Source organism: Photinus pyralis, unplaced genomic scaffold, assembly GCF_008802855.1.
Source record: "Photinus pyralis isolate 1611_PpyrPB1 unplaced genomic scaffold, Ppyr1.3 Ppyr1.4_unclustered_Scaffold721, whole genome shotgun sequence".
Classification (NCBI taxonomy): domain Eukaryota; kingdom Metazoa; phylum Arthropoda; class Insecta; order Coleoptera; family Lampyridae; genus Photinus; species Photinus pyralis.
In genome coordinates, this window is record NW_022172110.1 from 1 (window position 1) to 72,089 (window position 72,089).

The 72,089-nt window shown below is 36.1% G+C and overlaps 7 protein-coding genes across 10 annotated transcripts in view; all 7 read left to right on the top strand.

Annotated features, from left to right (window-relative positions):
• The first annotated feature begins 2,752 nt into the window (after positions 1-2,752).
• LOC116182713 (zinc finger protein 525-like) lies at positions 2,753-13,700 on the top strand. Its single transcript, XM_031503251.1, has 2 exons — positions 2,753-3,309; positions 13,127-13,700. The coding sequence occupies exons 1-2, from the start codon at positions 2,819-2,821 to the stop codon at positions 13,611-13,613; spliced, it is 978 nt and encodes a 325-aa protein (XP_031359111.1). The 5' UTR covers positions 2,753-2,818; the 3' UTR covers positions 13,614-13,700.
• LOC116182714 (gastrula zinc finger protein XlCGF46.1-like) lies at positions 8,844-11,862 on the top strand. Of its 4 annotated transcripts, none has more exons than XM_031503254.1 (2): positions 8,844-11,321; positions 11,572-11,862. In XM_031503254.1, the coding sequence occupies exon 1, from the start codon at positions 8,922-8,924 to the stop codon at positions 10,452-10,454; it is 1,533 nt and encodes a 510-aa protein (XP_031359114.1). In that variant the 5' UTR covers positions 8,844-8,921; the 3' UTR covers positions 10,455-11,321; positions 11,572-11,862. The 4 variants fall into 4 exon arrangements, with proteins under 4 accessions (XP_031359114.1, XP_031359113.1, XP_031359112.1 ...); XM_031503253.1 differs by lacking the exon at positions 11,572-11,862 and having other exon boundaries at positions 8,844-11,206; positions 11,263-11,499; XM_031503252.1 differs by lacking the exon at positions 11,572-11,862 and having other exon boundaries at positions 8,844-10,580; positions 11,127-11,499.
• A 560-nt stretch (positions 13,701-14,260) lies between the features above and the next one.
• LOC116182715 (zinc finger protein 710-like) lies at positions 14,261-16,697 on the top strand. The gene has a single exon (XM_031503256.1). It carries the CDS (start codon positions 14,936-14,938, stop codon positions 16,196-16,198), a length of 1,263 nt encoding a protein of 420 aa, XP_031359116.1. The 5' UTR covers positions 14,261-14,935; the 3' UTR covers positions 16,199-16,697.
• A 3,875-nt stretch (positions 16,698-20,572) lies between these two features.
• LOC116182716 (gastrula zinc finger protein XlCGF46.1-like) lies at positions 20,573-22,340 on the top strand. The gene has a single exon (XM_031503257.1). The coding sequence runs from the start codon at positions 20,713-20,715 to the stop codon at positions 22,225-22,227; it is 1,515 nt and encodes a 504-aa protein (XP_031359117.1). The 5' UTR covers positions 20,573-20,712; the 3' UTR covers positions 22,228-22,340.
• A 7,417-nt stretch (positions 22,341-29,757) lies between these two features.
• LOC116182718 (gastrula zinc finger protein XlCGF46.1-like) lies at positions 29,758-32,199 on the top strand. The gene has a single exon (XM_031503259.1). The coding sequence runs from the start codon at positions 30,621-30,623 to the stop codon at positions 32,100-32,102; it is 1,482 nt and encodes a 493-aa protein (XP_031359119.1). The 5' UTR covers positions 29,758-30,620; the 3' UTR covers positions 32,103-32,199.
• A 3,836-nt stretch (positions 32,200-36,035) lies between these two features.
• LOC116182719 (oocyte zinc finger protein XlCOF6-like) lies at positions 36,036-38,182 on the top strand. The gene has a single exon (XM_031503260.1). The coding sequence runs from the start codon at positions 36,130-36,132 to the stop codon at positions 38,029-38,031; it is 1,902 nt and encodes a 633-aa protein (XP_031359120.1). The 5' UTR covers positions 36,036-36,129; the 3' UTR covers positions 38,032-38,182.
• Positions 38,183-66,908: 28,726 nt separating this feature from the next.
• Positions 66,909-72,089, top strand: part of LOC116182712 — a 6,321-nt gene continuing 1,140 nt past the window's right edge. Inside the window, exon 1 of the mRNA XM_031503250.1 lies at positions 66,909-67,028. The gene's annotated coding sequence lies outside the window, so the exon portion shown is untranslated. The remainder of the gene's footprint in view (positions 67,029-72,089) is intronic.

Sequence of the window (72,089 nt, forward strand, 5' to 3'; positions counted from 1 at the left end):
TACACAACCAACAATAAATACAATTTAAGAACACATTTGCAAACCCATAAGACGAGTAAAGATTTTAAATGTAGTCAGTGTGATTATGCAACAAATAAGAAATCCCATCTTAATCGACATCTATTAATCCACAAGAGGTCCAAGGATTTTAAGTGTGTCCAGTGTGATTACGCAACCAATGATAAACCCTATCTCAAACTACATCTATTAACCCACAAGATATCCAAGGATTTGAAATGTACGCAGTGCGATTACGCAACGAATAATAAACACCTTTTTAAATCACATCTATTAAAACATAATACTTTCAACAGTTTTAAATGTGCCCAGTGTGATTACGCAACTTATAATAAATCCTATCTTAAAAGACACCTATTAACCCACAAAATATCGAAGTATTTTAAATGTGCCCATTGTGATTACGCAACAAATCTTAAATACCATTTTAAATCGCATCTGTTAAAACATAATACTTCCAAGACTTTTAAATGTGTCCAGCTATTAACCCATAAGACCACCAAGGATATCAAATGTGCCCATTGTGCTTACACAACCACTAGTAAGTCCTGTTTAAAATCACATCTGCTTTCACACAAACCTTCCAAGGATATGAAATGTGTCCAGTGTGATTATGCAACCAATTATAAATCTAATTTTAAATCTCATCTTTTAACTCACAAGACAACTACGGATTTGAAATGCGTTCGGTGTGATTACGCGACCAATATTAAGTATAATCTAAAAAAACACCTGCTTTCACATAAACTTTCCAAGGATTTCAAATGTATCAATTGTGAATATGCAACCAACAGTAATTCCAATTTTAAAACACACCTATTAACCCACATGACCACTAAGTTGTTCAAATGCGATCATTGTGATCACGCAACCAATAACAAATCTAGCTTGAGGAAGCATATGGGAACCCATAACCCAGTCAAGGATTTCAAATGTTCCCAGTGTAATTACACAACAAATAATAAATGCAGTTTTAAATTTCATCTGTCGAGACATGTTAAATCCAAGCGATTCAAATGTGCCCAGTGCGATTATGCAACAAGTAACAAATACCATTTGAAATCGCATCTGTTACGGCATGAGACTTCCAAGAAATTCAAATGTGCACAGTGTGAGTTTGCAACCAAATATAAGTTCAGTTTTAAAGCGCACCGGTTGGCACATACGGCAGTTTCCGAGGTTTTTAAATGTGCTCACTGTAATTACGCCACAAACAGTAAATTAGTGTTAAAAAGACATCTGCTTAAACACAAAACTTCTGGCTAACTATTTTAAATTTTGTGATTGTGGTCACGCAACAAATATGAAGTATTGTGTCTCTCTTAACATAAAAAGCTTTGAAGGATTTCAAAATAATATGCTGAGTGCGAGGCTAAGTGTGATTATGTAGCCAATTACAAAGTCAATTATTATTATCGCAGGACTAATGACCCTGAGTGTTTTGGCCACCAATTGCAGATTTAGTTTGAAAAATCGCTACCGCAAAAGATTTGTGAATGTGTCTTGTCTGTTAGGTAATAATAATAAATAAACAAGCATTCTAGAATATTGCAGACGCAAATGGTGCCCAAATTATCTTTATGAAACAAATCGCAACCAAAACAGTAAATCAGAGAAAACATTGAGATGTCTATATCCTTTCAAATACCCTGTATATATCGTCTGATGCAAGTAGTTGGAGATTCTGGGGACATGAGCCACCGTCGTTGCTACCTGTTAGTTAACGGGAATGGACTTCTGTTTGGTGTTTAGCGTCACTTGTTCACTAAAGCTTGTATGTAGCGGAAGTATCGCTTTTCGACGTATATTCATTGAGTTTTGCTTTGTGTTTAAGTATATTGTGTCTATTTGTATTGTGAAACTTGTAGTGTACTTAACCCCCAGGTTCTACACTAACTTCACACTATAAGAACACGAAAATAAAGTCAACCCGGCAACGTTTAAAAATGTTCACTCGAATGACTATTCCCTTAGTTTTCTAACTCAATGCTATTTCCTCCAAAACTAAACAAGATCCCGCTTAAATTTGAAAAGTGTCACATGATCAAACATCTAAGGCAGGGCTCCCTTTCGTTAGTTGTAAACAACGGTGTGACCTGAAGCACAGTAGGGAAGGAACGTAAAATAAAACACTGAAATTGTGAAAAGTTTATTTAATAATGATCGTAATTATTATGATTGTAAAAGCTCAGAAATTTAAGTCGAAATAAATTACATTGCAAAAATAAACTTTGAAAATGGTAGTTCACCGAATAAAAAAAGAAATAGGCTGGGAAAAAAAGAACTTACCATAAAAAAACCAGCCGTCAAATTAATATCAAATTGTGTTATAAAATTAATTGTTCGTAATTATGTGAATGCGTAACATACAATTATAACATCACAAAAAGTAGCAGGTAGACTTCAAGAGGTAACATATAGGCACTATACAGATTAAAAACAAGTTTTGGGAATTATGAGTCAGGTAAGCAGGTACCAAGATTCTAAGAAAGAGTGAAGTACACCGGATGTGACTCATCTTTGGTGCAATAAAGTCCTTTTGTTAAAAGCAAGATGGAAAATTACATGGCCTTGTAGGCAAATTTAACTAAAGACGAAATATGTGGAAATTACGAATGGTAACTCATTTGTCACACATAGATTCTAAACTGAAGAGTTTGGATTAGCAAAATCTCTCCCCTGTAACATAGGTAGCGTCGCCCCTCGTTCGGGGTTTCGAGCCTACAGTTGAAAGTCGAAGACAATCAGGAATATCACAAATCAAACGTACCGCCAGAGGGCGTCATTATCGATTGGGTCGATGCCGATGCGTTTAAAGTGGTGTCATTTGTGGTTACACGACCGGTGTTTTGGTGCCGTGTATTTTTGTGATATGTCGGTAATTGTGAAAGTGGAAATTAAACAAGAAGACAACATAAATACCGCCATTGATGAGAAAATTTTACTGAATGATGATGTCTCTGGAATGATAAAGCGAGAACTTGATGAGAATACCATCAGTAGGGATTATCCTAATGTCGCAGGCACTTGCATAGACGAAAATGATGTCAAGCAGGAAACTGAATCTTTGATCGTACATTATGAAGATTTCACCCGATCGCAAACTTCGAAAGATTTAAATTGTGCTCAGTGTAATTACACAACCAAAAATAAATGCAGTTTAAGGGCGCATTTACGAACTCATAAGGCTGTTAAAGATTTCTCATGTGATCAGTGTAATTACGCAACCAATAACAAATACCATCTTAAACGACATCTATTGACCCACAAGAAGATATTCAAGAATTTTAAATGTGCCCAGTGTGATTACGCAACCAACGATAAATCCTATCTTAAAGGACATCTATTAACCCACAAGACAATCAAGGATATTAAATGTGCTCATTGTGATTACGCGACCACTAATAAGTCGTGTCTAAAATCACATTTGCTTTCACATAAGCGTTCCAAGGATTTCAAATGTGTCCAGTGTGATTATGCAACCAATTATAAATCTAATTTTAAATCCCATTTATTAACTCACAAAACAACTACGGATTTTAGATGTGTTCAGTGTGATTACGCTACTATTAATAAGTACAATTTAAAAAAACATCTACTTACACATAAACCTTCCAAGGATTTTAAATGTGCCCATTGTGATTATGCAACTAATAGTAATTCTAATTTTAGAAGGCATCTATTAACTCACAAGACCACTACGGATTTTAGATGTGTTCAGTGTAATTACGCGACCACTAGTAAGTATAATTTAAAAACGCATCTGCTCTCACATAAACCTTCCAAGGATTTCAAGTGTGTCCAGTGTGATTACGCAACCAATTATAAATATAATTTTAAATCACATCTGTTAAGTCACAAGACAACTACGGATTTTATATGTAATCAGTGTGATTACGCGACCACTAATAAGTATTATTTAAAAACACATGTGCTTTCACATAAATCTTCCAAGGATTTTAAATGTGTCCAGTGTGATTATGCAACCAATAGTAGTTCAAATTTTAAAAAACATCTATTAACTCACAAGACAACTACGGATTTTAAATGTGTTCACTGTGATTACGCGACCACTAGTAAGTATAATTTAAGAAAACATCTGCTGTCACATAAACCTTCCAAGGATTTCAAATGTTCCCAGTGTAATTACGCAACGAATAATAAGTACACTTTTAAAACACATATGCTAAGACACCAGACTTCCAAAATTTTCAAATGTGCTCAATGTGATTTTTCAACCAATTACAAATCTAGTTTTAAATCGCATCTATTAACTCACAAGACGACTAAGCTTTTCAAATGTGGTCAGTGTGATTACGCAACCGACAATAAATACACTATAAAAACACATCTTCTTTTACATAAAACTTACAAGGATTACTCTTGTGCTCAGTGTAATTATACAACTAATAATAAATGCACTCTGAGAGCACATTTGGGAACCCATAACATAACTGAAGGTGTTGAAATGTTCCCAATGTGATTACGCCACAAACAGTAAATTAGTATTGAAAAGACATCTGTGTAAACACAAAACTTCTACCTAATTACTTCTCTTTGTAAGAGGTGTTTGTTGGCAACAGCGCTTTTGTACGTTTTATATAAAAAGCGACAACACTGTTTGCAAAATGTTACAAGTTAGATAAATGAAAGTGAGATGGCGTATATGACATTGTGTTGTAATATGTAATGTTTTCCATGATTTTTTTAATAAAGGATATTGTGAGATAACAGTCTGGGCCCTCCTTGTATAAATAAGCAATTGTTAGTATAGATAATGACAGTTAAGAAACTAGAATGTAAGTACTATGCGATCAAAAGAAGAGTTGCCGTCGAGTCGCCTTTGGAATTTTTGTTTACATGGGAATTCATATTTAAATTGAACTTCCAAAGGCGACTCGACGTCAATCCTTTTTTGATCGCGGAGCAGCGGTCAATATTAAAGTTTGACAAGAGATAAAAACCCACCCTGGGTGGAGGGATAAAAAGTGTGTTCAGTTTCAAGTTACCAGGATAGTGTTGGTCGGATTGATGGTTGTTCAGAGTCCAGAAGGTCAAGTGGCTAGATGGTTGGCAAAACTGCAAGAGTACGACTTTGCGCAGGACGAAACCATCGTAATGCCGATGTCTAGAAGACCATATCCTGATGATTGTCGACACTGCTCACAACTGGAGCACAGATATGAAGAACAACACGCACGACGCATTGCACTTGTGAATGATAATCGGGCACCCCCAGAACTCCGGACAGGTCAAACAAGTGACTGTGATTTACGTCTGATTATAAACTGGAAAATGGAAGAAAGAATGGCAACCTGAGAAGAGGTATCTCGATATGGTCTAGCGTATTGGGCTCGGTGGGACTCGTTGCGGTTACAAGATGGTCTTAAGAGAGTTGTAGAAAGTGATGCAAATGGGCAGAATCTTATGAGCTATTAAATCAAGAAGCGACAAACGTAGCGTTCGGTAAAAGAACTTTTAGCAGATTTGGAGTGCCACTGGAACTACACTCTGACCAGGGTCGAAATTTTGAGTCGACGCTGTTCGAAAATCTGTCAACCATTGGTCATTGGCGAAACCAGAACCACAATCAGACGGAAAGATAAAACGCATGAATAGGGCAATGGGGAAGTACTTCACCAAAAGTCGTGTCAGACCACCAGCGTCATTGGGATAAATCTCCGGTGGTAAAAACTGTAATCATTTGAGCTAGGATACCTAATTCCGCGATTGTCTTCGGCTCTTTCAACTGTAGGCCCGAAACCAGGGGCGAGTTATCTATCTTGCCGGAGCAAGATTATGCTAATCAAAACTCAGAATCTATGTGCGATAAATGAGGTACGGTTCGGTAAGTTGAGATGTCTATATCCCTTTAAATACCCTGTATATTTCAACGTCGGATGCAACCGGTCAAGTAGTTGGAGATTCTGGGGACATGAGCCACCGCCATCACCACCTGTCGATATTTTTTTGGTAGCTTCCGGAGGATGTTTGGGGTTTTTAGAGTGCTTGGCGTCACATCATCACTTGTTGTTTGTTAAAGCTTGTTGGTGGTGGGCTTTGTTGTATTTTGAGTTGTATTCATAGAGTTTAGCTTTGTTTTTGGTGTTTGTGAGTTCAACCACTTTCGTGTCGGGTAAAGTATTTTATGTAGTTTACTCTTATGTATTTATGTGAATTGTGCCATTTGTTAAATCAGATATTTTCCAACCACCATTGTGCTAATACGTAATTTACAACATGCGAGGTGCTAACTAATATCCATGTGCTTGTGGAAGGCTGCAATATCTCAGGTTTAGACCACGTTTACTCAGTTACACGTTGCACGGGGTGAACCTATGTCAAACCTCGACTTCCGTGAAGCAGGGCATGCAATGCTAGGTGTATTTAGTTTAGGGTGACTCGTAACACTCGCGAATGTGTGTGCCTTGTTGTATGTAACTAATATCTTTCTACCGTGAGAGGGAGCTCGGACGCTAGAATAGAAAGGTGTTCTAGAGCTAAGGCATAAAAGGATCCGAGGGCCCTCGAAACTCCAACTTTAGGGATGAAGTGCTGTAACAAAGGCCATCCTGCCCATGGGCGGCGACCCATCTCTTAATCACCTTCAGTTTTGTGTCGTTACGAGACCGATGTCCGGGGAGTGTTACGAAGCACAGGTAGTAGTTCCGGAAGTCTGGGTCTTATACCAATGTCATTATGTGGAAACTGAGCATAATTGAGGGCCCCACAAGCACACTGAGTATGGTCATAACTGCCTATTGTTACGTCACAACATGAATAATAGATCAGACGTGTTTTTACAAACTTCACACCACCCTATTCGATATACAATGATACGAATAACTAGTAAGGTGACTTATATCAATAAATGCGTGAATGTGTTGCCCCTAACAATCTTAACTGCGCTACGGGTTAATAGGCAAATATGCCGGCCCAATTCCTAACAATATAACCGTGAAACAGGAGGACAATCAAGCTAAGACGCTGGCCCTAACCTAACAAATAACCAGGTTCACCATCCAATGACTAACTAAAAGGTGAGTTACCTTCTAGCCGCGATTAAAGGAAAGTACATGACATGTTGTGACGAATACTCTACGCATACTGTTCAAATGTACCCGGCTACTTGAATTCATTAATTAATTAAGGTAGGGTTACATGTTCTGCTTAGGTGTTTGGTGTTTTAATTTGCTTGTGATTAACATAGTTTGGGTTTTATTCACGGCCAAGGTTTTTCTCAAGTCGCGCTCTTTTTCGCCTTGGTAGTCTGCTTTTGCGAGAGTGCGGCACCTTTAGGTTTTGCTTGCTTTGCTTTTAATGTACCACATCCAAATTCCGGGTTTTTCAGAATAAGTTTATAATAAATAAACTCGCAGACATTACAGTGTTTTATTTGAGTGTTCCTGCCCGACTGGGTCCCGAGTCATTGTATTAGCTTCGTGTAACGTAAAGCCCGCTTGACATGGAGCAATAAAAATTGCAATTGCATGCAAGTTGCAAGAAAAATTGCGAAAGGCATGCGCAGTTCAAAGCCAGCTGATCAATTGCTGCAAGAGACTTGCATGCAATTTTTATAGGACCGGTGCTATTTTTCTTGCATGAATCGTGCAATTCTAGGGATAAATCTAGTTGTTTTTGTATCACCAACCTAGTAAAATACAGCGGCGGTAACTATGATGCTGAGAGACGCACTCATTATTTGTTTTTATTAATCTTATTTATTCTTGTAATTTTCATGTTTCTTCAAGCAATCAAAATTTAATTTTTATTGGAGGTTAGCAACTTTGTTGACAAGTCCATATTTTTCTTCTGTTGGCAGACATGTGGCAATTGAAATAAAATTGCACCATGTCAAATACCATGCAATGCTTATTGCATGCAAGGATTTGACCTTGCAATTTCTTTCTGCAAGTTCTTGCACGTTGTATTGCTCCATGTCAAGCGGCCTTAAGGGGGCCCCACCGTAGACGATCCAATCACGTGCCATTCTTTTGTTTGAATTTTAGGCGGGAACCGTGTTTTGATACTGGGATTGCAACGTTGCCACTTTTCCGTGAAATCTGTCATTTTCATTTCGAGCCTGGGGGTGGGTTAAGATCAGTACAAAGTTCCACATATTTCTGCTGATAGTTGAATTTGCCTACAAGGCTATGTAATTTTATTTCCCATAATTAAGGCAGCATTCAGTTGTTTTTATTTCAAAAAACGAATGAATAACGAAAAACAAATTTTTTTTAAATGACAGTTTACCTTTTCTTATGCTCATTTGAGAGAGATTTTTTTCTCTTTTCGATGTTGTAACATGTTAGTACCCTTAATACAAGAAAATGTTTCAAAAAAACTTATAATCACAGCAATAACATTAATCTAGTAATCATACATCAAAATAAAACAAATGTGTACGTTTGTTACCATTTTCATTTTGTCTTCAAGGTTTAATAAGAAACGTATACGTTCATTTGTTTTATTTTGATTTAGGACTTTCGTATAGAAAAATGTTGTATACATTCGATATTTACGGAGATATATGCTATATTCCATACATATTGGGCACCCTGTATAAGCAAATTGAAAGCGTGTGAATTCAGTTCCAGCTTCGTTGCTCTTGAGAGGTTATAAATTGTAAGTGATAATAATAATTAGTGTTACAAATTTATTGTTAATTAGTTGTAATAAAAGACATAATTAAATTTACGTTACAGTATATAGCGTGGAGCCTCTCAGTATCAACAATGATAAGATGGCTCCCATTTCCCAATAACAAAAACATGAAGTACAGTCCTGCTTTTCTCGTGGAACCCTGTCCAGTCTGATAACAAATATGGCGACGTTCTTTCCTTCATGAGACCTTCTACAATTGCAAAACGACCGCCGTTTTAGTATTGTGTACTTGTGTGATAATGTCGGCAATTGTGAAAGTGGAAGTGAAACAAGAAGACAACATAAATGGTACCTGCATTGATGAGAAACTTTTACTTAATGATGTCTCCGGAAAGATAAAGAAAGAACTTAATGAGATTACACGCACTTGTCTAGACGAAAGTGGCGTCAAGCAGGAAAAGGAATCTTTGATTGTACATTCTAAAGATTTCAATTGTACTTGGTGTAATTACACAACCAAAATTAAAAACAATTTAACAGTACATCTGCAAAGCCATAATACTGTTAAAGATTTGAAATGTGGTGTGTGTGATTACGCGACAAATAAAAAATTTCTTCTTAAGCGACATCTCTTAACCCACAAGATGTTCAAGGAATTTAAATGTGACCAGTGCGATTACGCAACCAATAGTAAATCCTATCTTAAAGTACATTTATTAATTCATAAGAGAACCAAGGACATCAAATGTGACCATTGTGATTACGTAACCGCTAACAAGTATAATTTACAAAAGCATCTGCGTTTACATAAATCGTCAAAGGATTTCAAATGTGTCCAGTGTGATTATGCAACAAAATATAAATCTAATTTGAAATCTCATCTATTAACTCACAACACAACTACAGATTTTAGATGTGTTCAGTGTGATTACGCGACCACTAATAAGTGTAATTTAAAAAAACATCTGCTTTCGCATAAACCGTGCAAGGATTTTAAATGTGGCCGGTGCGATTACGCAACCAATGATAGGTCCTATCTTAAACTACATTTATTAACTCATAAGAGAACCAAGGATATCAAATGTGATCAATGCTATTACGCAACCACTAATAAGTATAATTTAAAAAATCATCTGCTTTCACATAAACCTTGTAAGGATTTCAAATGTGGCCAGTGTGAATATACAACGAATATTAATTGTAACTTTAAAAAACATCTATTAACTCACAACACAACTACAGATTTTAGATGCGTTCAGTGTGATTATGCGAGCACTAATAAGTATTACTTAAAAAAGCACCTGCTTACACATAAAGCATGCAAGGATATCAAATGTGTCCAGTGCGATTATGCAACTAACATTAGTTCTAATTTTAAAAAACATCTATTAACCCACAAGACAACTGCAGATTTTACATGTACTCAGTGTGATTATAAGACCACTAGTAACCGTTATTTAAAAAATCATCTGCTTTCGCATAAACCTTCCCAGGATTTCAAATGCTCCCAGTGTAGCTACGCAACAAATACTAGATACAATTTTAAAATACATCTGCTAAGACACCAAACTTGTAAGATTTTCAAATGTGCTGAATGTGATTATGCAACCAATTATAAATCTAGTTTGAAAACACATCTATTAACTCGCAGGACAACTAAATTTTTAAAATGTGGCGAGTGTAATTACACAAATAATAACAAATGCAGTTTGAGAACACATTCGGTAACGCATAACTCTGTGAAAGAGTTCAAATGTTCCCAATGTAATTACGCAACAAATAATAAATACAGTTTTAAATACCATCTGTCGAGACATGATAAATCAATGTGATTATGCAACAAACTTTAATTTGATTTTAAATCTCATCTATTAACCCATAGGACAACTACGGATTTTAAACAGGGTGTTATGTAGATGGGATGCTGCGATATGTTTTGATTGATGATACATTAGGCGGTAATAATTTTAATTACACAGGGTTGCTCATAAAGGCCCGGCACACCAAAATTGCATTTTTTCAAATGGAACACCCTGTATATTTTCTAATGTTCCAATTCTCTCAATTTTAAGCAATTATTTTGTAATAAGCATGTACCTAAATTCAATCGTTTCCGGATCATCGAGTTTTGAATAATGCTATTATTTTAAAATTATTAATAATTGGACAAAAAACAATAATTAATGATTCCAAATAATCATAACAAGCTCCACAAACGGTTCTTTTCAGAACCATAGAAAAGTTTTTCAAAATCAACTCGTAACTCATTAATTATTGTTCTTTATTCAATACATTTTAAAACAATACGTTTTATTTTCCAAATTCGATAACTCTGAAACGGTTGCATTTGGGTACATTCTGCTTCTTACAAGTTATGCTCAAAATTGAGAGAAAAATTAATATATCGAATAATATACTGGGTGTTCTATTTAAAAAAATGCAATATTAGTGTGCCACGCCGTTATGACCAACCCTGTATAATTAAAATTACTACTCCCTTGTAGACATTAAAGAACCTTTAAAGAAGCTTTTTTTGATACCTCGATCGTTTCCAGACTTATTAGTGACCTTGTATAATTTGCATGTAAAATTGCAGTATTTGTTTAAAAAATAGTTTTTAAAGTAAATTTTAAGTTTCAGTGTGGTTGGTACTGTACGTTGTACCATTGAGCAGTTATGCATCAAGATCGAGCATTGTGGTAAGACATTTGGAAATGGAGTAGTTTACCGCCCCCAACCAATAATATAATGTTATCTTCGATTTATTAAAGGAGTCTTTTATGTACATGCCAACTGTCGACAAAAGAGTGTGTAGGCAATTTTAACATAAAAACGTTCTTAACATTGACGTCTATTATATTTCTATCTGAACATTGAAAGCCTACTACGTGTATTACATAAATGTGATTCTTATTAAATTTAGATTTTAACACTCCCCTTAAATATAAGGAATCAGTGCAGAAGACAATTCAATGGTTTATTCAAGCCAGCGAAATCTAGTTTATCAGTTTGACAGCCGTAGCTACGGCTGGTGCCCGGGGCGGCCCTCCAAAATTGTGCTCTCATGTCCCATTCGCCACCAAATTAACAGTTTGGTAGGTACAGAACAGGGTGTTCCAAATTGCTTTATTCTATGATATTTTGCCAAAATTGACATCACGGATCTATGCAACAATATGAATACAACTCAGAATGCAATACTTCCGCCACCAACGAGCTTTAACAACCAAGAAGTGACGCCAAGCCAAAATCGAAAACATCCCACAGAAATTATAAAAATTTTCAACCGGTGGTGATGGCGGTGTCTCATGTCCCAGGAACTCCAACTATTTGATTGGTTACATCCGACGTTGAAGTATACAAGGTATTTGAAGGGATACAGATATCTCATTATTCATGATTGCATTTTTAATAATAATAATATATATTTTTACCAATGAACCTCATTGCAATTAACCGACGTACTACTTAACACTTCCAAACAATTTGCAACTTTGACGTTTATCTCGCATGCGCAGTGTGTGGAATGCATTCAGACAAACGTCTGATACAATAATTGTAGGCTTCCTTTCTATCATGAGATCAAACGTACTGCCATAGGGTGGCATTATTACGTTTGCCGAAGAAGCTCAAGTGATATCATTTGTGGTTACAATTGCAAAACGGGCCACGTTTTAGTGTTGTGTTCTTGTGTGACAATGTCGGCAATTGTAAAAGTGGAAATTAAAGAAGAAGACAACATTAATACCTTCATTGATGAGAGTGTTTCACCTGATGATGTGTACGGATTGATAAAGCAAGAACCTAATGAGATCACAATCGGTGGAGATTATCCTAATGTCACACGCTATTGTAAAGAAGAAATTGATTCAGATTTCCCATATGCTAATCGATTGCAAATTTCGAAAGAGTTTAATTGTACTGATTGTAATCACACAACAAAATATAAACGTAATTTAAAAGCACATCTGCTAACCCATAAGGTTGTTAAAGATATAAAGTGTAGTCAGTGTGATTACGCAACTACCAATAAGTCCAATTTAAAAATGCATCTGCTTTCACATAAACTTTTCAAGGATTTCAAATGTGCCCAATGTGATTATGCAACCAATGGTAAATTCCACTTTAAACGCCATCGATTAATCCACAAGACAACTAAGGATTTCAAATGTGAACATTGTGATTACGCAACCACTAATAAGTCCTATTTAAAAAACCATCTGCTTTCACATAAACTTTTCAAGGATTTCAAATGTGCCCAGTGTGATTATGCAACCAATGTTAAATCGACTCTTAAACGCCATCGATTAACCCACAAGACAACCAAGGATATTAAATGTGATCATTGTGATTACGCAACCACTAATAAATCGAATTTAAACAACCATCTGCTTTCACATAAACTCTCCAAGGATATTAAATGTGTCCAGTGTGATTATGCAACCAATTATATATCTCATTTTAAAATACATCTGCTTTCACATAAACCTTCCAAGGATTTGAAATGTGCCCAGTGTGATTACGCAACCAATGATAAATCCCATCTTAAACGGCATCTATTAACCCACAAGACATTAAAGGATATTAAATGTGATCATTGTGATTACGCAACCACTAATAAATCGAATTTAAACAAACATCAGCTTTCACATAAACTTTTCAAGGATTTTAAATGTGTCCAGTGTGATTATGCAACAAATTATATATCTCATTTTAAAACGCATCTGCTCTCGCATAAACCTTCTAAGGATTTGAAATGTACCCAGTGTGATTACGCAACCAATGATAAATCCCATCTTAAACGGCATCTATTGACCCACAAGACATCGAAGGATATTAAATGTGATCATTGTAATTACGCAACCACTAATAAGCCCTGCTTAAAAACACATCTACTTTCACATAACAAGGAGTTCAAGTGTGTTCAGTGTAATTATGCAACAAACAGTAAATTACTACTGAAAAGACATCAGTTTAAACACAAAAGCTAACTATTTTAAATGTGGTGAGTGTAGTTACACAGAAAAAAAAATATTGTGTCATCACAAGGCGTAACCAATTACATTCTAAGGAATTAAATGTGCATAGTTTAATTTTTTGTTATATTTATTTGCTGTTATCGCTGATATCTTTTAAAGAGATGTCACAATCCTTTCGACTACAGTATTACTCCTTCATCATGGGATGGAACCAGCTAAGTGGTTTACAGACTATCAACGGGGTAGTATCGGTTATAAATGTACATTAGGAATATGTTAATTCGTGATACAACTATACCGAACCTCAGTTCAAGGTCGCTTCCCCCTCAGGTGGCGGCCTTGGAAATTAGGTCAAGGTGAAAATCGCGTGCCACGTGAGCGGTGACCTTATTTTCAGTGTCATCCGAGGTCATTGACCACCTTAATTTCAAGGTCACCCACTCCGTTTAGGTCAGCCGAGATCTTTGACCTCATTACTCTTCAAGTTCATCAGAAGTCATTGACCCCATTACTATTCAAGGTCATCCGAGCCCCATACATTGAGGACATTGACCTCACTTTGTGTTATCAAATTACATTTTCAAGGACATCCGTAGTCATTGCCACTCATAAAATTTTAAGGTCATGCGCGGTCGTTGTCCCCGTTGTGTTGTGTTAAATTACATGTCACGACGGCAACGCTGTGGCGATCTGACGTATGAGACGATTTCTGCGTATTTCTACAAAACGTAATTTCTGCATTTTTAGCTCATTTTATATATAACTGACTCCATTGTGTTTAATCAGCACTCTTTGATACGGGGAAAGGGCGTACTGTCCGTGGAATTATTGCAGTTACCTACTAATGTTTACCTTGTCCTCTCAACTTGTGTCAAAGTGTCTGATGGATTAAAACAAACCAGGGTTGCCAACTTTTAGTTCACACGTATCGCCAAAATAGTCTCTGGAAATCGTCCAAAATCGCAAAAGTTGGGATTTCTTAAAATCGCAAGGTTTTCCAAATAAATTTCACAATAAAGCGACAAAATAAAATTGAATTTATTTTATATTAAAAAATCCCATATTCACAAATAGCTAAAGGTAGCACAACAGCGGACTTAAATTTAAGAAGTTCCTGTAAGCGTTTTCAAAATCGCTCAATTTTATCGCAAATGTTAAAAAATAGGACCTTTTTTGGATTTTGTATCACCCATTTTTTAATAAATCGTCCAAGTTGGCGACCCTGAAACAAACAAAACAAACGTTCGTATTAATTAAAGTCACTAGATCTAGTGACTTCTAATGTAGCGTATGCGTACTCAAATTTCGTACTCAAGGTGCCGTGTATTTTTGTGATGATGTCGTCAATTGTGAAAGTGGAAATTAAACAAGAAGACAACATAAATACCTCCATTGATGAGAAAGTTTTACTTAATGGTGATGTCTCCAGAATGATAAAGCGAGAACTTGGTGAGAATACCATCAGTAGGGATTATCCTAATGTCACAAGCACTTGCATAGAAGAAAATGATGTCGAGCAGGAAACTGAACCTTTGATTGTACATGATAAAGATATCCCCCGATCGCAAGCTTCGCAAGATTTAAATTGTACTCAGTGTAATTACACAACCAAAAATAAATATAGTTTAAGAGCACATTTACGAACCCATAACGCTGTTAAAGATTTCAAATGTGATCAGTGTGAATACGCAACCAATAATAAATACCATTTTAAACGACATCTATTGACCCACAAGAAGATATTGAAGGTATTTAAATGTGCCCAGTGTAATCACGCAACCAATGATAAATCCTATCTTAAAGTACACCTGTTAACCCACAAGACAACCAAGGATATTAAATGTGCTCGTTGTGATTACGCAACCACTAATAAGTCATATTTAAAAAACCATCAGCTTTCACATAAACTTTCCAAGGATATGAAATGTGTCCAGTGCGATTATGCAACCAATTATAAATCTAATTTTAAATGCCATCTATTAACTCACAAATCAACTAAGGATTTTAGGTGTGTTCAGTGTGATTACGCTACTATTAATAAGTACAATTTAAAAAAACATCTGCTGACACATAAACCTTCCAAGGATTTTCAATGTGTCCAGTGTGGTTATGCAACCAATATTAATTCTCGTTTTAGAAGGCATCTATTAACTCACAAGACCACTGCGGATTTTAGATGTGTTCAGTGTGATTATAAGGCGACTAGTAAGCATTATTTAAAAAATCATCTACTTTCGCATAAACCTTCTAAGGATTTCAAATGTGCCCAGTGTAGTTACGCAACAAATGCTAGACACAATTTTAAAACACATCTGCTAAGACACCAGTCTTCTAAGATTTTCAAATGTGCCGAATGTGATTATGCAACCAATTATAAATCTAATTTGAAAACACATGTATTAAGCCATAGGATAACTAGTGGTTTTAAATGTGCTCACTGTGACTATGTTACAAACAGAAAGCTACTATTGAAAAGGCATCTGTTTAAACACAAGCCTTCTACCTACTCGAGTACCTACTTGACTATTTTAAATTTGTCGATTGTGGATCATCAATCGTTATCAAAGGAGAACACTCGCACTCCGAGTTTCAACTAGTAAAGGTACAAATGCTCGCATTTTGTTAATAATCGAATGAATATTTATTCGCTGCATTAAACATGGGATGTTGCGGTATGTTTTGCATGTAAAATTACAGTATTTGTTTAAAAAATTGTTTTTGTTTGGAACAATTGGCGTAAGTGAAAAGTATCAGTTCTTCCATTCTGGAGAAGGTACCTATGTTGTGTTTCAGTGTGGTTGCTACTGTACATTGTACCACTGAGCAGTTCTGGATCAAAATCAAACATTGTGGTAAGACATTTGGAATTGGAGCAGTGTACCGCTCCAAACCCAATAATTCAATGATATCTAATGAAAATAAATATTGGATTAAAAAAATACATTTCACACACGATGATAGAACATGCTACATTACAACCATTTTTTTATTCTTAACCTAACTAACTTCATCATATTGCCAACCTTCTAACACACTCCCTCAATGTGATAATAATAATAATAATAATATTTATTCACAGGGAAATCCCAAAAAAGAACAGCATAGATATGTTAATAATAAATTACCTATAACAATAACAAGTTTAAAGTGTGCATTACACATTAAGAAAAACTTGTTATACAATATTAAATTAAATAATGATTCTTATTCTATCAACAATACAAAAAAAAAATAAACGTTAATATTGTACTGATCTTAACCCACCCCAGGCTCGAAGTGAAGATGACAGATTTCACGGTGTGGCAACGTTGCAATCCCAGTATCAAAACACGGTTCCCGCTCAAATTTCGAACAAAAGAATGGCGCGTGATCGGATCGTCTAAGGTAGGGTTCCCTTACGTTACACGAAGCTAATACAATGACTCGGGACCCAGTCGGGCAGGAACACTCAAATAAAACGCTTTAATGTCTGCGAGTTTATTTATTATAAACTTATTCTGAAAATCGAGGAATTTGGATGTGGTACATTAAAAACAAAGCAAGCAAAACCTAAAGGGGCCGCACACTCGCAAAAGCAGACTACCGAGGAGAAAAAGAGCGCGACTTGAGAAAAAACCTTGGCCTTGAATAAAACCCAAACTATGGTAATCACAAGCAAATTACAACACCAACCACCTAAGCAGAACACGTAACACTGCCTTAATTAATTAATGAATTCAAATAGCAGGGTACGTTTGAACAGTATGCGTAGAGTATTCGTCACAACATGTCATGCACTTCCCTTTAATCGCGGCTAGAAGGCAACTCACTTTTTAGTTAGTCATTGGGTGGTGAACCTGTTTATTCGTTAGGTTTTGGCCAGCGTCTTCGCTTGATTGCCCTCCTGTTTCACGGTTATATTGTTAGGAAATGGGCTGACATATTTGCCTATTAACCCGTAGCGCAGTTAAGATTGTTAGGGGCAACACATTCTTGCATTTATTGACCTTGCTAGTTATTCATATATACCGAATGGAGAGGTGTGAAGTTTGTAAAAACAGTTCTGATCTATTATTCATGTTGTGACGTAACAATAGGCAGTTATGACAATACACAGTGTGCTCGTGAGGCCCCGATTATGCTCAGTTTTAACATAATGACATTGGTATAAACCCCAGACTTCCGGACCTACTACCTGTGCTTCGTAACACTCCCCTGACATCGGTCACGTAACGACACAAAACTGAAGATGGTTAAGAGATGGGTCGCCGCCTATGTGTAGGACGGCCTTGGTTACAGCACTTCATCCCTAAAGTATATCTTTCTATTCTAGCGTCCGAGCTCCCTCTCACGGTAGAAAGATATGAGTTACATACAACAAGGCACACACATTCGCGAATGTTACGAGTCACCCTAACCTAAGTACACCTAGCATTGCATGCCCTACTTCACGGAAGTCGAGGTTCTACATGGGTACACACAAGTGCACCGTGTAACTGAACTAAACGTGGTAAACCTGAGATATCGTAGACTTCCACAAGTACATGTCGCATGTTGTAAATTACATATTAGCACAATGGTAGTTGGAAAATATCTGATTTAACAAATGGCACAATTCATATAAGTACATAAGAGTAAACTGCATAAAATACTTTACCCGACACGAAAGTGGTTGAATCCTACGCACAAACACAAAGCTAAACTCTATGAATACAACTCAAAATGCAATAATCCCGCCACCAACAAGCTTTAACAATCAACAAGTGACGCCAAGCCCTTAAATCTCAAACTTCCTCCAAAAATTACGAAAAAAATATGGACGGGTGGGATGGCGGTGGCTTATGTCCCCAGAATCTCCAACTACTTGACCGGTTGCATACGACGTTGAAATATACAGGGTATTTAAAGGGATATAGACTTCTCAGTTACGCGTCGCTTATAAATGTACATTAGGAATATGTTTATTCATGAATGAAAACAATTTATTGTATTTTTAATATTAATATATATTTTTGCCAATTCATCGACGTACTACTTAACACTTCCAAACAATTTGCAACTTTGACGTTTATCACGCATGCGCAGTGTGTGGAATGCTTTAAGACAAATACATTATACAAAAATGTGGGCGTCCTTTCCATCATGAGATGTTATCAGGATTGATACGTTTGCCGAAGAAGCTCAAGTGATATCATTTATGGTTACAATTGCAAAACGGCCCCCGTTTTAGTGTTGTGTTCTTGTGTGACAATGTCGGCAATTGTGAAAGTGGAAATTAAACAAGAAGACAACATAAATACCTTCATTGATGAGAGTGTTTCACCTGATGATGTGTACGGAATGATAAAGCAAGAACCTAATGAAATCACAATCGGTGGAGATTATTCTAATGTCACACGCTATTGTAAAGAAGAAATTGATTCAGATTTCCCATATGCTAATCGATTGCAAATTTCGAAAGAGTTTAATTGTACTCAGTGTAATCACACAACGAAATATAAACGCAATTTAAAAGCACATCTGCTAACCCATAAGGCTGTTAAAGATATCAAGTGTAGTCAGTGTGATTACGCAACTACCAATAAGTCCTATTTAAAAATGCATCTGCTTTCACATAAACTTTTCAAGGATTTCAAATGTGCCCAGTGTGATTATGCAACCAATGATAAATCCCATCTTAAACGCCATCGATTAACCCATAAGACAACTAAGGATTTCAAATGTGATCATTGTGATTATGCAACCACTAATAACTGCTATTTAAAACACCATCTGCTTTCACATAAACTCTCCAAAGATATGAAATGCGTCCAGTGTGATTATGCAACTAATTATATGTCTAATTTTAAAACACATCTGCTTTCACATAAAGCTTCCAAGGATTTGAAATGTACCCAGTGTGATTACGCAACCAATGATAAATCCCATCTTAAACGGCATCTATTAACCCACAAGGAATTAAAGGATATTAAATGTGATCATTGTGATTACGCAACCACTAATAAGTCGTATTTAAAAAACCATCAGCTTTCACATAAAATTTCAAAGGATATTAAATGTGTCCAGTGTGATTATGAAACCAATTGTGTATCTAATTTTAAAACGCACATGCTATCACATAAACCATTCAAGGAGTTTAAATGTGCCCAGTGTGATTATGCAACCAATGATAAATCCCATCTTAAACGCCATCTATTGACCCACAAGACATCGAAAGATATTAAATGTGATCATTGTAATTACGCAACCACCAATAAGCCCTGCTTAAAAAAACATCTACTTTCACATAACAAGGAGTTCAAGTGTGTTCAGTGTGATTATGCAACAAATAGTAAATTACTACTTGAAAGACATCAGTTTAAACACAAAAACTAACTATTTTAAATATGGTGAGTGTAATGATTACAAGGCGTAACCAATTACATTCTTGAAATTAAATGTGCATAGTGTAATTTTTAATAGTTATTTGCTAAGGATAGGGAAGAGATGTCCCGATCCTTTCACCTACAGTATGCTTCATCGTGGGGTGCAACCAGCCCTGTGATCTACAGATCATCAACGGGGTGGTCTGATAATCCATGGAAATTAACCACCGCCCCCATCTCTTGTTATTTTAATGGGACTTACAGTTTTTGGTTTGATGTGTTATTGTTTAAGTAGGTACACATGTGAATGTGTAATGTACCTACCAGATGCTGGTTGTTAAGCTAATGTTCGTGTGCTTGTGGGAAGTCTGGGCCAATTAAACCAATTTCATGGCCCGGACAAAAGAGGTATATAATTGTGTTTGTTGATGAGATGTCTTGGAAATATGCCACGTTTTTACAAACTCATAAAGATGTAAAATACGTCCACAATGTTTGGTCGGGTTAGGATGAATATGCATCCTTACTATTGAATTGGTGTGAACATGTATTTATATATTACTAGAAGCTGCTAACTTTAAGTTAATAGACGAATATGTACTTTTCCATATTTTAATAAACCATTAATACAAAAGTAAGGAAACTCCTACTATTAATTTTAATAAAAAAAAATGATGTGGATAATTTTTTCAAGCATACAAAAATGCGTCAGACATGCGCAGTGTGGTAGGTTAACGACCGCTGGTTTTTAGTTTAGTGTTGGTGATATGTCGGCAATTGTGAAAGTGGAAGTGAAACAAGAAGACAATATAAATACCGCCATTGATGAAAAAGTTTTACTTAATGCTGATGTGCCCGCAATTATAAAGCGAGAACTTAATGAGGTTACAATCAACGGGGATGATCCTGTCACACCAGGTACTTGTCAAGATGAAAATGATGAGCAGGGAAATAAATGTATCATTGTACATTCTAAGGATTTCCCATGTGGTACTCAATCGCAAAGTTCAAAAGATTTTAATTGTACTCTGTGTAATTACACAAGCAAATATAAACACAATTTAAGAGCACACCTGCTAACCCACGAGGCCGTTAAAGATTTAAAATGTAGTCAGTGTGATTACGCAACAAATAATAAATCACTTCTTAAAAATCATCTATTGACCCATAAGATATTCAAGGGTCTTAAATGTGACCACTGTGACTACGCAACCAATAATAAATCCTATCTTAAAGGACATTTATTAACCCATAAGACAACCAAAGATATCAAATGTGATCATTGTGATTACGCAACCAATAGTACGCGTTGTTTAAGAATACATCTGCTCTCACATAGACTTTCCAAAGAGTTCAAATGCGTCCAGTGCAATTATGCAACCAATTATAATTCTACCTTTAAAACACATCTATTGACCCATAAGACAACCAAGGATTTCAAATGTGATCAGTGTAATTACGCAACCAGTAATAAGCGCTGTTTGAAAATACATCTGCTTTCACATAGACCTTCCAAGGTTTTTAAATGTGATCAGTGCGATTTTGCAACTAATTACAATTCTACTTTTAAAACACATCTATTGACTCACAAGGCAACCAAGGATTTCAAATGTGATCATTGTGAATACGCAACCACTAATAAGACCCATTTAAACACTCATCTACTTTCACATAACCGTTCCAAGGTGAAGGATATTAAATGTGTCCAGTGTGACTATGCAACCCATAACAAATACCATCTTAAACAACATCTATCAACTCACAAGGCAATCAAGGATATCATATGTGATCATTGTAATTACGCAACCACTAGTACGCGCTGTTTAAAAATACATCTGCTTTCACATAAATCTTCTAAGGATTTTAAATGTGCCCAGTGTGATTATGCAACCAATACTAATTCTAATTTAAAAAAACATCTACTTTCACATAAACCTTCCATGGAAGTTAAATGTGGCCAGTGTGATTACGCAACCAATGATAAATACCGTCTTAATCGACATCTATTAACCCACAGGACGACCAAAGATATCAAATGTCATCATTGTGATTACGCGACCACTAATAAGTGTTACTTAAAAAGACATCTGCTTTCACATAAACTTTCCAAGGATTTCAAATGCGCCCACTGTGACTATGCGACTAATCTTATGCCCAATTTGAGAACACATCTGCTTTCACATAAAGGTTCTAAGGATTTTAAATGTTCCCATTGTGATTATGCGACGAATTATAAATTATTATTGAAAAGACATCTGTTTAAACACAAAACTTCTACCTAATTATGTTAAAGGTGGTGAGTGTGTTCACGCAACAAATAATAAAATAGTTTAAAAATTTATTTTTTGTTATTTATAATGTTTGTTTATATAATTTTTATATATTTATACTTTAAATGGAGTCTTACGTTTTGTATTAAAATTTCAGTTCAAATTGTGTGAGTTGTAGTAATATTAAACATTATTTTGAAAGCTTTTATTTTATGTCTTCAAAAATGTTCGTCAAAGACACAAGCATCATGAACACCCCATCATGTTTTCACCTTTGATTACTGCGCTACTGGTTAATAGGCAAGCATGCCAAGCCAACCCCGAACACTATAACCGTGAAATAGGAGGGTAACCAAGCGAATACACTGATCCAAACAAGTTTCATTATCCTTTAGCCTACAGCTAACCTCCAATGTACAGCACTTTTGAGCCATCTCGAAACCGGGGTAAATACTACATACACGGTATGAGTAACCAAAATGTAATCGAGCCATTCCCCATGTATTACAACACATACATCAGACAAAACTAAGAGATATTAAATGTACCTCGCCGGGCGGTAGGATTACCCAGGCCCAGTGGGGTGCCTGTAGACGTGGGCTAAAGTTGTTGGGTTGGGAACGAGTGAAAATGTTAGTGTTAGGTTCACCAAGGCTCGTATAAACTTGAATAACTCGATCCCCTCTAAATAAACACACTTCTCTCTTGGTTACTCACAGTCCCAATTAAGCAAATATGATGAAATGCAATGAAATAATCGAGAGTGACTAAAAAGCACAATACACAAATATGTACAGCACAGATACAGCCTTACCAACAATGAAACATGATTGCCAATACCAACAAAGGTTACACATTAGAGGTACTAGTGTTTGAATCCAGTAAGTACATAAGTAAATGGTTACAATCTGCATTCAAGTTACACACATAGATTAATTGAATAAAGGAAATACCTCGCCTAATATAAAAAGCAAAAGGACACAACAATGATTAAGCTATAACAAAATATTTCAAGATAAGCCGTACTTTACACTTAAGCGGGTTACAAGAAAAAGACCATGAACACACATGTTAAATCGTATTTATTGACTGCCCCAAGCGACTCTCTAAGTTGATCTCTTAACACCCCTAAAAACCACCCGAAAATCGCCCATTCCCTGCATTTCACGCATTTCTAGGAAAAAAACTGGACTGCAGGTGGTTGAAATGGTAAACACATGTGGTCTTTCGAGAAATTCCATCCGTCTCATCTTCGCTCTCTTTCCCTTTTCTGTAATCCCACCAGATTTCGGTTGGCAGCTTGAGTAACTAACGTGATGTATAGGGTGCTACGTATCGACAATCATATTCACTGGACGTTGCTAAGGTTGGGGCATCTCGACACTGAAATTCACATGCCCAAACGATGTCCTTGACAATACTTTATTGGCAATTATCAGTCCATGTACCGCATCCAGTGGCACCACGCTCAGAAAGTCTCTGACAGGGCGTGTCGGGCGGCGCTAGAAATTTAGACCGTACAGTCTGATGCAAAATTTAAAAACACTAAGGGAATTACATACCTTATCAGATCGTAGATCCAAGCTATATGCGTCTTGAAAAAGACGAGTTTGTATAAAACTAGAAACGGAAAACGTAAAATAAAGCAAATACCAAGAAGCAAAGTGTAAACTAAAATAACGTAAAGCGTCAACTGTCAAAACGGAATAATTAATAATTATGGCGCGGAATGTATCGCGTCGTTTTGCAGACTTTCTATTGGCAAGCCTTAATTATTTCAAAATTAGTTCGCATATTTTCCGAGGCTTTTCTGAGCATGGTGGCACTGTAGTCTAACTTGTATTAAAGTTACTAGATATAGAAAGTACCGTAATTATCCGCCATTTTTGGGCAAATTTGCTGCCAACTTAAAAAATTGACAAATAAAATCTGACTAGCTGTCATTTTTTATAACCTAACTTCATAGTACTGGCATGTTTTATAAAAATATATACAGATATCTCCAAACAGGTGGAACAATCTCTAACATAAAAGTTACTAGAATCTGGTAACTTCCGCCTTTTTGGGGCAAAAATCATGCGTTCTCTCTCTAACACATGAGCCCAATGGAATACTGAAGTGTTTACGGTTGTAAAAGAAGTAAATCTACCTGCAAAAAATTCATTTTCGATCATTGTAACCCATATCTATTAAGATGCATTGCCGATAACATATACATTATTATGAGTACCAACAATGGAGGTACGCCACTGGTCCAGTAATACAAACAGGCTGATGGTACAGTAAACACAGTTTCGACTACTCCATAGAAATGATTTATCGTTACGTTAGTTTAGGGTGGATCTGAAGAAGTTCAAGTGGTATAAATTGTGGTTACAACTGCTGCTGCTGTTTTAGTGTTGTGTATTTGATAATGTCGGTAATTGTGAAAGTGGAAATTAAACAAGAAGACAATATAAATACCTCCATTGACGAGAAAGTTTTACTTAATGATGGTGTGTCCCGAAAGATAAAGGAAGAACTTATTGAGGCTACATTCAGTGAGGATTATCGTAATGTCGCAGGCTCTTTTAAAGACGAAGTTGCTGTCAAGCAGGGAAATGAACATTATAAAGATTTCCCATGTGCTAACCGATCGCAAATTTCAAAAGGTTTTAATTGTACTCAGTGTAATTACACAACCAAACATGAACGCACTTTAAGAGCACATCTGCGAACCCATAAGGCTGTTAAAGTTGTTAAATGTGATCATTGTGATTACATAACCACTAATAAGTCTTGTTTAAAAATACATATACTTTCACATAAACCTTCCAAGGATTTCAAATGTGTCCAGTGCGATTATGCAACTAATCAGAATTCTAATTTTAAAACGCACCTATTAACCCACAAGACCAAGGATATCAAATGTGAACATTGTGATTACGCCACCAATAATAAATCCTATCTTAAAGTACACCTATTAACCCATAAGGCAACTAAGGATATCAAATGTGATCATTGTGACTATGCAACCACTAATAAGTCCTGTTTAAAAACGCATCTGCTTTTACATAAAGTTTCCAAAGATATCAAATGTGGCCAGTGCAATTATGCAACCAATCGGAATTCTAATTTCAAAATACATCAATTAACCCACAAGGCTAAAGACATCAGATGTGATCATTGTGATTACGGAACCACTAATAAGTTTCATTTAAAATTACATCTGCGTACGCATAAGCTTACCAAGGATTTCAAATGTGTCGAGTGTAATTATGCATTCATCAATAAATCCAATCTTAAACGACACCTTTTAACCCATAAGACAACTAAGGATATCAAGTGTGATCATTGTGATTACGCCACCAATAATAAATACTATCTTAAAGAACACCTACTAACCCATAAGACAACCAAGGATATGAAATGTGATCGTTGTGATTACGCAACCACTAATAGGTCCTGTTTAAAATCGCATATGCTTTCACATAAACTTTCCAAGAAAATCAAATGTGTCCACTGCGATTACGCAAGCAATCATCATTCTAATTTGAAAACACATCTATTAACCCACAAGACAACCAAGGATATGAAATGTGATCGTTGTGATTACGCAACCACTAATAAGTATATGTTAAAAAAACATCTGCTTTCTCACAAACTTTTCAAGGATTTCAAGTGTGTTCTGTGTGATTATGAAACCAATGAAAATTCTAACTTTAAAAAACACCTGCTTGTACATAAACCATCTAAGGATTTTAAATGTGCGCAGTGTGATTACGCAACCATTGATAAATCCCGTCTTAAACAACATCTATTATCCCACAAGACAACCAAGGATATAAAATGTGATCATTGCGATTACGCAACAACTAGCAAGTCGTATTTAAAAACACATCTACTTTCACATAAACTTTCCAAGGATTTCAAATGTGCCCAGTGTCATTATGCAACCAATTTTATTTCCAATTTGAAAACACATCTGCGTTCACATAAACCTTCCAAGGATTTTAAATGTACCCAGTGTGATTATGCAACGAATTATAAGTTACTATTGAAAAGACATCTGTTTAAACACAAAACTTGTACCGAACTATTTTAAATGTGGTGAGTGTGGTCACACAACAAATAATACTATTATAGTTTTTAACATTTAGCAATCAAGACTATCTAGGTTTTCAAATATGCCAGGTAGATTAGTAGGTGGAACTGTTAAAAATTGTTTTAAAACCTTTTATATTATCCGTTATATTCGCGATCCAGACTGCTAGTGTGATCTCTGGTGGCAGCACATTGTAATTAATACAGGTGTCCATTGTCATTATGCAACCAAATTGAATTGCTTTCACATAAACATTCCAAAGATTTTAAATGTGTCTAGTGTCATTCAATTATTTATAAATTTGTTTTTAAATCACAGCCCATAAGACAAGTTCGCATTTTAAATGTGCTTACAGGTGATTACGCAACAAAAAAAAACAGTAAATTACTATTGAAAAGACCACTGTGTAAAAATTCATCCACTGGCCTGTAATTCAATTGTGTGAATGTGTCAGATGCCGGTTGTTAATCATTGTTCGTGTGCTTGTGGGAGTACTCGATGTCTTGCATTTATCCCACATTTAGTCTGTTAAAGATTTAAAATGTGCCCAATGTAATTATTCAACAAGTAATAAATACACGTTTAACGTCCTTGAATAAATCCAATTTAAAAAGACGTTTTCACATAACTATACTGCATTCATTATAAGAAGGTAGTAGATGGCGCTGGGTTTGAAGATAAGCACACACAGGAAAAATATGAAACGGCACCAAATTATTGTCAAGTAGAAATATCCAGCACTGCAAACAGAAATAAATCTTTGACATTAACAGTTAATGACACTTCAACAGTTCAGATGGCAACAGAAACTACCAGCTTGCAAAATTCGCCACTCGTTTTATGTTTCAGCGTAATACTGACTAGTGTTTTCACTAATCACGGTGAAGGTCAACGCTTCCCTATGCTTTTTACAGCTACCTTCTTAAAATGAATACAGTATAGTGTGGATTTGCACTGATTATTGTTGGTGAATGTGCCCCTTTATGTGAATTACTTTTAATGGACGCTTCTTACGGCTGTCTTAATTTGAATTGTCTTCGAAAGAGCATTGTATGGTGTACATTTGTGGTTATTTCGAGTTATTTAATGTTTCCATTTGTTTGTAATTCGCAATTGTCATTTGGAAATTGACATTATTTAAGTGGATTCAGGATCATGTGTACGGAACGAAATGTCCTTTCCACTGCCATTTATATCTTATTGTCGAATTCAACCAGTCACGTAGTTTAAGTACCTAGGGACATTAGCCACCGCAGCGACGCCACTTGTTTATTTTCTACAGGGTAGCTTTCGTTTTGTTTTTTAGAACGGAAGCGTCATACCGATGTATTCATATAATTTGTCTTTCATTCACCGACTGTTATATCGTGTATTTCATGTAGTTCACTTCGTTTACTATTTTAAGTTTCACTCAAAGGATCTCATGACTCCTATTCCCCCGATTTCCTTATAACAAAAATATGAAGTACAGTCCTGCCTTTCTGATAGGGCCGTCCCGGATCTGAAACATATTTATTAAATATGGCGGCGTTCTTTCCTTTGTGAGATTGCACGTACGGCACAGGGTGGCATCTGATTGGGTTTACGAAGCTCAAATGCGACCATTTGTGGGCGAAACGACCGCTGTTTAAGTCGTGTGATAATGTCGGCAATTGTGAAAGTGGAAATTAAACAAGAAGACAACATAAATACCTCCATTGATGAGAAACTCTTACTTAATGATGATTTGTCCGGTATAATAAAGCAAGAACCTAATGAGATCAGTGGGGATTATCCTGTCAGACGCACTTGTCAAGAAGAAAGTGAACATTCTAAAGATTTTAATTGCACTCAGTGTAATCACACAACAAAATGTGAAGGCAGTTTAAGATTACATCTGCTAACCCATAACGCTGTTAAAGATTTTAAATGTGGTCAGTGCGATTACGCAACGAATAACAAATACCATCTTAAGCGACATCTCTCAATCCACAACATTTTGAAGTATTTGAAATGTGCCCAGTGTGTTTATGCAACCAATAGTAACTCTGATTTTAAAAGACATTTATTAACTCACAAGACAACTATGGATTTTAGATGTGCTCAGTGTGATTACGCGACCACTAGTAAGCATAATTTAAAAACGCATCTGCTTTCACATAAACTTTCCAAGATTTTTAAATGTGTCCAGTGTGGTTACGCAACTAACCACAAATCCCATTTTAAACGACATCTATTGATCCACAATATATTCAAGGATTTCAAATGTGGCCACTGTGATTACGCAACCAATAATAAACCCGCCCTTAAATATCATCTATTAACCCACAAGATAACCGACGATATCAAATGTGATGATTGTGATTATGGAACCACTAACAAGCCCTGTGAAAAACATTTGCTTTCACATAAGGAGTTTAAATGTAGCCAGTGTGAATATGCAACCAATCATAAATTTCATCTTAAACGGCATCTGTTAATCCACAAGACAACCAAGGATATCAAATGTGATCATTGTAATTACACAACCACTAACAGGTCTTGTTTAATATCACATCTCGGTTCACATAAAGCTTCTAAGGATTTTAAATGTACCCAGTGTGATTACGCAACCAATGTTAAATTCCGTCTGAAACAACATCTCTTAACCCACCAGACTATCAAGGATATCACATGTTATCATTGCGATTTCGCAACCAATAATAAGTACCATTTAAAAAGACATCTGCTCTCACATAAACTTTTCAAGGACATCAAATGCGCCCAGTGTGATTATGCAACCAACCGTAATTCTTATTTGAAAAAGCACTTGCTCGTACATAAACCTTCCAAGGATTTTAAATGTGCCCAGTGTGATTATGCCACCAATAATAATTATCATCTTAAACGACATCTAGTAACCCACAAGACAACCAAGGATATGAAATGTGATTATTGTGATTACGCAACCACTAATAAGCCCTATTTAAAAACACACTTACTTTCACATAAACTTCCCAAGGACTTGAAATGTGTCCAGTGCGATTACGTAACCAATGTTAAATTGCGGTTTAAACAACATCTATTAATCCACAAGACAACCAAGGATATCAAATGTGATCATTGTAATTACGCAACCACTAAAAAGTCCTGTTTAAAATCACATCTGGTTTCGCATAAACTTTCCAAGGATTTCAAATGTGTCCGATGTAATTATGAAACCCATTATAAATCCCATCTTAAACGGCATCTTTTAACCCACATGACAACATTAACATTGTGATTACGCAACAAATTAAAAGTTCCTTTTAAAAAGACATCTCCTTTCACATAAACTTTCCATATGCAACAAATTATAAATATTAAAATTGTTTTAGAAACATTTATATTTATTTTTCTAGTCGTTCAGACAAATTTGAGATGTCCTGCCCCTTGCAGCTACCCAGTATATGTATATGACTTTTCTAAAGTAGGGTATGCCATGATTTGTGTATATGCTTTTTGAATTTTTGATTAACTTAATTGGGCTTTCACTCAATGTCAAGGTTTTTCTCTAGTCGTGCTCTTTTTCTCTTGGCAGTCTGCTTTTGCGAGAGTGCGACACTATTGATCTTTACTTGCTTTGCTTCCCGAATTTGAGAATAATTTCATAATAAATGAACTCGCAGACATTACAGTTTTAGTTGAGTATTCCTTCCCGATTGAACTACGAGACATTGTTTTAACTTCGTGTAACGTAAGGATCTGATCATGTTTCATTCTTTTGTTTTAAATTTAAACGGGAACTGTTTTGCTGCTGGGATTTCAACGTTGTTGTTTTCAAATCTGTCATGTTAGCTACGAACCTGGGACTGGGTTAAGATCAGTACAACCCTTCTTCCAAACCTATACTCGACCCCACGCTTTTCGGTTGCGATTTTCCTTTTTCTTTCTCTACATTACAATTCCAGTAATTGCATTTACGGCATCTGCACTAGCAGCAAGGACACTAGAGCTGTTCACTGTAACTTAAATTAAAGACAATTCTAATTTTTTAATTAAAAAAATGAAGCAGAAAACAGCATAAATGGCGAAATTTATTTGTGAGAAAAACTTTTCGTAGCAAAGAATCGAACCCGACCCGCACAGGCGGAACCCTAGTACACTTACATAAAGTGTATATATAGGGTGGAACCTCTCGGTAAAAACAAAAAATTATCTTAGAATGAGGCCCATGCCATTTCTCAATAACAAAAATGTGAAGTACAGTCCTGCTTTTCTCATACGGCCGTGCCGGGTCTGATCTATAAAATATGGCGGCATTACTGATTGATAAGTTACGAAGCTCAAGTGCTATTATTTGTGGTTTTAGTTTTATGTGATAATGTCTGCAATTGTGAAAGTGGAAATTAAACAAGAAGACAATATAAATACCTCCATTGATGAGAGAGTTTTACTTAATGATGATGTGCCCCGAATGATAAAGCAAGAACCTAATGAGATTGCAATTGGCGGGGATGATTCTGTCACACACACTCGTAAAAAGGAAACTGATGCCGAGCAGGAAAATAAATCATTCACTGTACATTCTAAAGATTTTAATTGTACTCAGTGTAATCACAAGACAAAATATAAACGCAGTTTAAGAGCACATCTGCTAACCCATAAGGCTGTTAAGGATTTTAAGTGTAATCAGTGTGATTATGCAGCAAATAATAAATCTTTTCTTAAACGGCATGTATTGATCCACAATGTACTCAAAGATTTTAAATGTTCCCACTGTGATTACGCAACAAATAATAAACCCGCCCTTAAATATCATCTATTAAGCCACAAGACAACTAAGGATATCAAATGTGACCATTGTGATTATGCGACCACTAATAAGTCGTGTTTAAAACAACATCTGCTTTCACATAAACTTTCCAAGGATTTCAAATGTGTCCAGTGCGATTTTACGACCCGTCGTAATTCAAATCTTAGAACACATCTATTAACCCACAAGACTTCCAAGGATATCAAATGTTATCATTGTGATTACGCAACCACTTATAAGCCCTGTTTAAAATTACATTTGCTTTCACATAAACTTTCCAAGGATTTCAAATGTGTTGAGTGCGATTATGCAACTAATAATAAATCCCACTTTAAACGACATCTATTAATCCACAAGGCAACTAAGGATATCAAATGTGATCATTGTGATTACACAACCACTAATCCGTACTGTTTAAAACTACACCTGCTTTTACATAGATTTCCGAAGGAGTTCAAATGTGTCCAGTGTGATTATGCAACCAGTAATAAATATCATCTTCAACGACATCTATCAACTTCCAAGACAACGAAGGATTACAAATGTGATTATTGCGATTACGTAACCACTAATGCGCCTTGTTTAAAAACGCATCTGCTTTCACATAAAGTTTCCACGGATTTCAAATGTGCCCAGTGTGATTATGCAACCAATCTTAATTCCAAATTTAAAACACATCTGCTTACACATAAACGATCCAAGGAGTTTAAATGTGACCAATGTGATTATGCAACCAATAATAAATACTATCTTAAACAACATCTATCAACTTCCAAGACAACGAAGGATTACAAATGTGATCATTGCGATTACGCAACCACTAATACGCGGTGTTTAAAAACACATCTGCTTTCGCATGAACTTCCCAAGCAATTCAAATGTCCCCAGTGTGATCATGCCACCAATAATAAATACCATCTTAAACATCATCTATCAACTCACAAGACAATCAAAGATATAAAATGTGATCATTGTGATTATTCAACCACTAATAAGTCCAATTTAAGAACACATCTACGTTCACATAAACTCCCTGGATTTCAAATGTGACTGGCGTGATTATTCAACAAATTATAAATTACTAAGAAACTATTGAGGACCATTTATAATTGACATCGAACTATTATAATTTCGAGTATTATCTCATACGGCTGTGGTTCAATTTCAATTTTCAGTTCAGATTTTCATTGGGAGTAAAATTGTCTATTGTAGTAGCTATTAAAAGTTGTTTTAAAAACTTTTGTATTATTTTCCTGTCCATTTACATAATTTTAAGTTAACAGTCTTTGACGTTATTTTCTTTACCGTTTAATCTTTGCTTTGGCTTGCATTTGAATTACGATGTGGAATCCTTCTCGAATAACATTATGCGAACTCTTACCTTTATATAGCAATCCTCCGAAACGCAAGTACCGTAATTTGATCTCTTAACACCCGAAAATCGCCCATTCCCTGCATTTCTACGAAAAAACTGGCCTGCAGGTGTTTGAAATGGTAAACACATGTGGTCTTCCGAGAAATTTCATCCCTCTCATCTTCGCTCTCTTTCCCTCTTCTGTAATCCCACCAGATTTCGGTTGGCAGCTTGTGTAACTAACATGATGTATAGGGTGCTTCGTATCGACAATCATATTCACAGGATGTTGCTACGGTTGAGGCATCTCAAAATAAATTTGTTTCTAAAACAATTTTTAATATCTCTATAATATTTATAATTTGTTGCATATTCGCGTCTTGTCATTAAACTCGTTGCGCGTGCTTTAAAAACTTGATTATACACTTGTATCTTAATATACTATTATACAACATAATAAATAATAATAAAAACAATTATCCCAACCATAAAATTTGAAGTACAGTCCTGCTTTACTCATGGGGTCGTGCCGGGCCTATACGGCTATACATGTCTAGAAAATATGGCGGCGTTCTTTCCTCCAAGAAGTCGCACGTGTTCGTCACAAGGGTGACTGTTTTTAGCTTTATTTTTTACTCGTACGTTTTTAGTGTTAGTAATAATGTCGGCAATTGTGAAAGTGGAAATTAAACAAGAAGACAACATAAATACCTCCATTGATGAGAAACTATTACTTAATAATGTGTGGGGAATGCAGATAAAACAAGAACCTAACGAGATCAGGGGTGATGATTCCGTCACAAGTAGTTGTCAAGACGAGCAAGGAAAGGAATGTTTGATTGTACATTCTAATGATTTTTCATGTGTTGACCGACCACAAATTTCGAAAGATTTTAATTGTACTCAGTGTAATTACACAACAAAATATATACGCAATTTAAGAAGACATCGCGTCTTGTCATTAAACTCGTTGCGCGTGCTTTAAAAACTTGATTATACACTTGTATCTTAATATACTATTATACAACATAATAAATAATAATAAAAACAATTATCCCAACCATAAAATTTGAAGTACAGTCCTGCTTTACTCATGGGGTCGTGCCGGGCCTATACGGCTATACATGTCTAGAAAATATGGCGGCGTTCTTTCCTCCAAGAAGTCGCACGTGTTCGTCACAAGGGTGACTGTTTTTAGCTTTATTTTTTACTCGTACGTTTTTAGTGTTAGTAATAATGTCGGCAATTGTGAAAGTGGAAATTAAACAAGAAGACAACATAAATACCTCCATTGATGAGAAACTATTACTTAATAATGTGTGGGGAATGCAGATAAAACAAGAACCTAACGAGATCAGGGGGGATGATTCCGTCACAAGTAGTTGTCAAGACGAGCAAGGAAAGGAATGTTTGATTGTACATTCTAATGATTTTTCATGTGTTGACCGACCACAAATTTCGAAAGATTTTAATTGTACTCAGTGTAATTACACAACAAAATATATACGCAATTTAAGAAGACATCTGCTAACCCACAAGGCTGTTAAAGATTTTACGTGTAATCAATGTGATTATGCAACAAATAAGTGTTGCTCCACAATAGTTTCAAGTATTTTAAATGTGCCCACTGTGATTACGCAACCAATAACACACTGGCTCTTAAATATCATTTATTTACCCACAAGACAATGAAGGATATCAAATGTGATCATTGTGATTATGCGACCACTAATAAGTCGTGTTTAAAACGACATCTGCTGACACATAAACTTTCCAAGGATATCAAATGTGTCCAGTGCGATTACGCAACGAATAATAATTCTAATTATAAATCACATCTACTGTTACATAAATCTTTCAAGGATTTTAATTGTGCCCAGTGTGATTATGCAACAAATTATAAATCTCTTTTTAAATCGCATCTTTTAACCCATAATGCAAGTTCGGTTTTTATATGTGGCCACTGTGATTACGCAACTAATAAGAAACCCGCTTTTAAATATCATCAATTAACCCATAAGACAACCAAGGATATCGAATGTAATCATTGTGATTTCGCAACTACTCATAAATCCCGTTTAACATCGCATATGCTTTCACATAAACTTTCCAAGGAATTCAAATGTGTCCAGTGCGATTTTGCAACCCACCGTAATTCAAATCTTAGAACACATCTATTAACCCACAAGACTTCCAAGGATATCAAATGTTATCACTGTGATTACGCGACCACTTATAAGTCCTGTTTAAAAATGCATCTACCCTCGCATAAGCTTTCCAAGGATTTCAAATGTGTCCAGTGTGACTATGCAACCAATAATAAATCCCATTTTAAGGGACATCTATTAACCCACAAGACAACCAAGGATATCGAATGTGAACATTGTGATTACGGAACAAATTGTAAGTCCCTTTTTAAAAGACATCTACTTTCACATAAACCATTCAACGATTTCAAATGTGCCCAGTGTCATTATGCAACCAATCATAATTCTAATTTTAAAAAGCACTTGCTTTTACACAAACTTTCCAAGGATTTTAAATGTACCAAGTGTAATTACGCAACCAATTTTAAATTCCGTCTGGAGCGACATCTATTAACCCACAAGACAACCAAGGATATCAAATGTGAACATTGTGATTACGCAACCACTTCTAAGTCCCTTTTAAAACGACATCTGCTTTCACATAAACTGTCCAAGGATTTCAAATGTGTTCAGTGTGATTACGCAACCAATAATAAGTCCCATTTAAAAAGACATATGTTGAAGCACAACCCAATTATTTTAAATGTGGTGAGTGACGCAGAAAATACAAAATAGTGTGTGTTTAGGTAACCAATTTGTATCGCCTTTATGATTCAGAGGACTTATTTGCTGTCTTATGTAGGGAAGCATTGAATTCCGTATTGTAAAAATTATCCAGTAATTCTATTGTGAAATTCTTTATATTACATCCTTCCATGTAATGGAATATTAATATCACAGTAAACAGATATTTATTTACAATTTTATCAGTACATTTCTGCCAATCTGTAACAGATGACAACAACAAGAGGGGTAGTGAATAGCGCGGCAGATAAAATATTGCGTAAGCAATACTAACGTCACCTACTGGTATACTAAACCGTAATGAATACTCAATAAGAATCAATAAATCAATTTGGATTAACCAACCAAACCAAAAGCAGAAATGCAATGTTAAATTCAAGAAAACTACAACAACGGCAGTTGTATTCTTCGTAGCAGGTAGTAAAATCAGATATATTGGAGCAATTTATAAGATCGTTAATTTCCAAACGTTTTGTTATACTTGCGGTTACAATTCAGGAGGAACACCCATCGCGTAACACGCGCGCCAATGTCAATTCTAATATGCAATTTGATATTCTCTGGCGGCTATGCCGGGGTTTTTGTCCCGTAGAAGGTTTCACAGCTATTGTGTGCGTTATATATATTTAGCGGTTCTTGTCTTGTCTTGCCTGTGAATGGTACGGAGTTAAGTTAAAAAGTATTTTAGAATGGAGTCCATGTCAATTCTCAATAACAAAAATATGAAGTACAGTCCTGCTTTTCTCATAGGGCCGTGCCGGGTCTGAAACGTGTCTATAAAATATGGCGGCGTTCTTTCCATGAGATCGCACCAGTCATCTGATTGGGTTGATGAGTGCTATCATTTGTGGTTACAGTTGCAAAACGACCACTATTTTTAGTGTTAGTGATAATGTCGGGAATTGTGAAAGTGGAAATTAAACAAGAAGACAACATAAATACCTCCATTGATGAGAATGTTTTACTTAATGATGATGTGTCTGGTATAATAAAGCAAGAACCTAATGATATTACAATCAAGGGGGATCTCACAGGCACTTTTCAAGACGCAAATGATGTCAAGCAGGGAAATGAATGTGTTAACCGATCGCCAATTACTTTTAATTGTACTCTGTGTAATCACACAACAAAATATAAACGCAATTTAAGAGTACATCTACTAACCCATACGGCTGTTAAAGATTTTAAATGTAATCAGTGTGATTACACAACAAATAATAAATCCCTTCTTAAACCACATCTATTGACCCACAAGATATTCAAGGGACTTAAATGTGACTACTGTGACTACGCAACCAATAATAAATCTAATTTTAAGGGACATCTATTAACCCATAAGACAACAAAAGATATCAAATGTGATTATTGTGATTACGCAACTGCTAATAAGCGCTGTTTAAAAATGCATCTGCTTTCGCATAGACTTTCTAAGGATTTCAAATGTGTACAGTGCGATTATGCAACTAATTTGAATTCTAGTTTTAAAACACATCTATTAACCCACAAGACAACCAAAGACATCCAATGCGACCATTGTGATTATGCAACCACTACTAAGGCCTATTTAAAAACACATCTACTGTCACATAAACTTTCCAAAGATATCAAATGTGTCCAATGTGATTATGCAACTAATAATAAATCCCATTTTAAACAACATCTATTAACTCACAAGACAACCAAGGATATCAAATGTGATCATTGTGATTACGCAACCACTAATCCACACTGTTTAAAAATACATCTGCTTTCACATAGACTGTCCCAGGATTTTAAATGTGTCCAGTGTGATTATGCAACCAACATTAATTCCAATTTTAAAAAACATCTGCTGTTACATAAACCTTCCAAGGATCTTAAATGTGGCCAGTGTGATTTCGCAACCAATGATAAATCCCGCCTTAATCGACATCTATTAACCCACAAGACGGCCAAAGATTTCAAATGTTATAATTGTGATTACGCAACCACTAATAAGTCCTATTTAAGACAACATCTACTTTCACATAAACTTTCCAAGGATTTCAATTGTGTCCAGTGTGATTATGCAACCAATCTTTTTTCCAATTTGAAAACGCATCTGCTTACACATAAACTTTCCAAGGATTTTAAATGTGCCCAGTGTGATTATGAAACAAATAATAAATCCCATTTCCAAAGACATCTATTAACCCACAAGGCAACGAAGGATATTAAATGTGAACATTGTGATTACGAAACCACAAATAAATCCTCTTTAAAAATGCATCTGCTTTCACATAAACTTTTCAAGGATTTAAAATGTGTCCAGTGCGATTATGCAACCAAGTACAATTCTAGTTTTAAAGCACATCTATTAACCCACAAGATAACCAAGGATATAAAATGTGATCATTGTGATTATACAACGACTAATAAGTCATATTTAAGAACACATCTACTTTCACACAAACTTTACAAGGATTTCAAATGTGCCCAGTGTGATTATGCAACCAATTTTATTTCCAATTTTAAAACACACTTGCTTAAACATAAACCTTCGAAGGATTTTAAATGTGCAAAGTGTGATTATGAAACAAATAATAAATCCCATTTTAAACGACATCTATTAACCCATCAGACAACCAAGGATATCAAATGTGAACATTGTGATTACGAAACTACCAGTAAGTCCTGTTTAAAAATACATTTGCTTTCACATAAACTTTCCAAGGAACTTAAGTGTGCCCAGTGTGATTATGAAACAAATAATAAATCCCATTTTAAAAGACATCTATTAATCCACCAGGCAACCAAGGATATCAAATGTGCCTAGTGTGATTGTACAACTATAAATTTGTTTTTAAATCATTTCTATTAACTCATATAAGTAAGACAACTACAGATGTTAAATGTTCTGATTGTGATTATGCAACAAACAGTAGTTGCTATTGAAAAGATATCTGTTTAAAAATAAAACTTCTCCCTGTTGTATGGTTGGTGATAAAATAAAGAACTGTGCTTTATTTTGTGATGTTGAACCTCTACCGATAGGGCAACACGTCAATTTAGTACAGGAAGCTAGAGAGTGGCGTCGGCGGGGGCACTGGTGGTCCAGTTTTTGATGGTGGCGTACCGGTTTTGTGTGCTTTTCATAGTTTAGTGTCTGATATTTTTTCCAAGCGATATCAAGGTAGTACTCGTTTTATTTAAGCTATTTTAAATTTCATGCCTTATTTGGTTTCGTGTTGATTTTTTTTTGATTTGACCTCTGCTGATTGCAGGCATGGCGTGGGCGACTATTGTTTGAGTTTACCGTTAAATGAGTCATGTTTTAGCTTGGCTCCCTTGTGCACCTGATTATGCCGCAATGTTTTCCATGATTATTTGACTGTGTTTACGCGGGAGTGGATTGCCAGAATGTTACTGCCCTGAATGTTTGGATTAATAATTTATTTCCGTGGAAGAGAAGAACCACATGCAGTTTGCCCTGTCGCTGTATATGTTTTTCATCTCGCGCAGGCTGCAGTTCTTAGCGTCTCGCATTGCGAGAAAGGGGGGCCCTCTGATTAATTTCTCTTCTGTTTAAAATGTGGATTTTGGATGTGGTGTGGTCTGCTTCCGCTTGAATACCTGTGTTGGCATTAAATTGAACCCTTGATGTGTTTTTTTTAGGTAGTGTTGTATACCTCAATGATTTATTTTGTTCACAATTTGTAATTATTTCATGTGTATCTATCGTTTTTGATTAATTTGTTCTAGCCACATTTGCCTCTATTATTTGATTTTTATTGTACGATTTGAGATGTTTGATTTTGGTATTTCTGTTTGTACATTGTTACCTGTAATTGATTTATTTCTTGTATTTCTGTTATGCCAGGTTTTTTTTTATTGCTGGTTCTTTTTTCCTGGCTTTTCGGTTTGGATCTGCTCTGCTGAACCAAGCCCCGTGCGTAATAAATTTCATTTTCTCATTCCCTTTCGGACGCACAAAAATACTCTCTTTTATTTAATTCCCTTCCCGATTGTGTCTCACGTTCAAACGCATAAAAAGACCGCCATAGAAAAATGACAACGTAGGAGTCCATTCGTACAATTTCGTCCAAGCCGAATGTTACCGAGATCTAAAAATGGCGCGAACATCCGACATTTTGACAGCTAAAGTTAGATGGCGCTGTCTGCAATTTGTTTCCCCAGAGTTGCCAACTGTAAGTACAGGGTAAGTCAATATTTCCAGTACCGCCTGAGGACACCTAGGAACATTACAATTTTCTTTCCATCGCTCTACATTAAAACGTGTCGTTACCTTTTGGGAGGTTCCACCCTGTATATACAACTTACGACGATACATACATTTTTGCGAGTTTGCAACGATGCCATTTCTAGGTGGGGAAAAGCTGCCTGCGCCACCTAGAATGCACGAACAAGGGTTACTTTTGGCATCTTGCATCTTAATCAGCTATTGCTTTTGGTGTTCCTTACCCATAAAACGCCTCAGTGCCTGCTGAGAACCCAGTTATTACACAACGTAGGTGTCCTACATGACGATCACGATCTTAGTACACTCGGAGTGGTCCCCGAGTGACAGATTCTCGCGGGAAATGTAAGCGAGAATATTCAAATAGGCGGCCATGTTAGTTGGGCATTCCCGCTACTACAGAGCATGGTCAAATATTCCAGTGTGACTTGAAGTTGGTGTTAGCCCGCCAAGATAGTAGGAGCCTAAGATCATTACAAATTTAAGTGGGATCTTGTTTAGTTTTGTAGGGAATAGTCATTCGGGTGGCCATTTTTAAACGTTTCCGGGTTGACTTTATTTCCCTGTTCTTGTAGTGTGAAGTAAGTAACCTGGGGTTAAGTACACTACACTATTGTTGATGTAAAACCAGCTTAAGGCTCGATATGGATGGTCCGAATGAGCTCCTACGTTGTGTAATCGGTTCTTATATGTGTTGGGACGTGAGACATAATCGGGAAGGGAATTAAATACAAGACAGAACTTTTGTGCGTAAGAAATGACAAGAACAAATAAATATATTACGCACACAACAAGACCATGCCAGGGAAACCTTCTACGTGACAAAAACCCCGGCATAGGCCACACAAATACATGAAATAAATCACCTACAGCAATAAAATGCAAGAGAAAATACACATAAATAAAACACCTCAAATTGTATGATAAAAATCAGATAATCAAATCAAATGCAATTAAACAAGTTCATAAAAACAAAATACACAAGACATCATAAATACAATGGAAAACCTGATAAATCAATTCAGTACAAAAACACATCAAAATATCTGTACGATCAATTGAGCTAACACAAAAATAAATAAATTGCACGTACATAGGAAGCATGTAAATGGTGTGGCTCTACTCCAGCCTTCCGTTAACATAATTTAATTTAACATGAAAAGTGCATGTGAGAATGCCAATAGCCCATAGGAAGTATTCATGTGAAAATCGATTATCGCTCAAGCAGAACATATTTTAAATAGTGGAAATGTTAATGAGAGGGCCCCTGCTCGCATTGCTAAGATGCTAAGAACTGCAATCCGCCCGAGACGAGTAGGCAACAGATACAGCGAAAGATCGAACTGTATTAGGTACTTCCCTCACGGAATAGTTGCGAATCAATCGGGCAGAGCAACATCGCACTGATAATCAACTCCTCGTGAATACAGAAATAAATAATTAATTAAACAAAACAATGGTCCGTATGAATAAAAGTAAGCAAATGCTTATACTTCCAAAATTCAGAGTAAATACTCGTAACTGCCCCTTCATACTGGTCTGTTTAGCATGGTTTAGCAGCGCTGCACTGCGTCCTGTCCTTCTGCTTAGAAGCGCTGCTAAGTCGCCCAGTGCGAAGGAGTATTTACTTTGAATTTTGCAAGTATAAGCATTTGCTTACTTTTATTCATACGGGCCAATGGCATAATCACCTGTACAGTATAACAAACACGATTCAACTAACGGTACTCAAAACAAAGGCAGATATCGTAGTTTATGCAAAATCAGCAAAATGTAAATAATATCAAATTGTGACAAGAAATTCAATGGTATTCGGCATCTGCGCAAAACGGTCGATTGGTTTATACAAAGCATATCATATTTTTTTTTCAGATGTAAAGGTCTGTTGCCTAATTTATATATATATATATATATATCTCCATCTAACTTTCGTTGTAAAAATGTATCGCGCCACTTTCAAATAGCATTCGGCTGAGACGGCGTGGTACGAATGTGACTCCTACGTTCTTTTACTATGGCGGTCTTTTATGTGTTGGAACGTGAGACACAATCGGTAAGGGAATTGAGTAAAACACAGAATTTTTGTGCATCCGAAGGGAATAAGAAAAAGAAATTTATTACGCACGAAACTTGGTTCCGCGGAGCAAATCCAAATCGAAAAGCCAGGGAAAAAAAGAACCAACATGAAAAAACCTGGTATAACACGAAACAAATCAGCCACAGCAACAAAGTACAAACAGACGTACGGAAATCAAACATATCTCACAAATCAAGTAATCGAGTCAAATGTGGCTAATCAAATTAATCAATCGAGATACAATACAAATGACATCATAATTACAAATGGGAAACAAAATAAACACACAAAACATCTACGGTTCAATTTAGATAAAACAAATTGTAAAATGATAAATTGCATGTACCAAAAGAGCATCAAAATGGGCATGACTTTGTTCCGGCATCGTCCATCATTGATTTAACAGGTAACTTACAAATGATTGAATAATGACACTAAACAGATTACAAATTCTTAAATATTCGAAGGCGTACACACAAAAATTCTACTTTACTAATTAGATTAATCACACACATAACCTATGTTTTAAAATTAAGTAAGTTTATTATTCGTTGCATTGCTTGTGTGTCAACAGGTGTCTCTGCAGATTGACTTTATTGGTTGACGCATAATCACACAGAGCGCATTTAAAAGCCTTGGAAGCCCTGTGTATTAACTCGTGCTTTTTAAAACTATATTTATTCTTAGTTGTATAATCGCACTGGACACATTTCAGATCCGAATGGTTTAACATGTGTTTTTCCAAACTGGGTTTTTTATTGGTCGAGTAGCAACAGTGAATACATTTCACATATTTGGAATCTTTGTGTTGTAAAAGATGGGTTTTTAAATGGGATTTGTTATTCGTTTCGTAATTGCATTGCGCACATTTGAAATTCTTGTGCGTTAACAGGTGTCTTTTCAGACGGGAATTAAAGTTAGTTGTATAATCACACAGAGTGCACTTACATTTTTTGGAAGTCTGGTGTGTTAACGTATGATTTTTAAAATAATATTTATTGTTGGTTGCATAATCACACTGGTCACATTTCAGGTCCTTTACGTCATTGTGTTTTAGTAGGTGGCTTTTCAAACAGCTGTTTGTATCAGTTGTATAGTTACACTGAGAACATTTTAAATGTTTGTAACCCGTGTGTCTTAAGATATGTATTTTTAAATGGTCTTTCTTTTTGGTTTCATAGTCACACTGGGCACATTTTAACTTCTTGGAAGGTTTGTGTATTAGCATATGTAGTTTTAAAAGGGCTTGTGTATGGGTTGCATACTCACATTGCGCACATTTGAAATCCTTTGAAGCGTTATGTGATAATTGGTGTACTTTAAACACAGCTTTGTTATTAGTGGCGTAATCACACTGTCCACATTTAAATTCCTTGAAAGCCTTGTGTTCTAATAAATGTGTTCTCAAATAGGCTTTACTATTTGTTTCATATTCACAATGGCCACATTTCAAATCTTTGGAAAGTTTGTGTATCAACCGATGTGCTGCAAAAATATGTTTAACATTGGTTTCATAGTCACACTGGGTACATTTGAAATTCTTTGAACCATGTTTTTGCAGGTGTCTTTTCAAATTGCAACTTGAGTATGTTACATAATCACAATGGGCGCATTTTAAATCTTTGAAGCCCTTGTGTTTTACCTGATGTTTTGTTAGACGGGATTTTGTGTGGGTTGTATAATCACACTGAGCACATTTGAAAACCTTTGAACTATCGTGTCTTATCAGGTGAATTTTCAAATTAGATTTTCTGTACGTTGTATATTCACAGTGAGCACATTTTATAATTTCGGAACGCTGGTGCTTTAACACGTGTTCCTTCAGGCTGTATTTTCTATACGTTGCATATTCACAATGAGTACATTTGAAATTATTGAAACCTTTATGTTTTAACATATGCCTTTTAAAATTAGATTTATTACTGGTTGCGTAATTACACTGGACACACTTAAAGTTCTTTGAATCCTTATGTATTAACAGATGTTGTTTAAGCACGGATGCTTTAGTGGTTGCATAATCACACTGTCCACATTTAAAATCCTTTGAACGAGAGTGCCGCAATAGGTGTTTATTGAAATTGGATTTTCTGTACGTTGCATATTCACACTGGGTACATTTCAGAATTTGGGAACCCTGATGTTTTAACAAGTGTTTTTTCAAACTGGTTTTTCTATCGGTTGAATAGTCACACTGGCTACATTTAAAATCCTTTAGTAAACGCTTTGTATGTGCGGCAATGTCAGACTGTTCCTCTTCGTCAGGTGTTTCATTTTGATATTCCCAATCATTTGTGACACTCAAATAATTCACGTTATGTTCCGGTCTTATGGTCGCATTAGCAACATTAGCCAGAAGATCTTCGTCTTGAATGAAGATATTTATCTCCTCTTCTTCTTTGGGTTCAACTTTAGGGATCGTAAACATTATTACACGAATTGGTAACTACACCGAAGTTTATCGCGTAAAATAAAGCAGAGTTTGACGTTAAATAAATGGTAATTGTTTATTTACTCGAAGGTAAATGTAATCTCACTTCTTTTATTCAAAAACAGTGACTACTGGCCCGTGCTACTGGCACATTGGTGTGCCTATTACCAGTGTTCTAATATCGGAAGTATGCCACACCTTCAAATTTTGTGTACCCCCCCCCCCTGCACAGGGAAGAAAGTTCCCGGAGAAGATAGTCCACTATATCTGTCTCTCGTTCTTTCCCTCTTTCTTTCGTATTTTTTCTCGTTTCTTTCAGGGGGAAGAGAGTGCACGGGAAACAGTACAGGGGGAAGCGAGTCCACTGTTTCTTTCTTTTTTCAATATTTCTTTCTCTATTTATTTTTTCTCTTTCTTTCAGGGAGAAGAGAGTGCTCGAGGAAGATAGTACAGAGGGAAGAGGGTCCACTGTTTCTTTCCCTCTTTCTTTTTCCTTTCAGAGAGCGGAGAGTGGTCGGGGAAGGGAGTGCAGGGGCAAGAGATTCTTTTTTTCTGTTTCTTTTTTCTTTCTTTCAGAACATGGGCGGGGAAGAGAGTGCAGAGGGTGTAGGGTGCAGGGGAATAAAGTGCAGGTGGGACAGAGTGAGGGGTAAGTGATTGTGTAGGCAAGAGAGTTTAGGGTGAAGAGGTGCGGGGGGAAGATGATGCATGTGAAAGTACAAGAGAGTATACAGGGAGGAGTCCACTGCTTCTTTCTCTCTTTTTGTCTTTATTTCAGTGAGAAGAAAGTGCACGGGGAAGAGTGGGCGAGGAAGAGAATGTACGGGGATGATAGTGCTGGGGGAAAAGAGTGTAGGGGGAAGATGGTGCATGGGACAGTCCAAGAGAGTATACGGGGAAGAGTCAACTGCTTCTTTCTCTCTTTCTTGGTTTCTTCTTTTTGTGATTCTTTCTTCTTTCTTTATTTCAGGAAGAAGAAAATGCACGGGGAAGATAGTGCAGGAGCGAAGAAAGTGCAGGGGAATAGAGTGCAGGCGGAACAGAGTAAGGGGTAAGAGATTACAGAGGCAAGAGAATATACAGGGAGGAGTCCACTGCTTATTTCTCTCTTTCTTGGTTTCTTCTTTTTGTGTTTCTTTATTTCAGTAAGAAGAAAATGCACGGGGAAGAGTGGGCGAGGAAGAGAATGTACGGGGATGATATTGCGGGGGGAAAAGAGTGCAGGGGGAAGATGGTGCACGGGTATGAGAGTGCACGTGCAAGAGAGTATACGGGGAAGAGTCCACTGCTTCTTTCTTGGTTTCTTCTTTTTGTGTTTCTTTTTTCTTTCTTTATTTTAGGAAGAAGAAAATGCACGGGGATGAGAGTGCACGAGGAAGGGAGGGCAGGGAAATAAAGTGCAGGTGGAACAGAGTGAGGGGCAAGAGAGGGCAGGGGGAAGAGAGTGCGGGGAAAGTGAATGTATGGGGAAGATTGTACACGGGGAAGAAAGTGCAGGTGGAACAGAGTAAGGGGTAAGAGGTTATGCAACGGCAAGAGAGGGTAGGGGGAAGAGAGTGAGGGGGGAAGAGAGTGCGGGGAAAGTGAATGTATGGGGAAGATAGTGTGGGGGGGAAGATGGTACACGGGAAAGGGGAGTGCACGGGGAAGAAAGTGCACGGCGAAGAAAGTGCAGGGGAATAGAGTGCAGGCGGAACAGAGTAAGGGGTAAGAGATTACAGAGGCAAGAGAGTATACAGGGAGGAGTCCACTGCTTATGTCTCTCTTTCTTGGTTTCTTCTTTTTATGTTTCTTTATTTCAGTAAGAAGAAAATGCACGGGGAAGAGAGTATACGGAGAAGGGTCCACTGCTTCTATCTCTTTCTTTTTTCTGTGTTTCTTTTTTTTTTCTTTCTTTCAGGGAGAAGAAAATAGGTTGGGAAGAGGGTGCAGGAGAAAAAAGTGCGGGCGGAACAGAGTGGGGGGCAAGAAAGTATAGACGGAAGATAGTGAAGGGAGAAGAAAGTGAGGGGGGGAAGAGAGCTCGGGGAAAGATTATGGGGGGAAAAGAGAGGGAAGATGGTATACGGGAGAGTGCACGGGGTAGATAGTGCAGGGAGAGGATTGTGCACGGGAATGAGAGTGCACGTGCAAGAGAGTATACGGAGAAAAGTGCACTGCTTCTTTCTCTCTTTCTTTTTTTCTGTGTTTCTTTTTTTCAGGAAAAAGAAGATGCACGGGCAAGAGAGTGCCAGGTGGATCAGAATGGGGGGGAAGGAAAATTAGGGGGAAAGAGAGTGTGGGGGGAAAAGAGTGCAAAGGGAAGATGGTACACGGGAAAGAGAGTGCACGGGGTAGATAGAGTGCAGGGGAATAGAGTGCAGGTGGAACAGAGTGAGGGGTAAGAGATTGCAGGGGCAAGAAAGTTCAGGGAAAAGAGAGCGCGGAGAGAAGAGAGGGCAGCGGGAAGATGGTGCATGGGACAGTACAAGAGAGTATACGGAGAAGAGTCCACTGCTTCTTTCTCTCTTTCTTGGTTTCTTCTTTCTGTGTTTCTTTATTTCAGGAAAAAGAAAATGCACGAGCAAGAGAGTGCGGGGAAAGAGAGTGTATGGGGAAGATGGTGTGGGGGTAAGAGAGTGCAGAGGGAATATGGTACACGGGAAAGAGCGTGCACGCGGAAGAAAGTGCACGAGGAAGAAAGTGCATGGCGAAGAGAGGGCAGGGGAAGAGATTTCAGGGGTAAGAGAGCGCAGGGACAAAGAAGTGCGGGGGAAGCTAGTTCACGGGAAAGAGAGTGCACGTGCAAGAGAGTATACGGGGTCGGGTCCATTGCTGCTTTCTCTCTTTCTTGGTTTCTTTTTTCTTTCTTTCAGGAAGAAGAAAATGCACGGGCAAAAGAGTGCGCGAGGAAGAGAGTGCAGGTGGAACAGAGTGAGGGGCAAGATACTGCAGTGGGAAGGGATTGCAGGGGAAAGAGAGTGCAGGGAGAAGTGCGCGGGGGGAGAAGAGAATATACGGGGAAGATAGTATCACAGGGAAGAGTCCACTGCTTCTTTCTCTCTTTCTTCAGGGAAAAGAGTGCGCGAGGTAGAGTGCACGTGGAAGAGAGTGTAGGGGTGGAGAATGCAGGAGGATAAAGTGCAGGTGGAACAGAGTGAGGGGCAAGAAAGTGCAGGGGAAAGAGACTGTACGGCGAAGAAATTGCACACAGAAGAGGGTTCCCGGGAAAGAGTTCACGGAGTAGACGGCGGAAGTGGTAGAGGGTACGGGGGGGGGGGCCACTCCTCGTTAGTTTTTCATTCACCCCCCCCTCCACATCTCTCTTTTATTACGCCCTTTTTACACATACCTCATTCATTCCTCCTTCAAAATTTCTTTACGTCTAAGTCCAAAGTGGGTTCTTGCTTCGACCACGTTTTTCCGCAATTAATACAGCCTGTTGTTTGACGAGTTCTTCCACCAACCGGTCCAATTTTATGCGTTGTCCGTGTCATAGGAAACTCAATACTTAGAAAACTTATGAATTCTAGCATGCCGTGTGCATATTCTTCGTTCTTAGATTGATAAGAACGCGTATGCCGTACAGCCCGTGTATGAATCGTGTTACCTTTTTAAACAAGGCCGCCATTTTATATGTGGCACATATGTCATTAAAGTAACATCGTTTTTTACGAGTTTTTGCGCTTAAATTGAGAGGAAATACACAAACAACAACTTAAAATCATGGTGAAATGTGCATATTGTGGATGCAAAAGCCGGAGTGAGAAGGAGGAACCGGGAATTTCATTTCAAACGTAAATATTGAAAATGTGCCTAATGCCGTTACCACGTATTTTCCTATTTTTCCTCATAAAGTTCTTTCTTTGAATATTCTTCTTTTAATATGTTAAAATTCATAGCTTAATGAGCGACTTGACTTAATTTCTTACAACAGGACCAATCCCATGCATTCAAATTTTGATAACAAACGTTTTCAAGGACGGAATTATTCAATAAACTCCATAGACGTAGTCATTAGCACTCCGCGTTTTTCAAAGAGAAAATTGGTACGGAAACGGCTTTACGTGAAAAATCAAACAGAAAGCAAGGAAGATTCTTATTTTATCACAGTCTTTAGCTGGAGGGACAGTTAGTTTTGAAGGCATTTTCGAAAAAAGATGAGAGGAAGTTTCGTTTATACCCGTGTCTGATTAATAAATAGCGCAACGCACGAATTTCATTCGTATGTTCAACTTCAACGTGATTTATTAGCTATAATAGGTGCTTCTGCCACTATTCGCATTTACGGATGCTACGACACTGGCCAATGTCAATATGTGGCAGCTGGTAACACTACCGCTAGTGAATTATGCGTCCATATTCTTTCCTTGTCTAAGGTTTAAAAGTTTCACAAAAAAGTGGCACGGGATCGCGAAACCCGCAAGTCACTATCTAACACGGTCACTGGAGGTACACTGCTGGAAGCTAAAATTTCGTTCCTATCTTTGAAACCTTCCCCTCCTCCAACGATATAATAAGTGGTCGGAGAGGTTGGTAAAAATTAAACTCGTTTTGTTGAGACCTTTTATTACAATACTATGAACAGTAGAACCTGCCCCCCCCCCCCCCTCTCTTCAAATTGCACCAAACATTAACATTGTGAAACTATGATTCTTAGTTGATGGCAATACTATGAAGACTAGAACCAGCCTCCCCCCCCCCTTCTCTCTCAACTGCCAAATTCAACCCGACAATGTGAGGCTGCTGAGGCTTCTCAGTTCATAATTATCGAAACCTTGCGTTTGACTTGTTCCCAAGGAAATTTAGTACACAAACAATTTGTATTGTGTCAGGAATAATCGCAATAGAAGAGTAATTTACTGACACGTTTTATTTTTAAATACAGCATCTCCAGAAATAATTTATATGAAGGGGGGGGGGGTACTTTGGACAAACGCTCGCTTAAAAGATGCGGAAAAAAATAAAAAATGTCAAATTCAAAACGTAACCTTATTTTTTTTAAAACAGAACACCCTGTGTATTTTAATCTAAAAAATAGCAAGTTCTTTTTTAAAAAATGTAACACACTAAGGATGATATTCTAAAAAGATCAAGTGATTCAAAAAAGATTAAAAATGATTTAAAAAAATTTTAACCGTTTTTGAATCAATGTATTATTAATTATTTATAAAAATATTAGGTCCAATTCGATAACTTTTTTACTTGATCCCGTATACTTACTTTAAAAACCGCAGATTATTCAACAATCATTAAGAAACTTTTGCAATAAACATTTCGATTTCTGTTAACTCTTTTGCCAAAGAAAAAGTGCCAAAGCGGTGACATTACATTTGGTATGGTACTGACTATGTCCAGTTTGAATTTCATGCAATTCGGTTCATAACTAACGGAGATCTCAAAAGGGCGTTCCTTATTTTTTGGTCCCCATTGCCAATTCACGAACTCCGATCTACAAATTTGACAACGAATCGACCTGCCAAACTTCATCGTAATCGGTCTATCCGTTTCCTTTTAAATCGATGAATATGAAACCATCTCGACCTTGACGCTAAAATGGGCGGAGCTACTTACAGCTTGATCTACAGCATTGCTTAAATGCTTACAACAATAGAAAAAATTTGAATTGAATGGTGTATGAGTATGCCCGCTTTTACACGGGGACACAGTCGGCCGGAGACCGGCATCTCGGATACATTTGAAACCTTGCGTCTTATGGAACCGTTCACACACGCATACTTCTCGGATACAGTATCGGCGAGTAAATTGCGATCTCTCACTAGTCCCGGCGATTTTAAGATGTTGGGCTTTGGTTCATTGGAATTGTTTGCACGAGGAGAGTTTTTCATTGGTCCGCCATTACACCGTCGAAAAAGTACTTCATCCACTGCGAAAGAGAAGTTTAGAATGCCCAAAGTCTGCGAAGTATATTTGACATAAATTCTGATGACAGACTGTATATCTCTGTTTCTATCTCGCATACAGGATCCCCTTGTAAAAGCGGTCTAAGGATAAGGAAGGGGCTATTTACTGTGAAGGGCTCTCTTGCATTTTCCATAGATTTTAACCTGATCAGAAATAGATTACTATTAAGTCTCACTGTACTTGTCTCGGTGAATCAACAAAGTTTGCAGCGACTGCATACATTGGCTAAACTACCATCTAGTTAAAATTCATCTACCACGACTATCACACATTTTCCAAAATTTGAAGATATACAGCTTCCGGTATCATAAATTTTACATTTTTTCCCCTTGTGGTACTAATAAATTCTCAAGGAAAATGTTATATAGATATCCTACTAGATCACGTTTTATGACCGTTTGCTACCGCACTAATTAGATTGCTATAGTTGGATAATCAAGCGAGTGTGCTAACAATTCAAAACAAGTCATTATGGAAATTTATCTCATAAATATGATGTTGCCAATCTGACATGCAGATTTTTGCGTAAGTACCACTTCTTATGGTACTATGACATTCTGATGCTATGCAGATTTGTTTTATGTTCACACGGTCGGCTTCTGCTACCGCCTCGCGCTATTTTAATTCGAATTTTTCCAAAATAATGATAGCACATGTCTAATTAGTATGAAGATGGATTGCCACAATGAGAAAGGACGATAAAATCTCGTCATTTTCTCGCAACTAGACCGACAGATTGTCTATTATGCGTGATAGTGAAATTTGTTGTTTGAAACAAGTTGTAAGTACAGTTAAGTTCACATATGAATCATGACACATGAATCATGTGTAATTTGAGACTTCCGTTACAGTTGCCGCTTTAGAATTTTTGTACCCTTTTACAAGAATAGATCAGGTAAACAATTTCTACACGACTCAATATCCACGCGGCACGCACCTTCTTTCTTTAGTCGCGATTTAATTTATAATACGATCGTTTTGCGTGTCCAGTTTTTCCTATTGTCATTCTCATCCCGTGTTTTTACTATTACTGTTAATGTAACTGTACTTATCTAGACCAGGAAGGATAAGTGCCATTTCATTTAGTGAGCCGATACTTACCCCACGCACTAGAGCGCATAAATAAATAGTTGGCTTTTTGAGTGACAAATGAAGATCCTCCCAAGCAGTTCCACTATTGATAGACTCCTTTAGGAAATGTTTAACCGTATACAAGTACAATAGCTCAAATTTGTGCCAAGGTTTCGATTTCACAACTATCTCATTTGTACGTGACAGTATCGTTATTAGCTGCATTGTTATTCTACAATTGTTTATTTAATTTTCCACGTCCTTATATGCCTACGAGTATTTTTGGTGAAATTTCTCATCGTCGGCCTTGGGTAGAAACACTAGATTTATGAATTTATAATACAAGTATTGATGTTGAACAATGTCATGTAACGGGCGATCAAAAATGAGTTGCTGTCGAGTCGCCTTTGGAAGTTCAATGTCCCATGTAAACGAAAATTCCAAAGGTGACTCGACAGCAACTCATTTTTGATCGCATTGTATTTGATTTCAGTGATTTTATTTTTACGTATTTTATACTAAATTTAATATAGAGACAAACCTCATTTCTTAGCGCGTTTTCCAACGAAGTTGGTTGGGCTATTGTAGTGACTTACTCTGTTCGTCCGTCCGAGGCTTTAACTACTACAGTTTTCAATATATTTCGTTCGTTATTTTTTAATTCGGTACCTAGCTTTAGCGTTGCAGGTAATTGTTGCGAATATTCGGGAACTTTCGAGAATATTTGGGAATTTTCGGTAACATTTATCTTCTACAAAATATACTATAGCTATACCATCTATACTAATTACGCCAGAGACTGAAGCAATCTTCTAATAAAATAAAACGTATCAAGTTTTAAATTGATACTAACAGAAGTCGCAGCTCACCGTAATGCTATGTAAAAGCTGCAACTCCAAATATGGAACAGTGACAGCTGATTTGTATTTCCTGTACTTGAACGGTGAAAAGAGGCTTATACCTAATTAATTATTCTTGTACATAAAGACAGTGCAGTGATTAAGTTTATAGAATTGTAGTAATGTGTTTTAAAATTGGATTTATAGTTGGTGACAAAATCACACCGATCACATTTTGAATCCTGGCAGGGTTCATGCTTTGACAAATGATGTGCTTTAAGACTGGATTTATATTTGGTGACGAGAGCGCACTGAACACACTTTAAATCCTTGGTGATCGTGTATCTTAATAAATGTGTTTCATAATTAGATTTATCATTCGTTCACACTGGACACATTTTAAATTCTTGGCAGTCCGTGTGTTAAATTGCCATTGCGCATATGTGGAGTTCTTCTTACAATACAAAGTATATCTCTATGTTAGTGCCTGAATACACTATGCGTTTTAACCGGTCCCGTTTGACCGGACCGTTTTGAACGGATGACTGCATCCAATGGATTTAAATGCAAGCGTTTACCCTTATCCGGTTGCGTTCCGGTCACCGCAAGTAATGTAAACGCACAAAACCTTCCGGTTTCGCAGGATGCGTTTTGAAAGGATGCGTTTACAACGCATAGTGTATTCAGGCACTTAGGTGTTTATGTTTCATGCCGGTCGTTAGTTATTTTAGAAATGTAAAACATAAAAGTACAAACTCCAATTAATAAATACAATCACTAACTTGGAATAAGGTTTAGTCCATAGAAAAAACTTGTTCTCGAGAATTCATGGGAAATATTCGCTTAGATTTCCGATGTACGTATAGCTTATAGGTCTGTAACCGGCGACAAGGAAAATCTTGACGATTAATGTGCGCATGCGCAGGCCGCGCAATATCAACTTTCTTATCTATTCATAATATTTTATTGAAATTTTAACCACATATGCTTCTAGTAAAGAGAAACGTCAACTCGACACCTTCGATTACATTCCTCGAACAGTCGCCACCACAGAGGTGCGTCACTAGTCACTACTCCATCTCTTGCAATTGTAGAATGGAGTGCAGGGGCGATCCATCTGTTAAATCCCGAATTGTAAAAGCCAAGCGTGCTCCAACGCTGCTGTTGAGGAAGAAGCATTTACCACCCCTCATCCCTTGGAGGAAGAAGAGGAGGATTCCAGCAACGAATTGATGGAGGAAATGGAAGATGGCCCAGAAGATGATAAGGTAGAGCACGATGAGGATCCAACCCCTTCAAAAAGGCCGAGAAAGTTTCAATATTTAGCAAGATATTCCAAAACTGTTTTTGGATTTTGGCATAGCTAGAATTGGTCAAAGTTGAGCGTTCTTTGAACTCTCTACAACTTTTATTTCAGGAATGTTTTGATAGGACTAATACTTCGGATACTACAGACGACAGAAAGCCGCCAAATGGGACATTTTAGCGAATATGGGAAAAATTGTAGTCCTGCAGCCGTCGATTACTACCTATAAAAATCGGTAGAATTTTAAAGTTGAGGGGGTCGCAGAATTTAATGCTCTTTAGTTTGTCTCTTGATAAGGTTTCCGCTAGGATGCGTTGTTTAGGAGTGATAAGCGAAAAGCTGAAGAAAGTCGGTTTTTCGGCGAATGAACTGCAAAATTTGGTGGGATAGCGGCATACGCGAAAATTAACAGATCGCGTAATACGAAATTTTCTGCCAAGCTTTCAAGACCATTCATGTGAGTTGTGTACGCCATTTTTGAGATCGCGTGAGCCGCGTAGTCGGACGTGATATTGTATTTCGAAAGGGTTTCATCAGATTTCAAGTGAAATCTATGCCCCAAGTTCGACAAAATTTATTGTTGGGGAATTTTAAATTCGTTACGAGTCGCCATTGCGAGTTAACCAATATAAAGTGACGGATTTATCAAAAAAGGAGAGTGTAATAGCCGGGATTATTGCGAAGCGTTGCCGTATTACGTAAGAGAATTACGTTACATTATTGGATTTAAGGCGCTCGTATTAAATAAATTGTTACCACGAAAGCGTTAGAGTCTAAGGTGCAAACATTTGGTTGCGCTATTTTTGTAGTGACAAGGTACGTTAAAAAACCAGTTTATTAATCAAAGGGGTGCATCTAATTTGTTTATATGATGTGCTAACAACATTATAAATAAAACGGCAACCGGTAAAAAGGTGACAGACAATTAATTTGTGATTTTGTTGGTTGTCAGAGTTATAGGGGTAATTCCAGTAAATAAACTAAATTGGAACTAAGGTAAGTGAATACAATATGCCCACCCTAAGAGATTTGGTTTTTTTAACAAGACACTATTAAATAATAAGGAACGGCATGTGTTCCACAACAAAGTTCAACATGTTTAGAACCTATAAAAAAATACACGTCGGTGAAAATTGGTTTGAAATATTTTTTACCTAATTTAAAAAAAAAAAGTGAATTTGGTCATATTGCCAACACCGTGTTGGCAATATGGCACCTATGGTGTTAGCAATACGGTGTGTATGTAAAGTCAAAAAATATTTAAAACAATTTATTAGAAGTGATTACTGGCACATTGGACAAATGAAAATGTCTTTTATGTCCTTGGTTAAACCTACACAATGCCAGCTCCACATGGTGGCCATACTGCTACACATGACGTAAAATTAGGGAAGGTTATGTTTTTTCTCTAAGGGCTTACCTCAAATCAATCACTTGCCACCACATTCGAAGGTTCATCAACAATGTATGTAATACAACAAATTCCAACTCAATTTTACGTTTTTCATAAGCATAATCACAAAAACTTCCCTTCTTCAATATTATAACGAAGCCTTAAAAAAACAATTTTTAGCGACACCTCTCCATTGACGCTTGCAACTGGCCGGTTTTCGCGCTCAAATATGCCAGTATGTTAACTGCAAACTATGCGGATGAAATGTGCTGCAATCTTTCGTAAAATAACCAAACTACGGCCCGTGGGCATATTGCAAACATGCGCATATTGTATTCACCTACCTTATTTTAAGGATTTGCTTTACCATTCTGCAGCTAAAAAATATTAGCTTTCATAAAATGTATCTGGACGTAATGTAACTAGGTAGGAAAGTCTCACTGAACTGTTTGTTACTTAAATACTTAAAGATAATCTGTCCAAGTTATTTTGTAAAATCGTACTTGTATGGTCTTAACTGCCCGGTAAATTTGTATCTATACCTACAGTACCTGTATTTGGATATGTCAATTTAGCAAGAACACAAAGAAAAGAGTAAACTCATACTATAGTACCTATAGCATTTTAGCCCCAATATGGCGACCAGAACGAACTACCAATCATAAACGAGATACCCGGTTGTAACCACTGTTCGAAATTGAGTCACTATACCTATACCACCCTATCCATAGAAACAATTGGATTTAATGCCATAGACTTGTGAAAATACAAAGGGCTTTTAATATAAAGGAATCCGCGGGATCCTATTAAGTATTATAACCAAATCTTGTTTTTCCGTAGGTATAGACAATTACCATTATTTGAGTCAGGTAGACATATACCTACTGCTATTGATGATGGTACAGAGGTTTAATAAATCAATTGTCCGCCAATAAAATAAAATAAAGCTGTCGAAGGCTTCCTGGATTTAAGAAAAATTACAGTTACGAGTTACCTATTCTAAATCGGTAAGGTCAGGGAGAGTTTATGTAAACAATTGGAATTTGTACTACTTGAATGAATTTTCCTGATTAAAATTAAAAAAAAAAGTACAAATAAATACAAAAAAGACTTCGAGACAAACGAGACGAGACTCATGGTTAGTCTCGGCTCGAACTGCTGCATCACTAGTTTGGGATCCCTGAGAAACCCCTGTTAGTACCCTAAGGGTTAACGTGAATATCTATGTACCTTATTCTAATACACCTACAGGGTGACACATTTAAAGGGTAACTGGGGAACGAAATACGACATTGTTCTACGGTTTTCACGAAACCCATAACCACTGACAGGGATATAGTATTGTATCAACCTTAGCTTGTTTGGGCGCGCTATAATTTGAACAAAACTACATAATTATACAGGGTGAGTCAACGATTGCGCGGAGTAACTTAATGCCTTGAAGATAAGATTTTTCGATAGAGTGCTTTTGTATTATGATATGGTTGAATATTCACCCTGTATATTTTTCTGTCATCATTTAGCTCCTCCAAAAACCTTTTGATAATAATGTCCCATAGCTATACCTATCTCTGATAGTTTTCGAAATATCTTGGTTTTCCTGGGTTTTATATTCTAATCTTAAATAAGTTATAAGTAATTTACATAATAGTGAGGTGGACATGCAAAAAAAGGCAATTTTTATCTATCTCGTCCAAAACGAAAATCATATCGATTAATTTATTTTTCAAACAATTTATGTTAAGTCCAAAAACTGGAGAATAAATAAAAACATTTGACTACAAAGCAAATTTAATTTAACTCCTAATGTCATCCAGTCAGTAATATTAGTTTGATTTTTTTTTCATATTCACCTCGTTATTATGTAAATTAGAACTTATTTCAGATTAAAATATAAAAAGTAGAAAAACCAAGATATTTGTTTATGTTTTTACTATCAAATTTATTCTCCAGTTTTTATAGACTTAAATAAATTATTAAAAAAATGAATTAATAAATATGATTTTAGCTTTGAACGAGGAAGATAAAAATTGCCTTTTCTTTGCATGGCCACCTCACTATTATGTAAATTACATAGAACTTATTATAAAAAGCAGGAAAATCAAGATATTTCGAAAACTATCAGAAATAGGTATAGGACATTATTATCAAAAGTTGAAGGTTTTTTGGGGAGATAAATATGATAGAAAAATATACAGGGTGTTCCATTTAAAAAAAGTGAGATTTTCAATATGAAGTTTTGTAACTTTGGATCTAGAAAAAACACCCTGTAAGCTATTTTTTTAATGTTTTATAGTAGATGTATTAATTTGACTTTTACTTAACCCAGGATAAAAGATATAAAATCTGGAATCAAAATTTAAGTAATAATATTGACAATATACTGACGCTTGCAAATGCCAAATTTTTCTTAAAAATCGAATTATCTTTAAAACTACTAGCTTTTCGGATATTAACCGCATAATAAAAAAGACGTACAATTACACGTAGAATTCAAAAATGCATTCAAATACAGGGGGTTCTATTTACAAAAATGTACCATTTGGGCTCCCTACTTTGTGGGCGCACCCTGTATAATTCCAAATATTTTTAAAATGTGGAGAATATTCAACCATATCATAATACAAGCGCACTCTATCGAAAAATCTTATCTTCAAGGCATTAAGTTACTCCAAGCAATCTTTTACTCACCCTGTACATTCGGCACTCGGGCAGATTCGCGAAAATGCTTTCAAAAAAAAGAGAAGGGGGATAGACCAAGGAACAGCGTATAGAAGACATGCTTCGTATGCACATGTTAACGTATAGCTCAGTAAAAATTACAGTGAAAAACTAATCATTATAATAATAATAATAATAATAGTGTCTTTATTAGATAACGAGTAACATCAGTTATTGAAACCTAAAGATGAATTTAAATAAACGGAACACAAATTCTACCCGTTAAACTAATGAGGCGAAGTTCAGATGCTTTGGCACGAAGATGCCGAACATCTGCTCTTCCACTTAACCCCTTTCGATTCGATTTCTAAAAGATAACGCTAGCGGAAAATAATCATAAATGGATGGAAAGATAAATGAAAATCGTTTTGCATTATGCTAAATAACCATAAAGTAACAAGTTCGCAGAGTATTTAAATTAAATGTAGATGTTGAATGAATATGTGTACAAAGCGAGATCGAAAATGAGATGAGATGACATCGAATTTGTATAAATAGAATGACATTAACATTTAAGAATGATTAAAGACTCATGTTCTGTCTGTCTAAAGTGATTTTGAAAATTTTCCTTTTAAATGAACTCATCCCCAGCATTTTAATATTAGTCGGTAGAAGATTATAAATTTTCGCAACATTGTAAGCATATGAACGTTCGAAAAATTTGGTTCGATGGAGAGGTGGAGTAATCAATTTGTAATATCTACTGTTAGAGCTAAATTTGATTTTCTCGTACTTAGGCGTGCGGTTGCTAATGACACTATGATATAAAGAGGCAGAGTGAAGGTATCTCCTGTTCGTCATATTCAACCAACTGATCTCTTTTAACTTGTGAGATATGCTTTCATATTTTTTTACCCCAAATATTAACCGAAGGCAGGAATTTTGCATTTTCTGTATCCTAGCAACATCACCGCTATCAAGACAAGGACCATAAACAGAGTCGCAATAGTTGAAATTTGATAAGACTAGTGACTCGCACAGGAGCACCTTTAGATGAAAACTCAAGGACTGTCGATGGTTAAAAATTAATTTTAAGTTGGAAAACGCCCTACGACTAATGGCAGTTATGTGTTGTTTGAAGCGCAAATCGCAATCCATCCACAGCCCCAAATTTTTTACACACTGTTTAGGTGACAGAACCATGCCGTTTATTTTAATTGCTATATTATGGATATGATCCTCTCTTAACTTACGTGGACCAAAAATTATAAAAGATGATTTTAGAGGGTTTATATTCAGTCCATGTAGCTCAGACGTAGCAACAATGCGTTTAATATCTAAGTTTATATGGTCCATTGCCTTTGCAGTAAGTGATTCAGGGAAACTGAATTGCAATTGAACATCATCTGCATATTGGTGAAATTTTACATGATGGACACTGCGATGAAAATTACTAGTATATATGCAAAACAAGAGCGGTCCCAACACTGAACCCTGAGGTACTCCCGACGTTATTCTAATAGGTGAAGAGATATGTTCATTTAGTACGACTTGTTGCAATCTACCTTCCAGATAATTTTCGATTAATCGAGCAGCATTAGGATTGAAACCAATGTAATTAAGGATACTTATAAGTACTTTGTGATTAATTGTGTCAAAAGCCTTGGAAAAATCAAGCAGAACTAGAGCTGACAGTTCACCTTGATCGACAGAAGAGATAATGTCATTAGTAACATTTAATAATGCTGTAGTGCAACTATATCCAGCCCTGAAAGCGGATTGAGTATTTGATAAAATAGATTCAGCTGCTAGAAACTCATTTATTTGCTCAGACATAGTTTTCTCCAAGACTTTTGACAAAACCGACAGAATACTTATTGGCCTCAAATCATTAATCGTGGATGGTTTGGTGACCTTAGGTAGTGGGGTGACATATGCTAGTTTCCAGTCAGTAGGATAGGTACTTGTCATTAAGCAAACATTTATTGTGTGCGTCAGATGTGGTAAAATATATGGACAGCACAAAGTTAACATTTTTACAGTGATACCATCCGACCCTGATGATTTGGATTTAATTTTAGAGATATGTCGTAGCACAGTGCGCTCATCAACCTCAGCAAAAGAAAAAGATTTACGAAATGACTTCAGTAAATGTTCACTATAAAATGTTACCAGTTTCCTTTCAGATTCTGAACTCATAGTACTGATACTAGCTAATGACTTATTTATCATTTCTACATCATTAAGGTGAGCTGGAATACCAGCCATTTTCCGCTTGTTATAAATGTCTAAAGTTCTAAGGTGCTTCCAAACTTGGTTAATGTCATGCTTAACCTTATAGTCTAAGTAAGCCTTTTTTTCTCTTTTAATTGCTGAGGTGGTATAGTTACGCATTGCTTTGTAGAAATCCCAGTGTTCCATTTTTTTACTGTTTTTGTATTTCCGTAAAGCCTTATCACGTATTGATATCATTTTTTTTATAGTGCCAGTCAACCACGGAGCTCTTACTTTAGTTATTCGTACTGTTTTTATGGGTGCCCAAATGTTAAACAAGTTTGTGATATTATCTGTTATAAAGGCCACCATGTCGTTTGGATTTTTCAGCTCGTAAATAAGATTCCAATTAACTGATTGCAGAGAAAGTGCAAATTGATCACTATCAAATAGACTAAAATCACGGTAAGTAAATAGAAAGTTCGCGGATGGTTTAGAGCATATAGGATATTCACAATAAGTTAGACAGTGATCAGAAATATGATGCATGGGAATGACATTGACAACTTCTACATCAATGACTGCCGGTACAATAATAAGATCTAAAACAGTCGATGATTCTTTACTCACCCTAGTCGGTACTTGAACTAATTGCTTAAATCCCAGTAGGTCGACAAGTGACAAAAACCTATTTGCTACGGCATCATCCAACTTTCCTACATCCAGATTGAAATCCCCAAGCAAAATGATCTCATTCGAGCGTGACAAATAATCAGTTGCGCAATTCTCAAAAGTTTCAAAGAAATCCGCAATTGGATACTCCTGCCTCCTGTACATCGTGCCAATTGTCAGTGTTCTACCATGTAGATTAATCATTATCCAAATTTGCTCTGCACTAGCGCTAGAACTCTTATCTTTAATTAACTTGTAACATAGATTATGTTTTATATAAATGCCTACGCCACCACCCCATGTCCCCGTTATTCGATCCTTCCTCTCGAACGCATAATTTTGGATACTTACGTGGTTACTGGGTATGCGTCCTGATAGCCAAGTTTCTGTAACACCTATAATGTCATAGTTATTTAACAAAACATGTTCTTTAAAATCTGAAAAATTATTCGTGATTGATCTGATATTAAAATGAGCAATTTTAAGATTGTTTTCTAATGCCATGATACGGTGTAAAAGAAAAAATAAGATACATTATTGATTATGCTGGGTACATTAATACTAACAAAAAATTCATTCCAAAAAAAAAAACGCAATTAAAATAAAAAATAAGAAGTGATGTTCATTCATAATGTCCTAATCACAAATGAGAAGCAAAAGTCAAGAAGCAGTAGGGAAAGTCCCAGGTAATCAGACACAAAACAAGAAAGAAATCACAATTTTAGTGCACATCTGTGAAGCCAGTTGTTGATTGGACTATGAATACCTTACTATCATCTGTTTTACGCATAGCGATATGACCATTCCGAATCCATACATACTTTATGTTGTTTTGCTTTGCAAACAATCGAGCTTTTGAGAATAATATGCGATTTGCCATTGTCAATGATTCATTAATGTAGATACTGCTGTCAGGATGAGCATTTGGTAGTCGAACGAACGAATCGCCCAAATCACGCACTTTTAAATTTCTTCTAACACGCTTGTACTTTAGAAACTCAATTTTGTCCATTCTACTTAAGAACTTGAGAATTATTCCTCTAGGCTCATTTGGTTTATTGGCATTTGCTTTAAGGCGATGGCATGCATCGATCATCGGCTTGTTGATAGGAAATCCAACAGCTTTTCCCACGTCTGCGATGACCTTGATTACGTCTTCATTCCTAATTTCCGGAACTCCGTTTATTTCCACACAGTTCATACGTGAATATTGCTCCAGGTCGTTTAATTTCAATTTTAAGTCTTCATTCTCCTTAGTTAAGATGTTATTCTTAGCTTCCAAATTGTTGATTTTGTTTAAACATTCTTGAATCTTTTCTTCTTGAACTTTAAGTAAATTGGCATTCCTATCAATCTTCTCATGGCACGAATCCAGAGATGTAGCTAATAAATCTTGTTTTTCCTTTACTGTTACAATTAAGGAGTAAATTTGGCTTAACGTTATAGTTTCATTAGAATTAGCGGCACCTGATTCCGGATCCTCATTGGCTACTGAAGGGATCACCTCAGGTTGCAAGCATTTGACACATTCCCATGATCCGGCATTGTTAGAGCGAAGTAATTCTTGAAAAGCTTCTATAGATAATTTAGCACATTCAATATGATAATCCGATTCGCATTTGGAACATGTTATTGAGTCTTCATATCTGCCCACTTTCTTTGCACACATCACACAGGAAATTCCTCGATTAGCACCACCCATTTTTTAAAAGGATACAGTAAAATATTATATAAGACACATTAACAAAGAATATGAATAAAATTTCAATTATGTAGAGCGCATGAAAGCACGTCTGCACCATTCCACTATACGTATACGTATACCCCCCAACACCGTTGGGGGCCCCCATCACCAGAATCAGCAAATAAGCCACTCCAGGTGCGTGCCAGATTTTATATTAATGTATTGGTATGGTTCGACCGAAAATTAACATTTAACAAACAAAATTATTAAGTACGCATTTATGGTCCACTGAAAACCAAACAAGTACTATGATTTTAAGCTTTCATTATACCTAAATGTTTCAGATTTGTGACCCCAAACGACTTTTTCACTACTGAGACCGATGTTGACTCAGTAGACAATGGTAGAAGCAACTCCCAACACCAGAACGAACTTTGCACTCGATAAATGACGTTCCCATCGTAACCAATTTTTTGACAAAAGTGTCAAAAATAATGGTTTAATAACACAATATGCGAGCACTACTCTTTGTGATTCTAATTTTAGAAGTTGTATGGGTAAATTCGTGTGATTACTATTCGGCGACTTTGGAGTTGCAAATAAAGAAGCAATACACCATAAGCGGATGCAGGATGAAGTGTAAAAATATTCCGAGGGTGTTCTTCATTCGTGTCGTTGGTGTCCACGTGAATTCCGAATGCGTTAAACTTTGGGAAGAGCATCTATGTCGAGGGAGATTTGGAAGATTTCAAGCGGGATATACAAATATAACGGAACCGTTGCGAAAGAATATTTTATCCATCAGTCACTGCTCTTACAAGGATACACCTGCGAATGTAACGTAACTAATAAATTAACGTGTTGACAAAAGTACTTTTGTTATTACTTAGCGCGCCCGATTTAGGCCATTTTTCATCTTTGTAAGTTTGGCACATTCACGTGATACTTACACTTGCACCCCCATCTAGATCGATCATGTGTAGAAAAAATTGGATGGGTCAGGTTAAGATCAAAGGATCATCGTTCCACATTATGGTTTTAATAAGAAATTTTCAAATCTAGAGGAAATAATATTTGGCGTCCCGCAAGGATCGGTCTTGGGTCCCACCTTATTTCTAATCTACGTGAATGATCTATCTAACGCAATCGGCATTGGTAAATGCATTCAATTCGCAGACGATACAACGATTTTGTGCAGTTCCCCTGTCATAAATGCTCTAACCGATTATATTGCCACTGTTTGGGGCAGAACCTCCCAGATGGGATTTTTATTTTTCCAATTTTCCGTCTTTATTATGCAAAAAATTGAAAACTAATACGGTTGATTGACGTAAAAAAATTTTTTCTACAAAAAACTTTAATACATTTTTGCTCTAAAATAATTTGAGGAGCCAATAATCGCATGTTATGAATTTTACATTGAAATCCCTTTATTTTCTGTAAAAGATGTAGGTATTTGTATTATTTAAATTTTCTGTCATTTAGATCGCTTTTTGGAGTTTCAAAATTGCTGTAATTTTCAATGGGTAAACATTGTAGGTACATAGTTTTGGTATTAAGAACCTCAAAAAAAATAAATCATTCAAAGCAATTCGTTATACCTGGGTTCGATCATTTTCCACAATAATGAGTAATTGCATTGGACTAAAAATGCATTTGAGGCGCTATTTTACGCAAACTCAGGAGACTTTTCCCGCACAAGCCAGGAAGTGACATGGTATACTATAAGAACTAAGAAAACAATTTTTTATTTAACTACCATACCTAACCAGATCTACACGGTGTCCATTTTTCGAGTGCCACTATGGGAATCTCACTTATCTTAAGAGATAGAAAGTTGGTTAATGGGGGCAAAGTCGCCAATTTTCGTGCCGAATAAGAATCTGAAAAGAAATTTGAAATATCTTCAATAGTTTTGAAGATATCGCAAAAAATCGAAAATTTCTGATTTTCGTTTTTAATTTTTTTATAATAAACTAATCGTAGTAGACATTTCTAATTAACACATTATTCGGACACTTTTTAATGGAGATTTCAAATATGGCATCCTGTTTTTAATAACTTTCAAGATGACGGAGAAACACGTGGCAACTTTAGTTTTTCTTATGGGCGCCATTTTGAATTTTCACATTTTGAGATTACGTCTTTTTTTCTCTTTACAACGATATATCACACATGGTGGTTCAGTATCACATTTTTCCTAAAAATACAATTTTTAATTATTTGAGAAAAGTGCTTTGAAAAAAGAAAACGTTCTTTTGTTGTGAACAAAAGGTTGACTTATTTCATGTAGTGCCATTTAGGTTTATGCTAGTTGTATGTGAAAATGCCTTTTTCAAGTGCAGATGAAACAGATATGATCCAAATTTACTACATTTCTCATCGAAATGCCCATATGGCTGCTGCAACATACTTCCAGCGTTATCCAGAGCGGCAACAATCTAGTTTGAGATATTTTTCTTTGCTGCATAAAAACTTGGGCGAATATGGTTCTTTTAAAAGGTGTAGATGTAATATGGTGATAGACCCAATGAATAGGAGCAGGCAATTTTGTAAGCGGTAAAACTTTTGAAATTTTGACAATGAACATTACTGGTCAATTGAAAATTCTCATCAATTTCAAGAACGACGACCACAAATACGTTTTAGCGTTAACGTATGGGTCGGTTTATTGGGCGATACAATAATTGGTCCTTAGGAGACTCTCTAAATACTGATCGGTACCTCCATTTCCTGAGGACATTTCTAACCGATTTTATTGACAATAACGTTCCTCTTCATCGTTTGAACTCGATATGGTTCCAGCAAGATGGCGCACCGCCCCATAATGCTAGGAGGGCTGGGGAATGCTTATCGGAATTGTTCCCCAATCATGTTATTGCTAATAATGGCGACGTACGCTGGCCGGCGCGGTCACCTGGCCTGTCTCCCTTGGAGTATTTTTTGTGGGGAACAATGAAAAATGAAATTTACAAAACATTGCCAGCCGACTTTGATGAACTTTGTCATTTGTTCACAACAAATGAACGTTTTCTTTTTCCAAAGCACTCTTCTCAAAAAATTAAAAATTGTATTTTTAGGAAAAATGTGATACTGAACCACCATGTGTGATATATCGCTGTAAAGAGAAAAAAAGACGTAATGTCAAAATGTGAAAATTCAAAATGGTGCCCATAAGAAAATCTAAAGTTGCCACGTGTTTCTCCGTCATCTTGAAAGTTATTAAAAACAGGATGCCATATTTGAAATTTTAACTTAATTTAATTTTAATTTTTAATTTTTTAATTATAATTTTAATTTTTTTAATTTTTATCATAAAAAAATTAAAAACGAAAATCAGAAATTTTCGTTTTTTTGCGATATCTTCAAAACTATTGAAGATATTTCAAATTTCTTTTCAGATTCTTATTCGGCACGAAAATTGGCAATTTTGCCCCCATTTAACCAACTTTCTATCTCTTAAGATAAGTGAGATCCCCATAGTGGCACTCGAAAAATGGACACCGTGTATATTAACAATTATTTTTCGTTGAGTTAAAATAAATTTTGGGAAAAAAACACTCGAACGGCTCAATTTTATGTTGAAGAGGGACATTAGGCTCTAGAATAGTCTGCATTAAAAAAAGGGAAAATCAAATAAGTGAGTTTACCCAAAATCGTCCTGAAACCTTCATTTTTATGCCTACTTTCTGTCAGGAAATTTTAGTTTCCATGACAGAGGCAGAGCAGACTACGTTTCCTGCCGCTTGTCACTTTACCGGCCGCATTTTTTAAATTCCTAAATGTCTATAATGACTCCTGTCATCGTGGACAGATTGGCATTAATCAAAAGTTCTATATGAAAATTGAAATTTTATATTAAAATACGATTTCGGGTAAAATTTAATACAAAAATCGTCAGTAAAACTAAAATGACATTACCTGACTCGGAAATTAAATATTTATTTATTTAAATATTTCCTCGCCAGTCATGTGTCATTTTCCCCACTTTTATGCAAATAACTATTTGTTTATTGCATTTTACAGCGAACAAAATAAGATGTGATGTGATAGAGAGTTCAATTTCGGAAGTAAAATTTTAAGAGTTTAACTCGATGATGTCGGTCTGTTGGTCTGTCTGTACTGTCATTTCCAGCTAAACGGCTGAACCGATTGAAACCAAATTTGATACGCATATTCTTAGACATAAAAGGGCTAATAGGCAGCTATGCGGGTGGCACAGCAAATTTTTTCCTCAAATTCAGTTTCATTTACCCAAAATCTGACATTGGCAAAGAATTGAACAATTCAAGCAACTGTTTTGGTGGAGACGTTGGTCGAGAGAAAATTTTACCCAATTAAATTAACGACCTAAAGAATAGAGAAATGAAAATGGGAATACACAGCTATAGAAGAAAAATTTACCATCTTTAAAATTTTGAAGTCATGGTCGCTTCAACGGAGGCCGCATGTTAAAAAAGTAATATCATTTCTAGAAAAATGCAGAAAAAAAACACATTTTATTGGTCCTCCGAGCTCAAAGAAAGCCCTTAAAAAATCCTTTACTTCGTGCATATACGGTACCTGCTGACTTTTCAAAAATGTTAACACAAGAAGAGTTCGCGCGTGCACTTATTTGGCCATCATTGTCTGTCCAAAGACTTTCTTGAAAAGGAAAACTGTTTTAGTCGCTATTATCTGTCACAAATTACAATTTTAAAACGTTTAGTCTTTATAGAAAAAGTGTCCAAGTGCAAAAGTCGATGCCGACAATACCGATGAAATTTGATCTACCTCCATATCATAGAGACAATTACCATCTATCAGTAAACGCGCGGTTTCTTTGTATACGCAGCTGTGCGATAATTTCGACCACCGTAAAATTTAACACGAACCGCCGACGACAAGAGATTAAAAACTATAAAAGACAGTGAAAAGATCTCGAATTCATATTTTGGATTGGCGGGTGATCAGTGCACGGTCATCGACGAAGAAATAGCGAATCAATTTATCTAACCAGCTCGGTTCACGGCAACAAAAGTGTAAGTATTATTTTACAACCCTTTCGTCTTTAATGCGGTTTAGGTTAAGTGTTGTGTGGTAATTGTAATTGTTTAGTCTGTGTGAGTAAATAGTTTGTGATGAGTGAGATATCGAAAGATCTTTTTTCAACAACCCGGGATTCGCTCCTGAATAATTTGGTAATGTAGCTTTCGAAAGGCGTGCACGTGTTTGATATCGTATGTACATGTTTTAACTGTTTTTGTATTCGCAGGAAGAGTGTTCAGTACCGGATGCGACAAATTTGATTGAAATTGATCGTAACACACCGCGGATACTGAGATCTGTAAGTACCACTTTTTGTTATATTTACGTTTTCACGTCTGCACGAGATAGCGTTTGCCATGGCGGGCATATATTCACTCGAAAAATTACTCATATCTCGTAATGCAAAAATTTTAATTTGCGCTACTCAGATATAGCAAAAGCACATACTATGATTTTTAATTGTTAACTGATCTTATTATACCGGGTGGTGACTTGAACAGCGCACCATAGAAATTTCAATATAGGTTACAGTATTTTTTTCATTTCTGATTATTGGCTTCCCGAATTAATATTTTATAGATAAAGTCTATTTAGGTTTTTTGTAGAGAAACAAATTACGAATCCATGCGTACTTTACGTTTTTAATGTTTCGAACTTTGAAACCAAGAAATTGGATAACTAAAAACTGGCGCTTTTCAGAAAATCAGTGGTGCCATGGCAGTTTGGGATCAAACAAAGCTTTTGTTTCATTTCATGATTCCATGGCTTAACGACTTTCTAAAATAATAAAGGAAGCCAATAATCAGAAATTAAACAATTGCTATTGAATTCCTATGGTTCGTCAAGTTCGTATATTGGGGTCATAGGCTACTTGACTTAAATCGACTTGAAATTAAGTCAAAAGTAGTGGAAATTGCCAAGTATTTAATACTTCAACACAAATTGAAACGATACTGATATACAAATTCAAAAATCTTCATACCAACAAATACTGTTTTCGAAAAGAAAATTACCTTTTTTTTAACTGTGTTTCCCATAGGATTTTGTTTAATATCCTTCGTCACTATAATTTTGGCTTAACGAAGTGCAGACCTACTTGCCTCATACCTAACTAATAGAATGCAATATGTTATTGTGGACCGTGCTTCCTGTAATTTACGGTGTCCCGCAAAGGTCTGTTTTAGGCCCTCTGCTTTTTTCGAGCTATATGCAAATACATACGGCTCGTGTTATATTAGACTATTTGCGGACGACACGTGTTTTTCTATGAGTAACAAGTGTTTGGTAAATGGTATACGTATTTGCTTGTAGCCAAAACCAGGGGCGGACGGGGGGGGGGGGGGGGAAGAAGCTCTGCGGTGTCATTTTAGTACTCCTTTTTCGGAAATCAATTACAATACAGTTTTTTTTTAAATAATTGCAGCTGATAATTAAAACTTTTGATTGAGACGTCCGATCGAAAAAGTACGATTTGTTTTGGATTCTACGCACCAAAATTAATAAGAAAGTGTTTTCCCGAGAAATTTTGGTGCAGTCGATTTTTGGTAAAAAAGGAAGGTTATACACTGCCCTTTTTTGAGCCCCAAAAAAAAATTGTCTCAGATCGACCCGGAAAAAAATTGTCTTACAGAATGTGGCCTGTAGAATCCATAATTTCAAACAGTTCCAAGATTGGGCTTCTAGTTCAAAAGTTACAGCCCTTTGAATTTTCTTACGAAATTGGTTTCTAGTCCATAACTTTTGATTGAGAAGTCCGATCGAAAAAGTACGAATTGTTTTAGATTCTACGCACCAAAATTAATAAGAAAAAGTGTTTTCCCGAGAAATTTTGGTGCAGTCAATTTTTGGTAAAAAAGGAAGGTTATACACTGCCTTTTTTTGAGCCCCGAAAAAAAAATTGTCTCAGATCGACCCGCAAAAAAATTTTCTTATAGAATGTGGCCTGTAGAATCCATAATTTCAAACAGTTCCAAAATTGGGCTTCTAGTTCAAAAGTTACAGCCCTTTGAATTTTCTTTCGAAATTGGTTTCTAGTCAGTGGCGGGCCAGGTGGAATTGCACATTTTGATAGATATAATAACTAACTACAATCACACAAATTTTTAATCAGAAATTTTAAATGAAAACCAAGAAAAAAAGTGTTAAATTTTTCCAAAAAAACGTACAAGTCAAGGCAGCTGTGAGAACTAAACGAGTTTTATTTCACGTCCTGTCAACTTGGCCGTTTCTACTCTACTAAAAAAAAGGGCATTGTACCTAAATTAATTTAATACACCCCCTGTACATAACTAACAATTTAATAATAATGCTACTACTGACAGACAGACATTGCTATGTCTAAAGACAAAAGAAAAACCCTTTAAGAACGTAAAGGAGTCCAAGAACAGCAAGGGTGACTACTACTAGAGTACTTTTGTTAGAGCCCGTCCATTTCTTCCTCCCTGCATTCTGGGACTCATACATTTCTGTGTAAAGTCCAGCAAACGCACGCCCGTAGCCAGATGGTGAGCCCCACTTACTTACAGCATGGTCTGGCCCCATCTGTACAATAATATGGTTTAATGGATAACATAAGTCTCATTAACATCATCTTCAGAAGCATTTCGCTATCTAATATCTATCTATCTAAAGAAAATTGCAAAACTACACCCAGGTACAGGCAGACGATATCCTAATTACTTTTTTTTAATCAGAGTATTATATTATGTTCTGAACTGCATTTTACTTCATGATCCGCGTTCCATTTTTAGTAAGAATGACATATATCACTGGAGTGCAAAATTATTTGTTTCACTTTATCTATAGCCTACTCATTCAAACCCATTAAACTGTCAATTTAACATCTGCTTAAAATAATAGCACATTATACAGGGTGTCTTAAATTGAGTAGGATAACATGGCTGTCTTTGTTATTATTATACGTAAAGATTCGGTTAAATTGGTAAAGTGGTGTAGTTTTTGATGCTAATAGATATTTTGAAAAAAATAATTCGTTTCGTAAATAATTGGAAAAAAGTACTAATCGCCATTTTTTAAAAGTTTAAATATTTTACTAACAAAAAGAGCTATTTTTTTCAAAATGGCGGTTTTGGAGATATTGTCATCAACTTCGTTATCTTAAATGGAGCCCGTATTGGATTTTTACGTCACTCTATAGAAAAAAAATTATTATAAAACCAGTAATACACTCTGTATTTGATTTGGGAATCAACCATGCATTTTTGCCTCGAAGGTTACAATGTATTTCTTATGGAAATTATTCCATGGCCGATTGTGATTGAAACCAAATTCCTGCGTTTATTGTCTCGCATAGTCACCATAGACACGGTCATGGAATTATTGCCATAAGAAATACATGGTAAACTTCAAAGCAAAAATGCAAGGTTGATTCCCAAATGAAATACTTAAGTGTTTAAGTATTTCTGGTTTTGTAATTTTTTCTCTATCAAGTGAAAAAGTAAAAATCCATTAACTACTAAGAAACCGAATTACCTTTTTGACAAAATTAAATTTCGATATGATATTCACAACGTAAATATAAGAAAGAAAAGTTTTATCACGCCTGAAATCCATAAATCGCATTTGTTTAAAAAGTCATTCTCATTAAAACCACCATTTTCAGACATCGCCTGCCTAGAACTATTTATGAAAATCAAAAGAAAAAATAAAATTTTCTTTTTTTTTGTTTTTTGTTCTTATTTTTCTTTATTTTTTATTAATTAACTTCCTCTCTTCTTGATTTATTATTGTCATTTATTGCAAATGGCACGCCACTAATCAATTAAACAATCAATAATTAATATAAATTAAATTTTGTACTCATTTTCTTTAATTGAAAATTATTGTTAAGTATTAGGGTAAGTGGAAGAGCAGATTATTCAACTTCCTTTTCATAAATCTAAACTTCGCCTTATAAGATGACTCTGGTGTTAGATTTATTTTCTATTTAATAGCAATGATTTCTGTTTATTAGTATGTACAGGGTGGCCAAATAAGAATGCGAGTATCTGGGAACCTGTCTATCGTAGAGGCTTGCGGTAAAAAAAATTATTACTAAAACGGCCACGAGAAAAACCTGGAAAATATTTTTAAGTTTCTGAAATGGCCGCTAGGGGGTGTAACTTCAATCTAGAATCTAAAAAAGTGATTTTTCTGTGAATTCCGCTATATTAACCTAACAAAAAAATGTCCGGTATTTGAAGACGACGATAATCTGAACCTTTTTTGTTTGACAGTTTTTCCCGTATCTCTAAAAATGAAGTGGTGGGAGTATTCAAATGTTTCCCTAAAGAACACCCTGTATCTTCAAAACGGCTGGGTCGATTTTAACAAACTCGGGTTAATTGAAAAGAGTTATTCTTCGGCTACAAATATTATAATATTTGAAGTTTTGTTAGTTTCACATATCGTCGCTTGAGGGCTTTTTTCGACATTCCGACAGAAATGATTAATTTTCTCAAAAGAATTAAATGCGTTGGTTCGATTTTTTTTTCATGAAAAAGTAGGTAAATTATGCCTACACAAGCTCGCGAAAACCGCATCTCGATATCTTGTTCCTAACCTAAAATGTAGGCCAAAGAAAATTTTCTACTCTCAAAATTTTATTTTTTTAAGGTAATTTTTCCGGAATTATTTTTATTATATAATTTATGGCCCTAAGGTGAATCGATTTAAAAAAGGAAGGAAATTTCGAAAAATCCTCGAACACGTCAATTTTGTATTCGAGGGGGACAACTTTTGGAATACAAATCACGGACCCAAGTCTTCACCCCTCTACGTAGGGAGCTTAACCCCTAAAATTTTAAATGGAATCCTATGGCAAATGGCACATTGTTTGAAAGCTGATTTAATCGTGATTACTAATCTGCTTTGCTTTTTAAATTATATTGATTAGTTTCGGAGATATTCGCATTTGAAATAGTTTTTTTTTCCATGATTTAAGTCCTTTAGATTACTTCTTGTGGGGATATTTAAAGAATAAAGTGTATGCTACTCCGCCCGGAACATTACAAGGGTTGCGAGCACGTATAACCATAGTGTAAGAATAGAATACACTATGGTATAACTCAACAATTTCGAGCGATTACCCCTGAAATCTTGCAACATGTACGGCAGCGTTTTGAAGCAAATCTTTATTATTGCATGGAAGCAGGCGAAAGGCAATTCGAGCATTTATTGAAATAAATGTTGTGTGTTATTTGTTATTTTTTGCACAATTTAAACCTTGTATTAAAATTTTAATACAAGGTGACTTAGATCGCATTTGTTTTGTTTTTTTTTAGAAAAAACCATTTCAAATACAAATATCTCCGTAACGAATCAATAGAATTTAAAAAGCAAAGCAGATTAGTAATCACGA

Excerpts from the sequence above, each read along its gene's own strand:
- LOC116182713 (XM_031503251.1), top strand. The coding sequence starts at position 2,819 with ATGCCGATGCGTTTAAAGTGGTGTCATTTGTGGTTACACGACCGGTGT. Across the intron at positions 3,310-13,126 it reads AAGATATTCAAGAATTTTAA|ATGTGCCCAGTGTGATTACG; the intron begins ATGTGCCCAGTG and ends CAAGGATTTGAA.
- LOC116182714 (XM_031503254.1), top strand. The coding sequence starts at position 8,922 with ATGTCGGCAATTGTGAAAGTGGAAGTGAAACAAGAAGACAACATAAAT.
- LOC116182715 (XM_031503256.1), top strand. The coding sequence starts at position 14,936 with ATGATGTCGTCAATTGTGAAAGTGGAAATTAAACAAGAAGACAACATA.
- LOC116182716 (XM_031503257.1), top strand. The coding sequence starts at position 20,713 with ATGTCGGCAATTGTGAAAGTGGAAGTGAAACAAGAAGACAATATAAAT.
- LOC116182718 (XM_031503259.1), top strand. The coding sequence starts at position 30,621 with ATGTCTGCAATTGTGAAAGTGGAAATTAAACAAGAAGACAATATAAAT.
- LOC116182719 (XM_031503260.1), top strand. The coding sequence starts at position 36,130 with ATGTCGGGAATTGTGAAAGTGGAAATTAAACAAGAAGACAACATAAAT.